The sequence below is a fragment of the Phoenix dactylifera genome, chromosome 8, assembly GCF_009389715.1.
Source record: "Phoenix dactylifera cultivar Barhee BC4 chromosome 8, palm_55x_up_171113_PBpolish2nd_filt_p, whole genome shotgun sequence".
NCBI lineage: Eukaryota > Viridiplantae > Streptophyta > Magnoliopsida > Arecales > Arecaceae > Phoenix > Phoenix dactylifera.
The window spans coordinates 5,546,876-5,600,506 of NC_052399.1; the positions used below are offsets into that span (position 1 = coordinate 5,546,876).

The 53,631-nt window shown below is 39.5% G+C and overlaps 4 protein-coding genes and 2 long non-coding RNA genes across 7 annotated transcripts in view; all 6 read left to right on the forward strand.

Moving 5' to 3' along the window:
• The first annotated feature begins 467 nt into the window (after positions 1 to 467).
• LOC103723275 (delta(7)-sterol-C5(6)-desaturase-like) lies at positions 468 to 14,771 on the forward strand. The gene is made up of 3 exons (XM_008814153.4): positions 468 to 843; positions 10,831 to 11,136; positions 14,210 to 14,771. Exons 1-3 carry the CDS (start codon positions 621 to 623, stop codon positions 14,500 to 14,502), a joined length of 822 nt encoding a protein of 273 aa, XP_008812375.2. The 5' UTR covers positions 468 to 620; the 3' UTR covers positions 14,503 to 14,771.
• A 3,628-nt stretch (positions 14,772 to 18,399) lies between these two features.
• Positions 18,400 to 23,069, forward strand: LOC103723276 (protein SAR DEFICIENT 1-like). The gene is made up of 8 exons (XM_008814154.4): positions 18,400 to 18,598; positions 19,291 to 19,366; positions 19,678 to 19,736; positions 20,537 to 21,021; positions 21,637 to 21,797; positions 21,892 to 22,089; positions 22,176 to 22,272; positions 22,384 to 23,069. Exons 1-8 carry the CDS (start codon positions 18,510 to 18,512, stop codon positions 22,566 to 22,568), a joined length of 1,350 nt encoding a protein of 449 aa, XP_008812376.2. The 5' UTR covers positions 18,400 to 18,509; the 3' UTR covers positions 22,569 to 23,069.
• A 725-nt stretch (positions 23,070 to 23,794) lies between these two features.
• On the forward strand, positions 23,795 to 42,453 carry LOC103723277 (alpha/beta hydrolase domain-containing protein 17B-like). The gene is made up of 5 exons (XM_008814155.4): positions 23,795 to 24,309; positions 28,524 to 28,560; positions 28,688 to 28,924; positions 28,993 to 29,040; positions 41,691 to 42,453. The coding sequence occupies exons 1-5, from the start codon at positions 24,002 to 24,004 to the stop codon at positions 42,078 to 42,080; spliced, it is 1,020 nt and encodes a 339-aa protein (XP_008812377.1). The 5' UTR covers positions 23,795 to 24,001; the 3' UTR covers positions 42,081 to 42,453.
• Positions 31,122 to 33,115, forward strand: LOC120111534. Of its 2 annotated transcripts, XR_005512746.1 has the most exons (3): positions 31,122 to 31,274; positions 32,240 to 32,282; positions 32,987 to 33,115. It is a non-coding gene; the product is annotated as an uncharacterized LOC120111534 (long non-coding RNA). The 2 variants fall into 2 exon arrangements; XR_005512745.1 differs by lacking the exon at positions 31,122 to 31,274 and having other exon boundaries at positions 32,187 to 32,282.
• Positions 39,656 to 40,585, forward strand: LOC120111535. The gene is made up of 2 exons (XR_005512747.1): positions 39,656 to 39,751; positions 40,457 to 40,585. It is a non-coding gene; the product is annotated as an uncharacterized LOC120111535 (long non-coding RNA).
• Positions 42,454 to 53,328: 10,875 nt separating the features above from the next.
• LOC103723278 (peptide methionine sulfoxide reductase-like) overlaps positions 53,329 to 53,631 on the forward strand; it is a 1,984-nt gene continuing 1,681 nt past the window's right edge. The window contains exon 1 of the mRNA XM_008814156.4: positions 53,329 to 53,567. Coding sequence (XP_008812378.1) covers positions 53,441 to 53,567 — 127 coding nt within the window. The 5' untranslated portion in view covers positions 53,329 to 53,440. The remainder of the gene's footprint in view (positions 53,568 to 53,631) is intronic.

Genomic DNA, 53,631 nt, shown 5'->3' on the forward strand with positions numbered 1-53,631 from the left:
ATCTTATTATTTTTAAAATAGTAAAAACAAAAACAAGTAGTAGCACATAGTTTTTTTAATTACTATCTTTAATTTCAATCTCCATGTTCTTAGATTTCTCCATTTCATTAACATCATTTACTAATATAATAGAGAAGACATGCTTCATTGGGCTAAAGTAAAATGGATAAGCCATCACAACAACTTTATTAGCTGTTACCATATAAAACAATCAAAAACAATAAAAGTTAATAGCATCACCGATAGATAAAATTATCTTTCCAAAAAAAAAAAAATTGAATTTTAAAAACTTAACAAATTTTTATTTTTTAAAATATTTAAACAAAAAATAATGAAATATACATATATTTATCCAAAAAATAACATTGCCAAGTAATCATGACAGATATAATGCCATCAAGCGTAATAATGGCAAGTTTTAAAAAACTTGGGGGACCCGCACCCGGAGGTTTAAGATCACCCCACCCCTACCCCAGAAACCCCGAGAGCGGTGTTCCGAGATCCTCGTCGGATAGGTCCGACCCCTGTGGTCCACTCCGCCGCTCTCTGGACGCCACTCCTTCGTCTATACATCCAAGATCGAGATCCCGACACCGCCAGTGGTCGAGCTGGTTGCCGGCATGGAGGGCGCCGATTACCTGCACCAGTTCGTGGAGGAGACTGACTGGTACAATGGAATTGTTCTCGACGCCTTCATACCGGGCGGTGCCTGGAAGCGCCTCCCCCGCCCTCTGCAGTCGTGGCTCCGCAACTACATCGGCGGCACCCTCCTCTACTTCGTCTCCGGCTTCATCTGGTGTTTCTATATCTACTACTGGAAGCGCAACGTCTACCTTCCCAAAGGTCTTCTTTTTCTCTCTTCTCTCCATCGTCTTCCCTTTGTCTAATATTTCAATCCCTACCGTTTTCTTGATGTTTCTTGTGAGATCTTTGGTGAAGATGCTCTCCGTAGTTTGCTTTAGATTGGTGTCTTTTTTTGTCACGCTTGATCGTTTGGAGGATGTCGGGTGTGGATCGGCACCGTGATCTTCTCTTTCATTGGAAAGAAACGCGAAAATTTCTGTCCATGTTATTCTTTTTCTTGATTAATCCTTTTGTTTTTCTTTAAATGGGAACGGGTGATTTACCTGAATATGGGAGTACTGGATGTATCATTGCACCTATTAATAGTGCTTTTTTAAAAAAAAAGATTGAGGATATTGAGTTTTCTTGTCTTTCAGTCGGTTCCTAATCTTGACATGGGCCCTTTTATGTTTCTAACGTTGGGACAGGCGGTGGCTAAACCTGATTTTGGCTTAATGTGGACTTAGATACGGAATGAATGCTTTGATTGGCCAAAATTTCTATCCACGCGACTGAAATTGCTGTATGGATGACCGTTGAAGGTTATTATGCAGCGAAATCGGGGTTGATGTGTTATCTATAGCTTGATTTTTGATAATTAAACATGCTGTCTCATATTGTCTGTGTGTGAGTTTTAGAACAAATTAGGGACTGTTAGTAGCTGCGTTATGTTCATATATTTATTTGACTGATAAGTAGATGTCAAGTAACCGGCCAACCATCCAGAGGTAGTGCTTAGTAGCTGTGTGAGAATAAAACCTTGTGCGCGCTATGACAGGTGAAAATCTGACCAAATACGGGAATGAGGTTGGGATCAAACCCAGGTCTCTTGCATCAAAATGAGAGACTTTATGGATGCAGCCAATTGGCACCCTCAGGGCCTGGATTTCAACATCATGCCTTTTCCAAGCTAATCTATTGAATGATCCTGTGGATATCGTTGATAGGGCAGGATCGACGTGAGAACATCATCATGATTGAATTCTTGCTCTTAATTAGGAAGTTAAGATTGTGAAGAACTTTAATTTTGATGATTTCACTGGTAGCCAAATCATTATGTTCTTACCTAATAGTTGGCTCCCTACTTGTAACTGTTAACAACCAATTAATCGCATGCATCATGGAATTTTAGTAATTTCCAAGGGGACTGATGCTTTCGAAGTTGGTATACAAATTTGCTCGATTAAAGTATTGCCTGACCAAAAAATTGTCACATTGAATATTTCTTTATAAGGGTCACCGAACTTGTTTGCTTTCTTAGAAGTCTAGAAGAGTCACCAACTCCCTCTGTTGGTTGTGTCTGCATAGAAGTACTATAAGGGTGATAATTTAGTGTGGGTGATCCTGATCCATAAGTAAGTTCGCCTTTAGTTTTTCGTAGTATTTCCCACTTCTTTTTCTGATAAATTTTTCTAGTTACAGAAAGCATGACTGATTTCAGCTGCCACTGATGATGGTAGAAATATTAAGGCCTTCACTCAGGATTCTGATCTCATTAGTTTAGTTTAGTTCTACGACGACTTTCCAAAATATAGATGAGTTGAAGTTTTCGAATCGTTATTGGTGCAGGGAAACAGATATGCAATCAGAAGGACAAGAAAAGTTTTATTTCTAATCTATCTAACATTATACATATTTATTTTCAGTGGACACAGAGGTCTGAATTATGCGATCAATTTCTGTTTGAAGCATTCTTGCCTTTTCTCCCTGACCTCTTGCTTATGTGATTAAATACTGTTGTTGCTGCTGTCATTGTTCACATCATTGATAACATAGTATGAGAAGTGTTCAGTATTAAACAGCGAGATTGATCATTGTATAGATTGCTGGCTATGACCAAGTAGAAGTTTGAGTTTGCCATAATTGTGATCTATTAGATATGTCTTAATTTCATTTCGTTAATTGTTTTTTATGATTACTCATCACCTATTTATTGAATTTGCATTATAGAACAATATTGATGTGGTGTTCATCAATGCTCTGGGATAATTTTTCAACATTCAGTCACATTTTTCTCTAAGTCATTGACTTGTATGTTCAATGTGTTATTTTTTTTTTTGATTTACGCACCCTTCTGTGATCTTCTTGGGATAAATGGGTAATATGGAAGCTTAGCATAATCTCAATACTATTCTCCAATTTGTATATAACTTGACTTAACACCTTGATGGAATCTTATAATACTGATCTTCAAGAAAGTGGTTATTTATATTGAGTGTATCTGTCAAAATGTTTGCATGAGGCAAATTTCCCAATGTACATAAATTATGTAATACTGGTATTTAGCATGTGCTAAGAACATGCCTTGAGAAGAGTTGAGTCAAAAGAAAGAGTAGAACTAATTTAGGGCGAACTGTTAAAGCCTCTACCCTACGATAGAGAGTTTGCTCTCTGGGAACAGGTGTTTAAAGAAAGAAAACTCACATCGCTTTCCAAAAAAAGATGTTTAGAAAAAAGAAAGACACAGTGGACCTAGGAAGTTTTGGAGTCATAGGCTCTGGAGTTTATCTAAGATGAAACATGTGAGTCCAGTAGCAATGTGAAATCTTTGGTTTCTTTAGTCAAAATCTTGAATAAAAAAAAAATAAACAGTAGAATATGGAACCAGGGAAGTCCAAATAAGAGTGGAGTAGAACTCTAGGATGGAGACGCATCCCATGTTTCCCATTGTATGGTAGTGTAGACAAGTGCAAACTTGGGGATCCAAAATAGATGGAGAATTGTTTACTTCCTCTCTCTTCTGTCTCAACCATAAATCTTAAGGCTGTGTTTGGACATCAAATAGCTAGCCAGGGTTTAGATAGATTTAACCATTGGTAAGTGCCCCCAAATCTACTAATCACCTGTTAAAGTTACTTGATGTTTGACTAACATTCCCATGGTTAATGGGATAAGTTATGAACAAAGTGAAAATGTAAAAAGAGAGAAGAGAAAGCTTTGGTGGTTAACTTGATTACACCTTCTCCAATGAAGTAATGTTAACTGGATTAAGTGGCTCTTAGATGAGTTGGCCAAATAACTTTAACCCTCACTTTTTAGAGCGTTTGGCTAGTTAGATTGATAACCTGCCCTTAACCAGTAGACAACCGGCAACCAAACACAACCTTGGTTGCTTTGGAGAATTTTCCCCACGTGTATGAGTTATGTATTATAGCAGAAGTACAATATGGGCATCTACAATAAATGGAGACATATTATTCTGCGTTTCAGTTTTGTTCTCATGTTGGTTCTTTTAGATCGTAAAACTTTAGTCTCTTTATGTATATCTTTTTGTTAGTGTTGCATGGACACGGTCACAAGAATTGGATTCAAACACATGTCCAAGTGTTTGACTCGGCAAATGGAGAAAAAAGAGATACAAGGATGCACAGAAAAATAGTTTTAGCTAAAATATATATTTAAATATCATATAAAAGAAAATATTATAGATATTATTTGTTAACTTTTTCCAAATATAGATGATTCTCATCCAAACTTTTAAATTAGCTTAAGGATTTTTGGGAAAATGATAATTTGTAAAATTATTTTAAAATGTACATTCTTCACCAAACTCTAAAAAAGAACAAAAACTCACTTTAAGCATTATTGTGGTGGATCAAACTAATTGTTGGAGTCAACTCTCAACCAGTTTCTAGAAATTGGAATTAAACTTTTATAAGTGTCCATACTCCATGGATGTAGGAGTTGGAAGTGAGTGTCCAAGTAACACAGTTTTTTGTGTGCACATGTGCCTGTTAACTTATGGTTGCTTGTGTAATGTGCACGCATGGTGTGTGTGCATATCTCTTTTTCACAATCAGATAAGAGTTAATTTTTCAATTACTTTCCTCTGTTAATTTTCTTATTATTCATTATGTATCCTCTTAATATGTTTTTAATCTCGTGTTAACTGCACATTCTTTTTGATCCTTGATAGAATTCATTTTATATCACATTTCTCATTTTTCATCTTTTCCCAGCTCATTTTACAACCTTTCATCACTTGTAGGTGTATGCTGATAGAGGTTGAAATTCCATGTATAATTTCAGTATATACCAAATTTTAGCATTATGTAAGCTATTGTCTAATTACCTAAAGGTTTGTAGAGAGTCTCTTTCTAAATCTTCATAAGCAACCAGTAACACCTTGAATAGTCTGTCTGTCTGTCATGTGTTGAGTTGTAACAGATTTTTGAGGCTCAATTTGTGAATCTGGCAAGGCTCTTCACATTACTAAGAATCTGCTTAAGTCCCTATTATCTGCAAAGAGATTTTTACATGTTTGCCATAATATTCTTTAAAGGTCCACATAGATGGGTTCCATATAACGAAAGTAATATTATGTGCCACTCATTGCTCTCTCCTCCTCCTCCTCCTCCTCCCCCCCTTCTCTCTCTCTCTCTTTGCGTGTGTGAGCACATGCATGTCTCTCTTTTGCATTTGCTTTTTTAAATGGTATGCAGATGCCCTCCCTCTTTTATTCCTTCTGCCAAAATTTACATAATTCCATTTATGACATACTATTTGAAGAGTATTTTTGTTGCATCTGATGTAAAATGTCACATGACTAGCTTCTTAAACAAGGAAACATTTTAAAATGTGGCATAGGAAAAATTATTTGCAACTTTTGTCCTTATGTCAATTGAGAGAACATAATTGGACGATACAAATATATCAAAAAGGCTTATTGATGCTTGCCTCACCTCACACCTCAAGGAAGTCTCTTAAAACAATGCTTTTAGTCTTGATGCTTATAATGTGATGCCTGAAGCATATTTGCGCCTTATATGACACCTTTTACAAAAGGGCATGCAAGGTAGGTTCTTAGTTATTTTCACAGCAAATGCGTGATCCAGTCATTTCTGCATGGTCTTCTTTATGGAGATAAATTCCATATTCCATCTGGTTGTTGTCCACTCGATATTTTCAGGGGCATAAGAATAAGATAGTAGTGAAACAAAACAATTTACTTTTCAATACAGTTGCTTTAAGATCTTAGCACACATGGGCTATTCAATGTAAGATACTATTAATTTTCCAAATAAAAAGACTTATATTACTTATATTGTGTCAACTCCTGCAGATTCTTATTCCACATCTCATACCTATGCTTTTTATTACACTGATCCCACTAGTTTTTGGCCAACTAAATTAGTTTTAAACTAAGATAATGGTCTTATCATGGTCAAATAGCAAACAACCCCCTACATGCAACATGTAGCACAGAATAGATGATCATTTGTGTCCATTAGGTAGCAAACCTTGTAAAATAACTAATGGTAAAGGATTGTCATTGAGAGAAATTACTCTAGGGAAAGGGTTAATCTCATCATTATAGACACTTTGTATCTGGTAACAGGATATTATATAGGAAGGAGTGCTGCCTATGAAACAATAAAAATCTATTATAGGCCTAAGCATTCCAGTTATGATAGACACAAGCTAGGCCATGGGTTTACTTGGAGTCTCGACAGAGGTCTTTATTTGAGTCCTTTATAAGTCTGCATAAATTGGGACTCCATGGATTGATAACTGAAAAAGGCTAACTATAGGTTATTTCCTTTTATTTTATGACAATCTAGAAAGCATCTTGGTGATATTTGCCAACTCATACCACTACACATTCAGGATATAACCCATGGTTATAATGGTTCAGAAGGAATGTTCTAGATCTTTTAAGGATCCTGTACTGCTTTGACAAATTTTGGAACCTTTCCCTCTGATTGTATCTGTAGACATGTTACCAAGAGGCAAACTAGTTGCATCTCTATTAACAAGTGGATATACTTTTATGTATTTTAGTTTGAAACCTTATTGACCATGTTATGCTCCTATTTTTTGGATTTACTGATGTATATTATGTGAACATTATGTATCCATGTCAGACATGTTTAAACATAAAACTGCCCCTTGAACTTTGAAATACTTTTAGCCATATCCTTCCCCATAAGCTCTGTATTTTCCAGGAAAATTCAAACATTGACTTAGTATTTGCTTGACAGATGCAACACTTGTAGACATGTGTACTTATTAATTTGAATTCAAGAATTCTGAGACTCTTTATTATAGATAAGTGCAACAATTTGTTGCATGGGATTGCTGTGTAAATAGCAGCGTCCTAGAACTTAGGGATAGCTGAATCCTATGCTTAAATCCTAAATTACACCAATATTTGGGTTGCATCCTGTTGCCAAAGTTCATACAAGCAAATTCAACACTCTTAAGGCCATCATGCACTGTAATTTGTAATATTGCTAGCTAGTTTGCTAAGCAAACATGACATTTTTCATACTTAGTTCAAAAAAATCGGTAACTTTCTATCCTCTTTGTAAAATTATATTCATGTCTACAAAAACTAATTCGTCGCCACCAGGAGAATAAACTACTCCAATGTACTTGTGGAACTGCTAGAGCTAATCATTAAATTCGTCTACACCTTGTTAGCATATTAATCTGTGGCTTCAAGCATATCTAAGGGGTACACCAAAGAACTCCTGCATTTCATATCACAACTAGTTGGTTCCATATTTTTGACTTGCATTAGCTGCTGAACTTCTCCATGCTGCTGAATAATGTCTTTAACTTTGAATTCAGCGCATAAATGTAGATGGATTTTTCAATCACAGGGGCAACACAAAAAGGAAGAATCAGACATTTGTAGAATTGTTATTTAAAATTTAAATTTCATTAAATTTTCACAAACATGTTGATCTTTGAAATTACAAGTTCTTTTTGGGACTTCTATGATTAAACACATGTAAACAGAATTTTAGCCATTGAATAGGATAATCTGCTCACACCATATCCTATGTTAGGTTGTAATATACTTTCTGAAGAAAAAGGAGAGTTCCAACACAAACAAACAAAAATAAATAATATTTGCTACTTTAATATGCTGAAAATATGCACATAATTGATTATGTGTGATTAAATCAGATTATCCGTGTGCTTAACTTAAGCTTGCAAGCCGGTCAAAATCTCTCTCATAACACATGGAGACACATGGGTCTTTTCCACCACTCCAGTCTCGTCTACCATCATCATACGTTCTTCATTTACTTCATCTCATTTTTAGATGCAAGAGTAATCTGATTATCTTGAACTATCTCTTCTTTTTTGGTATAATTTAACATTTTTGGTTTGCTAGCTCTTTCCAACTCTTTTATTGATGTGTTGATCTGTGTAATGACAAGCTTATATGCTTTAGAACTTCAACCGGATGGACAGTATAGTAAGCTGAGCGATTATACTTTCAAGATCATTTTGCACTAATTCGGCTTTGATTTGCTACATTTGTAACCAAAAGAATTTGCCCATTTTTGGCTTCAGTGGGTTACATCATAAAATTTAAGAAAAGAAAAATATCTTTGGAAATAAGCTATATCTTTAATAGAGAAAATGCTATGCATGTTTCAACTTAGAATGCCCAAACTGGTGCATCGTTTTCTTTTTTCTCATGTTATATCGGGAAACATTGTCCAGTGCCAAGTTATAAAGACACTTTTCACCTGGCAACTTGAGCTTCTCAATTATCTCTGGAGCCACCTATATTTTATTAAGCTACTGTCTATTATCTGAATTATTCTATGAAATTTTGGACTTTTTGTGAGATATTCTTGATTTCTTGCTTCGCAAATGATTCTTCAAATTCTTACCAAAAATGAACTACTTGAGAATAATTCAGTGACTAAAGGATTGCATAATTTATTCATTTCCAAGACTGTTTTTTAGAGTCTCATGGATTACAAATTAGTAATGCAATCTCTTGTTGGTGATAGTGTCCTTTTTGCTATTTTTATTATTCTTTTTTATTTTTTAAATCAATATATGTGTAAGTATATCGAAATCTTATTCATTCTATCTTCCTAGTTTTAATCCAAAATTTTCCTGAACTCTTGCTAAATTCTCGGCATTCCTTGTGCATTCTAATTCTTGCCCCGAGCCAAATTGTTCTTATGTGCCCAGCCAAACTCAGACTTCTTACAATAATTTCTTGTTAATAATTTCTTGTTAAGGTAATAAGAACTCCTAATGGAATTAAAACATTTAAAGTTTATGGTCTCTGCATGCTTGGATGAAAAGTTAGCTTTTTGTAGAATTCCTGCTCTTATGACATGATGTGCTTTATCATGTCATGTTGGCTATTTTAGGGTTAGACTGCTTTTGAGACATTGTATATGTAGTGATTTTTCCTGCAATATTTATAGTGCTCATTATTATCCATATTTCTCCATAATGAGTCTAAGCAATTTGCATCTCCACCTTAGATGAAAAATTTTCTAACATTGCTGGGTTTACTTGATATTAGAGGAGAAGCAAAAAATTCACCAGGGTTGTACTAAGCAACTAACTGGAACTGATCATTTCGTACATTCTATAACTAGAATTTTTGGTATTATTTAATTTGTTTCATCCAAATTTTTTTGTCATAGCTTATTTTATTCTAATTTGTGATTTATTATGTAATATCTATGAAACACTTGAATGTTAGTATTCATGACTTCCCATGTGGTCATGAAGAATATGCTCCATCACTCTCATTCCTTGCAAACTTTTCATCATGGGAGCATGCCCCTAGAAGTTTACATCATCTGATTTTAGGCCAGGCCTTTTTTGTGATCCTTCACAATTTTTTATTAGAAGAGGTGTTAGAAGAGCTAAACCAATTGCTCCTATTAACTCATTCAGTACATCATTGAATTCCATATCCCCAAGATTTTGGACCTGCCACTTTGATGTGGCTTGTACAACGTGATATCTGACCCATTTCTTTTTTACATTCTCAAAGGTTGGACGGGACCAAATAATGAGTACCTTTGATTGAAGAGGATTGATGTCTACTAGTTGTAGTTTGTATTACTTTTGACGCCTCTTCAGTCTGCAGTTACCCTGCATAATGATCTGACAGATCTAATCCATTTAAATCAGTTCAGGAATACATACCTTTTAAAAGATAAAAAGGAATCTGTGAAACCAGACTTAATATTTCTCTCCAATCTTCAGTTAGGTAATGCCTGGGATTTCTTGGGAAGAATGATACAGCCCACTTGATTGTGTCTTTATTGCTGCTTCTTTCCCCCTTTGATAATTTGTTGAAGCCTTATATCATTCTGGCATTAGAATATTTTTATCACTCCCAACTTATTCAATGAGAACTGAAAAAAATAATATATCACCACCAAGAAATGTTGAACCGGCCTGTACCGGCCGGTTCAGCTCGTATCGAACCGGCACCGGCGCCGACCGGTCCGGTTCGGCCATAGAAAACGGACCGGTGCGAACCAGGATCGAGTCCGATTTGATCTGTGGCTAATGCCACTGCCTATGACTGTGGCATTTTAATACACAGCGCGCTGCGTGACGCGTTTTTTTGCTGGTTCGGACCGGTTCGAACCGGTACCAGTGCTGACCGGTACCGGTTCGGTGATTCTTGATCACCACTATGCTATGACAATCCGAATGTTTTTGTATTAACTGCAAAATGCTGCTTATTCTTATCTTTGGCCTGCCATTTGGATAGATGACTAAGGAAATCATGGTCGCCACCCTTATGTGTTTTAACCAGGTTATTGACCAAAGCTTTCGTCTTTAAGAAGTAATACTCCTTGAAGTGACACATTGGAAAACCACTGAGTGATCTACAGTTTTTAATCAAGTAGTGACTTTGTAGCTGTAATGATTTAAATCCTTGGTATTATTCTTTATCTGATGTTGCAGTTTGCCTTTAACGTTTTCACTAGAGTTGTCATTTATGTGACCTTGCTTTTACCTGAATATTGAAAATAATCTGAAATGATAAATTTTTATCCTTTCTTCTGATAAATGCTTCTACTTCCTAATGTCAGTATGTGGGTGACCTTATGTGATTTTGGTTGAAAATAGTCATTCTTTTTGGAATTTCAACCTATTCTCAATAATTTTAAGCATACCAAAGTAATAACTTTTTGTATCTCGTAATGCATTACTGCAATTTCTGGGGTCTTATTGCAAATTTTTTTCTTGGTGCAGATGCTGTGCCTTCAAACAAAGCCATGCTTTTGCAAATAATAGTTGCAATGAAGGCTATGCCTTGGTATTGTGCTCTTCCAACACTTTCAGAATACATGGTTGAAAGAGGATGGACCAGATGTTTCTCTAGTATAACCGAAGTTGGTTGGCCAACCTACATTGCTTATGTGACAATATATTTGGTCTTTGCGGAGTTTGGAATTTACTGGATGCATAGAGAGTTGCATGACATAAAGCCATTATACAAATATCTTCATGCTACACATCATATCTACAACAAGCAGAATACACTGTCCCCATTTGCTGGTAAGTTTACATTATCTGTAGACTTGAATTATCTTAACCAGTTTCCTGGAAAGTTAGGATTATGTGATTATCTGTATTTCGAACTTACTGTTTTGTGTAGTTTGCATTATCATTGTCAGCAGAATTGATGATAAAGATAATGCAAACTACACAAAACAATATTATCATTCTGCAGTTCAAATTATCATTGTGCAGCTTGATGCGAACTACACAAAACCAGTTAAGCTGCATTTTAGTTTTCTATTACATTTGCAGCTTAACTGTTGGGTATCACCAATTAAAAGAATAAGTATATTCTACATATAGCAAATATCCTCTGAAATATGCAGGCTATTCTGGTATAAGCAAATTGATTAATTTGCTCATGCATGTACACACGTGCGCGCGCGCACACAACAGGATGTAGGATGTCTAAATACCCTTTTGACTCTGTAAAATAATCCCCTGTAGTATTCACATGAAGGGAAATTAGCAAGATAATTCCTTGCAAATAAGTAATTCAGAATGAACCTGTACTGAGGTAAAGGTAAAAGGTAGAGGCGACTTATTAATTAATGAGAACTATCAGTAATGCCTTGAGCACTCAGCTAGGCATATATCTAGAAGCAGGAAGCTGGAAACAGTGGATACACACAGCTTCACATTGCATCCAAAAGGGTATGCACATTATCTTGTTTGATATTCAAGTGCATATCTGGATCTGTGATGGATATATTAGTGCTTCTGAATCTATAGCTAGAGTAGATAGGTAGGTAGTCTTACCGGCTGTCACATTATCTAATTGCGAAGGTATACTTCTGAGAGTTCCACTTTTATCTTATTTTGTAGGTAAAAAAGAAAAACTCTAGACCTTATTTATCAAAGATATCTAAATTGGAACTTAAATGAGATGGTGATTAAAGCCCAACAGCCTTTATGTTGTCTTTTCATATTCCTGAAGTACCATGGATTCTTATCAGCAACTCTGTTGGGTATTACTAGCACAACTGAGTAACTATGATGGTGGAATCTAATGTTAGTGTCTTTTCTATCAGAGTATGTGAGTTTAAATTTCTGAGTAACATGCATGGATGTTGTTTCCAGAGCTGAAAAGTAATATGCTGTCCAATAAAAGTTATTCTGTAAGTTTGAGAAGATTACATCAATAGTAATTAGAGAATTGTAATGTGAGAACTGTGGATTCTCGCGAAGTTTTTTTGGGGGGGGCTAGTGCCAAGAGGTTGTAGGCCTAATCCTTGTTTAGGCAAGCGGCTTTTTCTTATCAAGCTTTAATGCCTTAATTTTTGGGAAACGAGCATGCATAAGGATTTATAATACATTTATTTGCACAATTTCTGTGTCTCTGTTTGGGCATATTTCAAGCACTTAACAATCTTATAGTAGGTGAGGTTTGGTAGATGTGTTGTTACAGTTTGAAAAGATGAACGGAGAGTTGACAAATTCGTGACTCAACTGTTTTGGCTATGTGAAGACATCAGTTGTTAATGGTGGGGGGTGATGATACATCTTCCTTTTGCTGGTATAGAAAATTGATGAGGAGTTAAAATTAAATGATCACTAAATCAGTTGTTTTTAAACATTTAAAGCTGTGTATTCCCATCAAATTGGTGAATATCAGGTGACAACATATCATGATATTTGTGATATTTATTACCTAAGTTGTGGTTTCTCTGATTGGCAGAAACATTAAGAAACAATGTACTTAGAAGATTTGGATATAAGAGGCAAATGAATGTTTAAAAAATTGAAATGCTTACGTATGCTATAGTGTCATTATTTAATAGTGTTATTATTGTTTATTGTGTTTAAGATTAAAGCATATCATATTGCATAGTATTTCTTCAATAGAAGTTAATAATTACAAATTATCAAATCATGCAAGAACCTTCATGATTCAATTCACAGATCAGTTTCTCCTTGAATATTAACTATTATTTTGAGATTCTCTCAAAAAACTACTATTTTGAGGCTCAATTGTAAGAAATCAAATCAAATCAAATCAATGTTTAGTTGAATGAGCATACACTATAGCATTATAAGAACCTTCATGATTCAATTCAAGAAATAGTTTCTCCTTGAACGTTGACTGTTATTTTGAGGATTCTCTCAAAAAGAACTATTATTTTGAGGCTTAATTATAAGAAATCATGTTTAGTTGAATGAATGTACATTATGGCACTACTTGGGATAATGAGCTAAGTAAATCTAACCTGGAAATGAAAGCTAACTTTAATGATGCTCTCATTGTCTCAAATGTCACAAAATGTAATACTGTATCATAAAGTTTAGCACATTCATATGCTTGCATGCATTATTCCTTGAAGTATAAGTTTGAGTTATGTGAAAGTGAAACCAATTGCAGATATATCGTATTAAGGTCCTTTGTACCATCTTTTTTATCAGGACATGCTTAAATATGATAAACATGCGTAAATTCTAATTTTCTTGGGATATGTCGAAGTCAAGCCATTCTTATTTTATGCAACTAGCAAGCAGAGGGACCAATAATCTTACTGAATGTTGAAGCTTAATATATGAATAAGGTGTTAGAATGTATGCCTCCTAAAAGATTGGAGTGCTGATTGTAATTAATGCATGCCCTGGTTAAAGTTCGAGCAAAATGGATGTCCATATGATAAAAGAACCATTTTTCTCACTGTTTTGAGATTTGTCCTATGGAAAAACCTGCTCCTCAAATTGGGTTGTTATATTGTCAAGGTGCGCAAATATAGTTTGGCGATATCTTTATCTTTTATGATTTTCTCATCAATAGTATTGTGCCTACTTATTCTTAGATAATTTTTTTTAAACAGTTTAAGCAAAAGGATACCAGCTTATGGCTCAATCAGTATGAAATTTGGCATGGTTAACCCTACTACTTAATTTCTGTTGCCCGGTTAGATGGTATTTGAATGGTTTGAGAATGCCCATGTGATGCCTCTCGTCCCCGATTAATAATGATCTTTGAGCTATATTTCGTTCGATAATATCATTTGACATCGTATGGCCGAACTTTCTTCTATTGTTGAAGATTTGAAAAAAAAAAGTTGCAATGAATTTTTCTTTTTCACAGGACTGGCATTCCATCCATTGGATGGAATACTGCAGGCGTTGCCACATGTGATAGCCCTCTTCCTTGTCCCGACCCATTTTATGACTCACGTACTTCTCCTGTTTTGTGAGGCTTTGTGGACAGCAAACATTCATGACTGCATCCATGGCAAGGTGTGGCCTGTCATGGGTGCTGGCTACCACACAATCCACCACACCACCTACCGCCACAACTATGGTCATTACACTATATGGATGGACTGGATGTTTGGAAGTCTTCGTGACCCCGAGGAAGACCCCAAGAAGGTGGAGTAATGCAGGTCCAGTGTGCCTTTTGTAGCCCTTCTTATGATCTGAGAGGCCAGTTAGACCTGCTGAGTCCTCATGTCTATTGGTCTGAGTCTCTTTGATGGATATATGATGCATCTGTTGTTGATGTTGTATAATTTACTCAGGAACTTTTTTTAACATGCTGTGAAAAGATCGATGGAAGTGCAGACTAATGTGAAAACTTCAATAAGGTTATGGATGAACGGCAGACCAAGGATGCACCATTTTCTGTCTGCTGTATTTTTTTGGGCATAGAGACTGTGTGTATCATGTGGTAGCTGTATTTTTTTTTTTTTTTTTCTGGTTTGATCTCCTAATCTTAACTGATAGAGTTTGTAGCAAACGGATCAGTATCAGTCCAGGAACCAGCAGTCGATCCAGCAGTAGAGCTTTTCTTAAACGAAGGTGTTTCAACACTTGGAAGAGTTTATCCTCTCGAGGTCAGGGGATCTTGGACAGTTCTAATCGGCAAAAATGGATTGCATGGATGTTTTTATTGCTTGGATTCTGCTGTAGAATAGTAGCCTAACTTGCCTGCTTTTAAATTGCTATGTGTTTGGCCCCAAGTCATAGGATGGGGCCGGCCAAAATTGAGTCGAGTCGGATTCTCGAAGAAGCATCAAGACTTGAGCAAAAGAAGTGGATTTGGCTTTCTTTAGTTAGACCTTTTTTGTTGGTTTCCGATATCATTATATTTGGGTCTTAGTTTAATGTGTGACTGATGATTAGCAAATGAATCAGACCGTCCATCTTAGATTGGTTGCTTCACATGAGGCTACTGACACAGATGGTCAAGTGGCTTGGTGATTGTGAAAATTTTAGACAATGACATCCCATAAAAAAGTTTTGACGCTAGCTACCATCTCACCTCTCTCAGCAGTTCGTAGCACCTTCAGTGTAATATGACTGCTGTCACTTGGGTTGGCCACATGAGCTCTGAAAACTGTGTTGTTGGGAGACAAGTTTGGGACCGCTCCATGGGTAACTTGCCTTCTCCTTGCTTGGTGGTCTCGTGAAGTTACATAGCAATTTCTGTAGCTACAAGTCATGCCTTGGTCTTAATAATCCCCATGGGTGGTCATGCTTTTGTCGAATTGTCTCTGCTACCTGACTTCTAGGTAATTTAAGGCATCAGTATCTCTTGATTTTTCAACAGATTTTTGGAAACTATATTAATAAGAGCTCAGACGCTTTAGTCGAGTCCCTACATAGTGATGGATTCTCCTCTGCTGTAGTGGAGAGGTTTATGGTAATATTAAAGTATCATAATTTATTATTTCTTTATTCATTTTGTAAAAAGAGATAAACCATCAATAGTTTTATACAAAATAAAGTTAATCGGCATCTTACTTTTAGTAAAAAATGGTGTTCTATGAGAAAATGATGTTTCTTGTTTTATTTGGATTTAAAGTTTATGAAATTTGATGGTTAAGTTTTTTCAGAAGGCTTTTTACTGCTAAAATGATATTATTTTCAAAGTGAAAAAAAATTACAAGAGATTTCTTGGAGTCTAAATGAAAGTTTACGTGCAACAAGTGGTTTTTTATCTAATTTTGATACATATTTTCTTGATATAGTAGAGGAAATTTTAGTCACATATGGGTTTAAAGTATTTTGACAACAAAAAGCCAAGGGTACATTGGAGGAGAAAGACGAATTAGAATCATCCAACCAACGAGAAAATCCTAAACACTCTTTGTTTTTTTTTAAAAAAATAAAGTATAGATAAAATATCTCATTTGCCTAACAAATATTAATTATTTCAATTATCTAAACCTTATACTAACCCCATCTAATTTTTTTGCAGACTTTCTATATATAGCCTGCAATGCGCAAAGCATGCATTGTTGTGACAACCGAATCTGCATGTTTATTTTTTGAAGGCAGTAATGCAATATTGGTATTCTTTCTCACAAACTCACTACATCTGTATGCAAATAAGAAGTCATTACAAATCCAACCAAATGTGGGTCATGTGCAAGTTCTTTAAACAACCATTCTAGCACTTACTGCTAATCAATTGAAGGCTCATTGGATATACATCCCTGATTGGCCAGAGTAACTCAACACGTATAGTGTGTACAATGATGGCCTAAAGCAATGGCGTTACTTATATTATTATTGACGACTTAAAATCAAGTCTGCCCGACTTGCATTCAATCTTATAGTCTCGGTGGAAACCGACGGGTAGGTATAATTCATAGGAATCAAATCCACATAGATAGCATATTACTTAAAGTTGCTTGTGTTTATAATAAAGGTTATGCTACTCCTCCCTCCCAAGTCCACACGCGGAAAGACAGTAGTACTATAAGATCTATTTGGTAGGCTCGCCTGACAACGAAATCTTATAACCACCCATTAATGATAACGATTTCTCCACCATGTACGTAGAAAACAGAGACTAGGACGCGTAAATGAGTGAATCCTGTGCATTAGATCATATGATGAACGCAAAATTAGCCTTTTAAAATCTGGAGTCAAGTCACCACCTACGTGTCACGCGTCTCCCGAGCCCTCTCAACGCGGGGAGGCTTCAGAAGCAACCGTGTCCCAAGAATCCCCAAGAATTTTGGCCGCTTTCAGCGAGATTTGGGCCCACCCGGGACTCCCTTTTACTTGTCATTTTGTTTTAATAGGATTCTTCCATGATGGGTTGGTAGAGAAGTTTGAACCGGACGTTCTTTTTTCTGTTTTGGTAGCATCTCAGAAGCCAAAGGGACTTGCGATTTATACATTCTCGTTATAATTAAATTGATTAAGTAATTGGTATTTTGTTTATTGAGTTAATTTATACATTCTCGTTATAAATGTCTTTTTAAGATACATAGTTTTACATGTCATATTGTCTATTAGGCCTTTGTATGTATGAGGGCTCGATGACTTTGAGTCTAATGTAAATGATTGTTCTCAGTGATGATAAGTAAATAGTTTTTATTTTTAAGAGTTTCTAATTTTTATCTAAAAATATATTTTTCAACCATCTTTTTGTAAAAAAAATAAAGAAACAACACTTTTAGCAGTTATTCAAATCTAAAAGAATTTACTTAGCATGTCAGAAAATTATGATTTTTTATTTATTTTTTATACAGGATAAAAAAATTATGCCATGCGTATGAACAAATAAATTATGTGCAATTTACTATAAACACCGTAACAAATAAATTGCAAATATTAGAAGGAAAGTTAATTCTAGATGCAATTGCTCGTTGTATTATAAACAAACCTCAACTAAAATATTATAACTGAATCTAGGAATTGTTTCCACACTTATGATTGGGAGGTTTACATGTATATCTCTACTTATATCAACAAGAGCTCAAATAATTTGAACTCAAACGATCAAATTAGATCTGCAATACACTACCATATTACTATTATAGAAAACAGTTTCTAGTAAATTGCTGTTAGTGATGTTCAGCCATCTTATCCACAATCATATGAAAGCAAGTTTTCAAAAAAAAATATTTTAGAAAGAAATAAGAGTCTAAAAGTTTTTTAATTAGACGGATGGATATAATCATATGCTCCCTATATATCTCTTATGTGAACTGTCGGTTATGGGCCAAGAATTATTATAAAAATACGAGTACATCTTTTCTCGACTAAGAATGTCAATAAGGGAAGGGGGTATGCTCACTCGGTGGTTTTTGGATGTCAACTAAGTTAGGGAGAGAGTAGTGGCAGTTGACCGTTCAAGGTAGCGACATCGGTAGGAATTGCATCGGCTAACCCTGGGTCGGTCTCCTGCTGGAACTAAACCATCCTTTCTCTGCACCTTCCGACCACCTTCCATGCGCTTTCTGAAGAAGATTAAACAAAAGGGCCCCATGGCGGCTGTTTGTGTATAAGAAGACCTCGGGGCCATCCTCCATGGCTTCCGTAGTCCTTATTGTCCTGACAAGCTTCCAAGCCTCAACTCTTCCAACCTCCCCCTCTGGCTACTAAAATCTCCCAGAGTTTCCATTCCTTCTTGGGTAGAAAAAAAAAATATGGCAGCTAAAAGGCTTCTTGATGACTCCGATCATGACAAGGATCAGTCGGAGGACAAACGGATGCGGCGCCTGCCTTCTTTCTCGACGTTCGTAATTCTAATATCCTTCTTCTTCTCAACTTTTTTTTTCTTATCTTTGCTAGAAGTTTTCTTCTCGTACTGGAGGAAAAGAGCATGCTTTTTGTATCTGAAAAATGGTATCATAACTTAATGAGGTTTTGAATCGAAATACATAAATATAAACAGTTTTCTGTGTCGTTCCTTTCGCGTATTGTATATTTGCTCACGGGAACAAAAACGGTTTGATGCGTCTTTTCTTATAATTTCATTGATGCACATAGATAAGTTTAGTAACTAAGTTATGAATAAGAACAAAAAACTAACTTGATATTTAGGCATGACAACTTAGTCATGACTTGATATCATAATGACCAAGTTGTGATATCATTTATGCAAGCATGACTTGATTCGTTTCAAATCTTACTGCATGCAAGCTCATCCATTAGAGATCATTCAGTTCAAGCATCTAGCTTTTCCACTTCCCCATGCGGGTTCTGAGCCAATTATATGGAGTACCTTGCAGTCTAACACAGGCATGCTGTTATGCTTCCTATTGGATCATATCCTAAAATTATTCACAATTTTGAGAAAGCCTTTTGGCGAGTGTTTATTCTTTTTTGCCGTATTGTTTCTATGTATGGTATCTTATGAAATTCAAAAAGATGATGGCAACATCCGTGTTAAGGTTTATCTTACGTTTTCTCCTTGTCCCTTGACAGGGTGATCAGAGAGGCTATGATGGCGAAGTCATTGCAAAACTTGTTTATGGCCTTGGAACCACTGCTTCGCAAAGTGGTATGACGAAATCTCTTACGACGCATGCTTAGATCATCAAAAGGTTTTGCATTAATTAATGACTTTAGTTTATTGTTTTTGTGAAAGACTTAAGTTGCGTTTGTTGCTTTTAAAATTAGATGGAAGTTCAGATTTACTTTCCTCCCACCTAACATCTTCGGGAAAATCAAAGAGAGTGGGACCCATAGCCTTTAGCTTGAGCAGGAACTAGAACAACCATGAGTGGGGCAAGGAAGCAGACGATAAAGTTGCATCAATGTTTATTTTATTCTAAGAACCTTATTTTAAGCTTGTTTATTGGATTCTATTAGGTGCAAGAGGAGGTGGAACGCGGACTAATGCATGCATACGGCACGCGTCTACTTCACAGGTACAGCATGCAACACCTCTATATATATGTCGATTATTTTCTGTATTTTTTTTTCCAGAGAGTAATGGTAGAATATTTTATGTATCTTTTAGTCTCTTTATTTAATTCTCCTAAGGCTAATTAGAACTATTCTGAATAAACAAAGCATGATTAAACCAAATACTATGGACGAATATAATTGTTGGTACAATAGGTGTAAAAAAATAAAATAAATAAAATAGAGATAGAAACTTGTAGGCTTTGAGGCGTATCTAAAGATACTGGCCCTAAAACACTATTTGTCCTCACTCCTAAGAGTTTGTTAATGGGTTATAGACAAATATGTTTCGAGGATACAACAAAACCAAATGAAATGAAGTACTGCAATTAGCAAAATTGAAGAACTTTCTCAAGAGGTCTTTCTAAACAAAAACTCTTCTGATATGTTAGTGTTATTGTAGTGTTTGAAGAACAGAGGGAGTCTTCTATTTATAGAGTTTCAGATGTTTTTTTCAAGAGTCGCAATTCTTACCAAATAATTTAAGTTATTTTAACTGTACAAAACAATTACTAGCAGATGATGGATTTAAACTTGAAATTTGCACCGTTTAAACAAATATTGGCGGCAAGTATTTGAGCTTGATCATAGTATCTTTTCACAGCACTGTTTCATACACAATTTTTTATGTGTTACACGGCTTCACGTGGGACCCATGCAAAGCACAATTATTCAATCAAACAAAACCTCAACACAAATTCTTAACATTTTTTTTTTAATTGCGAACATTGATTAACCATGCTTGCTATGAAATTCTTTCCAGGCCTTCCCAAATGCACATTGAGGCAGCTGAGCCACCAAGCATGAAACTAATATTCAAAAGAGAACCATCACTCCCGGTCTTCACCGGAAGCAAGATCGAGGACGAGGATAATAACCCTCTCCAGGTGCTCCTCGTAGATAACCATAACAGTCTGTCCTCAATACCATCACCTCTCAAAGTAGAAGTAGTGGTCCTTGATGGCGATTTTCCTTCTGATGATCACGAAGACTGGACAAGCACCGAGTTTCAGAAGGGCATAGTAAGAGAGAGGACAGGAAAGAGGCCATTGATTACAGGAGAAGTCAACCTCACACTAAGAGATGGAACTGCTTCCATCTCGGAGCTCACATTTACTGATAATTCGAGCTGGATAAGAAGCAGGCACTTCAGGATTGGTGCAAGAGTTGTGCCAGGGAGCTATGATGGACCAAGAATCAAAGAAGCCATGACTGGAGCTTTCACGGTGAAAGATCACCGAGGAGAATGTAAGTATGCTATCTTTTGCTGGTTCTACTTAGTGTCTCATCCATATCATTTCATTAATTAAAATTTCTTCCATGAGATTTAAACTACAAGGCATACTTGGTTCCAATTGGGAGATAAGTTGGAGGAGGAGGAGGAGGAGGAAAAAAATCCTGTCACAATCATAGTAATCACCATGGTTTTTAAACAGATGGTGAAATTGAAAGACATATATCTATTGGAGTTTGTGGTCAAAGTCTGTAAAGGCCCATCAAACTGGGTCTTGCTCAGAGCTCCCGCAGACATCCTTTAATAATTCCATGATTAAAGGTCATGGAAGACTCCAAGTCTACAAGGTGCCTGTTGCCTTTAATCAACCTTATTTTGGCCATGGTCCACCATCCACTAGTTATTGCTAGTCTATAGAAAGGGATACTTGAACTAGCAATTTGAAGATGAGATGCGACCAAAAAAGATACTTGGACTGCCAATTTGAAAATAACATATGTAACTACAAAGATTTTATGGTCCATGTCATCTAACGAAAAAAAAAAAAAAATAATATTTAATTCTCATGCTTTCACACATCTAAGAACCTTGAAATTGGCTCGCTCAACTAACATCATATTCCTATACAGTATACAGGAAGCATTATCCACCATCTCTCCACGACGAGGTATGGCGACTAGAGAAGATAGGAAAGGATGGGGCATTCCACAAGAAGCTATCAGCCAAGAATATTCGCACGGTCCAGGACTTCTTGAAGCTCTTGGTCATCGATTCTGATCAACTCCGCAAGGTAAAGCCATAACTTTGTAGCCAAATATACCCAAGGAGAACGCTACTTAGATTTCCATATCATCTAATTTGCTCTTCTTTTCCCTGTGCATCAGATATTGGGGGTTAATATGTCAGACCGGACGTGGGAAGGAACGATTGGTCATGCAAGAACCTGCGACGTGGGTAAAAAGATTTACCTGTACCGTGGGCCCAATTGTTCCCTTCTCCTGAACTCCATATGTGAAGTTACAGGAATTATGACCGATGATGGCATGACGTTCGCGCTGAATGATCTCAACAGATCTCAGAAAGTAAGCATTCAAATCATCACAAATTCTTGCCCTCTGTTTGTTGGGTGATAAATTCCAATCATCTGTATGCTCGAATTGTTTCTCAGGCCGGTGTACAGCAGCTGGTCCGAGAGGCATATCAAAACTGGGATGGGCTCGCAGAGCTTGATGGGATGCCCAATGCCAGCGTTCCACTGCTTCAAGGTTGGTTACTAAACCATTAGTAAATTCAATTATCTTTGGTAAGGTTGTTCTAATATTTTCTTGAAGTCCTGGTGGTTCTGACACTGAATGCTGTTCTGATGGATGAAACAGGGTATCAAGGTGGGATGGAATCATTGCCTTGGTGTCCCCTGAGCCAAGAAAGCGTCGAATTCGAGTATGAAATGGGGGGTTTTGGTGAGGCTGGAGCTCCTCCAAACAATCTGCAAGTTGTATTCACTAGTCCTGCCCAAAATCCAACATGCTTGACGCCTCCGATTCCGTGGAGTCGTGTGTAAACGTCGGGTTGACTGTTGGATCGAACGCTACGAAAAAAAAGGAAAAAGAGTCCGTTCTAGCAACCAAAAAAAAAAAAAAAAAGGCTACAAAGAGCCTGCCAGATAGTAGTAGTTTTGATGCACATTAAAAAGGGTATAAGAAGGTTGAAATTAGGATCCGGGTCAGCTGCCCTGATTGCTTGCATACAATAAGAGGAAGCTAAGCGAGCTAAGCAAGCAACAAGAGGCGCTTTTTCTTCTTATTTCTTTCCTTTTCATTTCTTTTACTTGTCTTTTTTCTTTTTTGGGGGATTGTATTTGAAGTGTTTTTGTAAAGGTAGTATGGGGTGGATCGATGTCCTGTACAAAGTGTCGGAAAATGTCTGTTGCATTTGTGCTTCTCCCCCACTTGTTGTTGCATGAACGAAATTTGGATCATTAGAGTCATGTTCTCTGCCAATTTACGTTAATCGGCTATTTCCTTGTCTAAAGAATGTTTAACCTTTCCAGCGTTTAAATCATCTAATCCACTAATGCAATTATTGATTCGAAGTGTTATCAGCGAATCACACCGATCCATGGTGTTAGACACAATCTCAATAGAAATATCCACATAGCTGTAGCAGGTGACATACAAAGATCCAGAATTATTACAAATAGAAATATCCAAATAGCCTCTTAGTTTGTCGTAGTGGTACTGAACCAAACTACATGGCAGCCAAGTAGGCCTTTGGTTGTCATATGCAAGAATTCCTAAAAGAAGTGTGTATGTTCTTACTCTCAGGCCAAGTTATTTAGAGCCACATGCTAGCATTGCTACGTAATATAAACATGGTATTCCTCTTTGCATGAAAGCAGTTAAAAAAGTAGTTTAAAGGCAATTTGATCAAGAGAAGTAGAAAATAATGGCAATGAGAACAAGATTGAACCCAAATCATTTTTATCCAACAAATGATGATTTCTTTCACCAACTCGACTAATTGTATGTCAATTGTACTCTTTTTTTTTCCTCAAAATTTTTGTATTATCAAAACATTTCTCCAAATTCCCTATCAGACGGAGGACCCACTTGTAGGCCAATCAGACAGCAGCACAGGAGCTTTCCGTGGTGTAGCCAGTTTGACGGTGGACAGCCGAGCGGACGCACCATTCTTAGATCCAGTTGGAACCCGGGCGGAGATGTTCGGATCAGGCTTGCCACAAACCAAATCCAAATCCACAATCCTAATAAAGGGTCAAATCCAGTCAACTTTTCGCACCCACATTCCCACCCCCTTCCTCGCCGCCGAGGTGGATCCTGTCTTCCGGTCCCTTCGCCGCTCGTGGCGGTCCCTTCTCCTTCGTACGGTTCTATGGTTCCAACCTCCGCTGCCCCTCTCGAATGACGTTTCTTCGATCGAAAGTCGCGAGCGAAAGGGATCTCGGCCGGGCTTTATGAGTCCGCGGCGGCGGAGATGGGCGGAGTCACGTCGTCGATCGCCGCCAGGCTCGCCTTCTTTCCCCCCAACCCCCCATCCTACACCGTGACCGCCGATGAGCCCGGCGGCCGCCTCGCCATCCCCGAGCTCGCTTCCGCCCGTCGCAGCGGCGTCGACATCTTCCGCCTCCGAACAAAGCGCGGGAACGAGATCATCGCCGTCCACGTCAGTAACCCCCGGGCGACCGCCACCCTGCTGTACTCCCACGGCAACGCCGCCGACGTCGGCCAGATGTTCGATCTCTTCGTCGAGCTCAGCGCCCGCCTCCGCGTCAATCTCATGGGGTCTGTCGTCCGTGCCCGAATGCTTCTTTTCGATGATTCTTCGTTTGGGATCTATTTTCTTTTATATTTGATGTTTGATATCTTTGATTTCTTGTTCGGAAGTTATTCGGTCTTGTTATGGTCAATCTTGGTAGAAAAATTCAGGCTTTGAGAAAATTTACTGAACGTACCCGGAATTACTACAAAAAAAAGTTATACAACTTCAAAAAAAAAATATTTTTTTGAATGCTGTTTTAGCTATTCACAATATCGATGTCATTGCAAGTGGGGGGAATGTTTAATAGAGAATTCTGCGTAGGTGGTGTTAAGAGTTCACTGCTCCCGAGGAAATAAAGTAGTTGGTTTGAGTGAGAAACAGGACTTTTTTATTTGATGGATGATTGTAGGAAATTTCGCATCTATTGGGGCAATTTTATTAGTCCCAGAGCAGAAGAATAGATACCTGGAGCTGGTTGATTACCCTCTAAAATTTGCTTATTTTCCATTCAGTCCTGCAAACCAAATGTGCCTGCTGCATTCATTCACAATAGTTCCTTCACTATCTTAAATAAATATCTATTTGGGGGTTCAAAGATTGTTGTGAAGAGATTAGATTTCGCAGTGTTCCACACTTCCTCATAAGAGTCCGGGATACTCTCTGTTTCCTAATATTACTTATATCAAGTTGTTAATTCATGCCTCATTGGAACAAAAGTCAGCAACTTGTATTATGACAAAATGAATAGCACATGATGATAATAGTGGTTGAGATGGAGGAGATATGGGTGATTTCATCAAAGAAATTTTAGGCAGGTATTAGCTACTCATGAATATTTGTTAAACTGGCCTTAGATACTAAATGAAGACAAAACTCATTGTTAGTTAATAGTGAGGGAAATCATGTATGCAATGGATGCCCTTCTATAACAGCCTTCTTTTTTTCCTTTTATCTTGCATTCGATGGACTATAAGAAGTAAGGGTCATGAATTTTCAGAAGTTTGATACCCAAAACTGGAAACATCATTAAACATAATGACCAAACAAGGCCTTCATTTTCCTTTCTTTGTTTATTGTATTTTGCAAAGTGGATCATCTGTGACTAAGAAATGAAACAATGGAACAACTAAAAGATTTTTGCATTTCATGCTACTCAAGAAAAACATAAATTAATAGATAAAAAATTGAAATTTAAGTATGTTAACTTCATGAAAATATCTTTACAGGAAACTGCCTTTTGTGAGAACCTTCCTAAGAGATGGCTGATGCTTCTGCTCTATCAAACCTGATCGGACCTTCAGGTTTCTTGGAATAAAATAATAAATGAACTTCCTGAAAGACTTCCTACCCGATTTATTTGAATTGGATTCTTCATTCAAATTTAAACCCTGGGACTATCAGCTGGGATCTTGTATGGTGAACTTGAGAATGCATAGATGATAGAGATTTTGCATGCTTTGGATGGATGCCACTCTTTTCGTAATTGAAGTGTGAACAACCGATATGTTTTCTCAACAAGAATGCTTCGCAGAGGACCATAATTCAGAATAGCTACTTGCTACTGGTAGATGGGAAGGTATTCTGCTGTATTAAGAAAGCTAATAGTTGTTAGAAGGTGGGGGAGAGGCCTTATGTTACCCCCTTGAGCTTGTATTATTTTTTATGACCCCTCTCCTTCCTTTTCTGGGAGATGTGTTTGTTCTGTTGTTTTCTTTAATTTTCTTAGCAAAATCTGGTGGGTCTTTCCTTTCCCCTAAAAAAAAGTGTGAAATTTCATATTTTATATGACAACCTCTCTTTTTTGGTCCCTTGATTGATGGTGTCTTATGGCCTCTACAGCATATTGTGGCACTTTTGAGCTCTAATAGATGTCTATATGCTGACCCAAAATATAATTCTCAGTCCTGCTTGCTTGAAACTTCTGAAAAAGTAAAACGTTCACATTCCAGCGTCCAATATTCAATAACATTCTTCTATGCTCCTAACAAATATTCTGTCATTTATCCTTTTCCAGTGTCCCATCATACATTATCAATCAAATTTCCAGAGATGTGACTCAAAAAAAGAAATAAAAACAACATGGTAAGTAGATTGCTACTGTAATAAAAAATATAAATTGTGTACTGCTACATTTGTAGTAGGGGAAATGGAAATGAGTCCCCAATCAAAATTAATAGGAAAAATAGGCTTGATTTCTTTCTATTAGATCTATTAGATGAACAACAGAAGATAGATTAATAGATATCTAATAGAATTAAAGTCAGGTAGTTGCAGTGAATTTCTTCTGAGGTGATGTCATCAATGCATCTTTACAATTTAAAGGGAAATTTTGTATGACGCTAGTAAGGCTTTCCATGTTTTAAGGAAGAGAATGTTGTGCCAAAAGGTGGATCTAAGCACTTAACGTGAATATGAATTAGATGAGGATGTTAATATGTATAACTGACAAGGATAGGTTGAAGGATCAGTACGCTAAAGGAAGCATAAGAGTTTTACCATTTCAATCAAAGTGATGGACTATTGTCTGGAATGGCATTAGGTAAATTTTCCTTTCCATTATGAATAACGATTGCATTCATAACAAAAACCTAAGGAGGTCTTGAGAAGAGGTGCTTGAAAGGGGAGGAGAGACCTACTGTAATATTTATCGAAATTCAGAAGAAAGATTTGAAAAGGCTTGTAATGGCATTAGGCGTAGCCTTAATAACATATGTTGGCAAAGAAGAATTCTTTCTGATGGACTCCATCCGATTCAAACAATGTTTTATTGTTAAGGAGTTTGGTTGCTAACGTAAGTTCACTGGGGTCAAAATTATCTTTAGCTAGTATTGTACTGAAGTATAAGTGCTCGTGATGAAATTCTGTTGTGAGATGCAGATGCTCTATCAAACCGCCTCCAAGTAATTGACTCCTTTTTTGAAAAAAGAAACTACTGAAAAATGGTTCTCATTGGTCAAAAGCACTAATACAAGAAACATAATACAAGGTCTGGATAGCTTTCCAGACAGCAGTTTGGCGCAATGAGGCAAACTGGCTTAAAATGTATAAGGGCTATTATGATCCCTTAACATGTGAATTAATGTGAAGGGAGAGATTTATGCTGAACTGTGGATGGTTATATAAAATTTAATTTATCATCGTGGATGTTTATATAAAGTTTAATTTATCATTTAAACAGTAGGTTGCTTGATTTTCTTTGCTGAAGACTGAAGTTGAAATCCTGATTTTTTCTCCATGTGATGGACTCGAGAACCGGTTTTCCACTTTACCTCATTGCCTTTTCATTGCCTATTTGTCAATCCATCATTTCCAATCCTTGCCCCATATGAGGATTCGCATTTTATATACCTGTTAATGTACAACATACTTTTGGCACTAACTGCTTTGTTATTTTGGTACCATTATTGAAAGAGGTTATGAATAAAACCATTTTGGAGTTTCATTTATATTTTTGCTCATTATGCTCATTGTTGGAGCTTCTGGGTTAAAATTAACTCTTCCCAGTATAAATGAGTCGCAGTTTTCATTATGCATGATTTTAAGATAAAGCTAGTGCAGGACTGTATATTTAGCATTAAAAAGCACTATGACCATTGGGTTAAATCTTTATGCTTACCTTTAATTGACTATAGATAGCCTTTGTTCATGAGTCCATGTAAAGGGATCACATACCATTTGCTTGTATCTTTTTGTGTATGTAACTACATGGTATATGCCTTGATTATCTCAATAAATTTGGGCTTTTCCCTTTTTACTTAATTACAAAATTATCTTTACATGGTTTATAATGCCCTCATGCCTGTAGCTGTTATATTGCTGTAATGGGTGCCAATCATAGATCAAAAATAATATAGAAAGCTACCCTCATTACCTGTATCAGTATTCCTCTAATACCTCTTTAATGATTTCAGTCAACTGAATCTCTGTACCACTATTTATTTAGTTGGTTACTTGTCTTAAAGCTTACCGCTCATCACCAGTGTTCCATTGCATCTGATTATGTAAATGTGGTAGGAAGCGAATGCTTATGCAAAGTTACCATTCTTTGTGCCATTCACTGTGCATTATAGTTTATTGTTCTCCTCTCCTCTCTCTCTCTCTCTCACACACACACACACACACACATTGCTTTTATAATTTATTCACTAAAAACTCGCAATTAATTAGAACTTGAGTTATTCTCACTTATTTTGCTCTATAATTTTTTTCATTGACTTCTTGATTATGCATGTTACAGGTATGATTACTCTGGTTATGGGCAATCTACAGGGAAGGTTGGATACTGTTGGTTATTTTGGTTAAAATTTACATGCTATTTGGGTCATATAAAGAATACATTATTACTGCTATTGCTTTGACAATTTCTTTTGATATGACACTGTTCATTTGTTCATGAAACAGCCCACCGAGTATAATACGTATGCGGACATAGAGGCAGCATATGATTGCCTCAGGGAACAATATGGAGTAGCAGATGAGGATCTAATTCTCTATGGTCAGTCTGTCGGTAGTGGTCCTACCCTTGATCTGGCGTCCCGTCTTCCAGACCTGAGAGCTGTGGTTCTACATAGTCCTATCCTTTCTGGACTAAGGGTGCTCTATCCAGTGAAAAGAACATTTTGGTTTGACATTTACAAGGTAAGAATTCAAACAATTCGTCATCTCATCCTCATTTAATATTGTGAATAACTTCTTCCCTTCTGCAGAATATTGACAAAATTGGTCATGTGAATTGCCCAGTCTTAGTCATTCATGTAAGCATTCTATATCCGTATTCCTTCAATTTCTCTTTTGTCTATCTTTAGTTTATTATGCAAACTTTCACTTATGTGGGGGTATATGTTTATGTTCTTGTGCATGTATGTTTATTAATACTAGTAAGGTTTAGAATTGTTGAGTCGTGTTTCATGTTCTTATTTCCTATCCTTGGAAATCAAGGAGTAATGGAGTATATAAATTATAATGGAGTAGTAGAGTGTATAAATTTGCCTTGAGCCGTCTATTCAAGCAATTGATGCAATAATCTAATACTTCTGGAGATTCAATCCCCTTGAACTGTTTATATCTTCCCCTCATCTCTGTCTTGCTTCCCTTGTTTTGTTCTAATTGCTGTTGATAATGAATCTGGGTCTTATCATGCTGGTAACAAAATGGTTTTTTCGTGCATTGCTTTTACATGTACTCAAAAGCAAATGCTTGGCATTTTAGATCAAGAGCCATACTGCATGGCTTGGTAAATCAATAAAAAACCAAGGAGTCACAACTTGAGGCTAGCTTTGAAACAAGTCTAGAAGCACAATTTCATTAAAAAATAAATTGCATTACTCAAGATCTCCCTTATGGAAACCTGCAGGTGACAGTTGCTCAAGTTTTCAAGGAACTCTGTTATGATACCATGACCTGTCTTTTGGATAACTATTGCTAAAGCTGGTAATCATCAAAGAATTGCTTGCTTGAAACCTTTTACAGGGAGGGTGCTATTGGTAGAGCCTTAGTGGACTATACAGCAATTAAGATGTTGGTCTCATTGCATGGAGGTGAAGTTTCCTTGTGAGAAGTAGGTGATGCAATTGGATCGATTTTCTAAGTAATCTTCCTTTTCTTTTCTAAAGCTTCAATTGTATAGGAGAAATATTGATCACTGAAGTGGTTTCCACTAACGTCAAGGGTGATGTCATCAGGTGTTATGATTGCTTTAAGTCATAACTTGGGCTTGGGAACCCACATTTGAGGGTTTTTGCTGAAGATTTCCTAGTGCACCTTTTAAAGTGTGAGAATGTTGACGGTGGTGTACAAAATCTATTAATTATTTTGGATTGTTGTTCATACAAGGGGCAAATGATGAGCAATTTGAAGCATTGCAATAAAGCTCATTCGAACAAACAACTAGCAATATCCTATTAGATGGCTTATATGATAGCTTGAGGGGAAAATGGGGAAAGGCAGGAATTGCAGTTAAAAGTTGCAAAAAGAATGATGTTGCAAACGAGAAATACAATTTGTCTATTGAGCCTTTGTCAAAGTGAGACGGATGTGATCAAGTTAATCATCATATATTGCAAAGAGAAATTTTGCCAAATCATGTTTGTTTCAGAGGAGGATTTGGGGGGGCGGGGGGGCGGGGGGTGCGGGAGTTAGAAACTTTATTTTAAACTAGGACTAAGTTGGTCTTATTTACGTCCTCTAAGATTAGGATAAGTTGTTGGGGTCTTAGTTCCTCAATATGGGCTTTAGTATAGTTTTGTGAGGAGTCAACTCCTTGGAGGATTTATTATCTTGTATTTTCTATTTTTACTTCTTTCCTCTCTGCTAAGAGCAGGAGTTACTGAGTTATATTTCCTATTTTTGTTTTCTTATTCTTTTTAGTGTTAGGGAGTCTATGAAGTATGATGTCTATGGGCCATTTTTTCAGTTGATTGAGGTAATATACAAATTCTTGGAGACCTTCTCTCTCTTTCGCCCTCTCCTTTCTTCTGTTTGCATTTGTAGAGAACTCGAGTCCTACAAGAAGAAATGCAAAAGTACAGTCAGGAGAGCCTATTTTGGAAAAGAATAAGAATGAGGTGAATGTTCCTTAGCTTGCTAGAGTAAAGACGGGAGCCTAAACAGATTGGTATTGTAAAGACCAGAAATTGGGCCCGTTCTTGGGCCCAATGAACTGAAGTCGGCAATGGATGCCGACTTCAGTCTATTCATCGTGGTCTTCCCACGATGAACCCGCCGGCCGAACGGCCAGCGGGATCTCCGCACACCACCCCCCACCTCTTCCCTCTTCCCTCTTCCCCTCTTCCCTCTCCCTCTCTATCTCTCTCTCTCCCTCTCTTTCTCTCTTCCCTGAGAGCCCACCCCTCAAAAAAAAAAATTGGGTTTTTTTCCCTTCCTTCATCTTCTTCCCCTTCCTTGAGAGCAGCTGCCGCTGCCGTCACCGGAGCCCCGTCACCGCCGGAGCCGCCATCGCCGTCGGGAAGCCTCACGTCGACGACCGGAGGTGAGAAAGATCGGATTTAAAGGGGAAGAAATGAGGGTTGTTAGTGGGTTTTCCTTCCTCTGTTTCGGGGAAGTTTTTTTTTGTGAAATCCGGTCGGCCGACGGTGGCCGGCCGGGGTCAATCCGGCCGAAACGGGTTCGGCCGGAGATGGGCGAACGGGGGGCCGGGCTTCCCAGCCCCGAGCTCCCTCTCTTCCTTCCTTTTCTTCCTCTCTCTCTCTCCTTCTTCTCTTCTTCTTCCCTTCCGTCGCCTGTGACCGTGGGGTGACCGACGGCGGCTGGCCGAGCGCCGCCGCCGAGGGCCACGGTCGGCCGCCGAGGGCCGACCGAAACCACCAGCCACCCCCCCCTCCCTTCTTCCTTTCCTCTTCTTCTTCTTCTTCTTCTTCTTCTTCTTCTTCTTCCTTCTTCTTCTTCTCTTTCTTCTTCTTCTTCTTCTTCTTCTTTATTCGGCCTGGGTTTTTCCTTGCTTTGAGATCCGTGCCTCACTTGTGAACCAGACCTTGAACCGGGTTTAAATTGTGAACCGGTTCCACCTACTCCGTGAATTGGGTTTGATCTGGGTTTGAGTGAATGGGTTTTGATTAGGGTCTAAATCTGAGTCAGGAATTTGGGTTAGCCTGATGTGAGGATAATCTGGTTCATTAAGATTTGATCTGATCTGGTCTGATCAGATCTGGTTTGGGCTAGGGAACTGTTCTTGGGCTGAGTTGGGCCTGATTGGATCTGTGGGCTGGGTTGGTTTGGGCCCGAAATCTGATTTGGACCTGATACCTGGTTTGGTTCAATTGGGCCTAATCGTTTTGGGCCACAATTGACTTGGGTCTAAAGGATTCTGATTTTAGGGTATATGTTTGATCTTGGGGGCCCATTCTTGGATTTATGAACTTAGGAGTTTAAGGGGTTGAAATTAGTTTAAATTATGTTTCTTAATTAATTAAATAATTAATATTTATGTTTAATCAGGGGTTCGTGATATCTGTGGCAGGGATCTTTTAAGCGAACCCAGGTAGGTGACTTATTGCTTTTTAAATCGAATTATAACATGTATCTTGCATATCTTGATGTTATGATTTATTCTTGGCATTATGTGTTAGAATTAGAATTAAATATTTATTTTTTTTATAAACTGTTATGTGACTTATTATTGGGAGCATGTTCATGACTTTGATTTGGAAATTCACGATGTGGAAAATTTATTTATTGATTTTTAAAGACCGCGTGACTATAGTCTAGACCCCGCCAATGGGATGATACGTTGGCCCTGTCGACTTGTACTGAGGAACTGGTTCCGACACCGTGACCACCGGTGATAGAATAGTGGCGGCACAGGGGTGCGTTTTGCTCTGCGGAGCGGCTCAGTGGAGCGTGAGATTGGCACCAGGGGGTGCGGCACAGTGGTGCGTTGGCTCTGTGGAGCGTGAGATTGGCACCAGGGGGTGCGGCACAGTGGTGCGTTGGCTCAGTGGAGCGGCTCTTCGGAGAGTTGTATTGGCACTTCGGTGTAACCATGCCACTGGGTGATGTGGCCGTAGTCATGCGGTTGAGATATTTTGAGTCTCGGATCGGGTTTACAGATTATTGTGTGGATTTTTGGATTTATGAGTTTAGCTGCTTTTATATGCATTATGACATGTTATATGATGACTTTATTGCATGATGTCGCCTACTGAGCTGTTAGCTCACTCCTATTATTTACATTTTTTTTTTCAGGTGATGACATGTGATTATAGGGATTATGGGACGGAGTGATCATGATGTATTTAGCTAGTAGACATTGACTTTCCTTTTGACATGTGTATATATTTATGGACATTTGATATGGAAACTGGAATTTATCTTTGTTTAGCTATTGATGGTTGATCTGATTTATCTGCCTTGCGCGCCTGCGGGGTCCGCCCTGCAGGTGCGCGGCGTTTGCTCGCGCCCCGGGCCCCGGGTTCGGGGCGTGACAGATTTATTGGTATCAGAGCATAGGTTAAAGATCACTAGGGACATTAAAACAAAATCATAATAAATATAATAATAAATAATAATAAAAAAAAAACTTAGGAATATAGGGACACATGTGAAGAAATGAGAGTGGGGTAGAAAATCTTATGGGTCGGTGAATCTAACACTAATGATGTGTATTCGGAAAAAAAAAAAAAAAAAACACTTAGGAATATAGGGACACATGTAAAGAAATGAGAGTGGGGTAGAAAATCTTATGGGTGGATGGATCCAACATTAATGATGTGTTATTTTAAAAAAAAAAAGAAAAAAAAGAAAGGGAATATAGGGACACATGTGAAGAAATGATAGTGGGGTAGAAAATTTTACAGTGGATGGATCTAACCCTGATGTTGTGTTATTTGTGTATGTATCAGCATGCCGCCCCGCCGTGCACGTGTGGCACCTCGCCGCCTGATCGAGACTATCGGGAGTGATCCAGCCACTTCTCATCCGACTGAGAGAGTCCAGGAGGATGAGGCTGATCAGACAGTACTGGATGGACCAGATCATGGCCAGGAGAGCAGGATGGGAGGTCCGACCCAGGTGATGGAGCTGATCAGAGAGGTTGTTGGGTTAGTTCGACAGCAGAGGGGACCACAGCAGCTATTTCCCTCTGCTAGTTCTTCGGATCAGGGGAGGAGTATAGCAGAGTTCAGGAAGTTAGCTCCTCCGGCCTTCAAGGGAACTACCGATCCCCAAGAGGCCGAATGGTGGATAGATGAGATGGAGAAGGCCTTCAGGGCCATGGGTTGTACTGAGGAGGAGAAGATCAGATTTGCCACATGTATGCTTCAGGACCGGGCTCATCATTGGTGGGAGTCTGTAGAGAGGACCATGATGCAGGATGCAGGATCTGTGACCTGGCCGGGATTCCGCATGGCCTTCTACTCCAAGTATTTCCCTTCCAGTCGTATCAGGGAGCTGGAGAGGGAGTTTCTGAGTCTTTCTCAGGGGAGTATGACTGTGGAGGACTACGAGGCTGAGTTTGATCGGTTGTCCCGTTTTGCACCATCTCTTGTCCAAGACCCTAAATCTAGGATGAGTAGATTTGAGGAAGGACTGAGGCCTCGCCTGCGTCAGAGTTTAGCTGCTGTTCACTCGACTGATTATGATGACCTAGTTGACAGAGCTAAAAATATGGAGATCATCTGGAAGGAGACACAGGATGCTCAGAAAGGGAAGTCGAAGAGGACCAGGAACTTTGATTTTGACGTTGAGCGGCATCTGCGCCGACCTATGCAGTTCCGTCCAGGAGCAGGGCAGCGAGTTCCATATGGGAGGACTGCACCGGATCGCAGGGGGATATCAGGAGTGTGCTTCAGGTGTGGCCAGACGGGACATAGAGCTGTTGAGTGTCGTTAGACACGGCCTGGTATTGGAGCATGTTTCAGGTGTGGTCAGCAGGGCCATCGGATAGCTGAGTGCCCTCAGACTCAGACTTTTTCTGGAGTTTGTTTCGGGTGTGGTCAGCCGGGTCACAGGATTTCCAGTTGTCCTCGTACTAGATCTGTGCAGAGGCCACCGAGCACTAGGGCTCCTCAGCGACAGATTCCCCCTGATCCAGCACAGATTTTTCAGCCAGCCGCTCCCAGACAGCAGATAGGAGGAGGGTCTCGCACCCAGGGACGGGTATATGCACTGACACAGCAGGATGCTCAGGCATCCAACACGGCAGTGACAGGTACCTTATTAGTACATTCTACTTATGCATATGCACTATTCGACTCAGGGGCCACACACTCTTTTATTTCATCTACATATGTGCATAAGCATGATATATTTTGCTCACCCTTGGAGAGGGAATTATGTGTTAGTACCCCAGCTGGGGGTAAGATGATCACCTCACTGATATGCAAGTCTTGCCTAGTAATTGTAGAGGGTAGAGACTTGAAAGCTGACCTTATTGTCATGGACTTACATGAATTTGATTTAATTCTGGGTATGGATTGGTTAGCTATATATCACGCTACCATTGACTGCTTCTCGAAGCGGGTGACTTTCCGAATCCCTGACATTGAAGAGTTTTATTTTGTGGGTGATGGAGGGTGTGTCTCCCCTCAGATAGTGGCAGCCTTACAGGGTATTCGGTCTCTCAGGAAGGGGTGCTCTGTGTATATGGCAGCCGTCATGGATTCTGAGCAGTCGGAACAGAAAATTGAAGACATGCCCGTGGTCAGGGAATACCCTGATGTTTTTCCTGATGAGCTTCCTGGTTTACCACCAGTTAGAGAGGTGGAATTTGCCATTGATCTAAACCCTGGTACGGCACCCATATCTAGACCTCCTTACAGAATGGCCCCGGCTGAACTAAAAGAACTGAAGGAACAGTTGCAGGAGCTATTGGATCTGGGTTTCATTCGACCCAGTGTCTCTCCTTGGGGTGCACCAGTGTTATTTGTGAGGAAGAAGGACGGCAGTATGAGGCTATGCATTGATTTTCGGGAAATTAACAAAGTGACTATCAAGAACAGGTACCTCCTACCCCGGATTGATGACTTGTTTGATCAGCTTCAGGGTGCCCAGGTGTTTTCAAAGATTGATCTGCGATCTGGATATCATCAGTTGAGGATAAAGGAGTCTGATATAGCCAAGACTGCCTTCCGCACCAGATATGGCCATTATGAGTATCTGGTGATGCCTTTCGGGTTGACAAATGCTCCAGCTGCATTTATGGATCTGATGAACAGGGTATTTAAACCTTTCTTGGACAAATTTGTAATTGTGTTTATTGATGACATCTTAATCTATTCCAAGAGTCATACTGAGCATGAGCAACACTTGAAAATTGTTTTGAAAATTTTGAGACAGAATCAATTGTATGGGAAACTGAAGAAATGTCAGTTCTGGCTGGATCAGGTGATGTTCTTGGGACATGTGGTATCTAAAGAAGGAATTATGGTTGACCCGAAGAAGATCGAAGCTGTAGTTGACTGGAGCAGACCGACAAATGTATCAGAGATCCGCAGTTTCCTTGGATTAGCCGGCTATTACAGAAGATTTGTAGAAGGCTTCTCTAGTATTGCTGGGCCCTTGACTCGACTCACTCGCAAAGGAGTGAAATTCGAGTGGTCGGATCAGTGTGAGAAGAGCTTCGAGGAATTGAAGCGCCGGCTAGTGTCAGCACCTATTTTGACTCTGCCAGTCACGGGTGTTGATTATACTATTTACAGTGATGCCTCCAAGAAGGGTTTGGGCTGTGTGCTGATGCAGAATGAAAAAGTTATTGCCTACGCCTCTAGACAGCTCAAGCCTTATGAAGAAAACTATCCCACACATGATCTCGAGCTTGCAGCAGTTGTATTTGCTCTGAAATTATGGAAGCACTATTTGTATGGAGAGACATGTCAGGTATATACTGATCATAAAAGCCTGAAATATCTCTTTACTCAAAAAGAGCTGAACATGAGACAGAGGAGGTGGCTGGAGTTGTTAAAAGATTATGATCTGACTATCCACTATCACCCTGGAAAGGCAAATGTAGTAGCAGATGCACTGAGCCGGAAATCTTCAGGAAATATTGCAGCCTTGATTACTACTCAGAAGGATATTCTGGAAGATCTGAGGAGAGCAGAGATAGAGGTGTATCTACATGAGGCTACTATGAAATTGGCAAACTTGCGAGTCCAGCCTACACTTATTGATAGAATTAAGGCAGCGCAAGTTGATGACCCTCGACTCCAGAAGATCAGGAGGGATATCAAGTCTGGTACACAGTCAGATTTCCGTATACATGAAGATGGCTCTTTGAGGTTTATTAACAGAATCTGTGTTCCAGATAATCCTGGTCTGAAGAAGGAAATCATGGATGAAGCTCACAGTACGGGATATACAGTGCACCCAGGCAGTACCAAGATGTACAAGGATCTGAAAGCGGTGTTTTGGTGGAATAACATGAAGAGGGAGATTGCCCAGCATGTATCTCAATGCTTAACTTGTCAGCAAGTTAAGATTGAGCATCAGAGACCAGCAGGTATGCTACAGCCTCTGCCGATTCCAGAGTGGAAATGGGAGCATGTCACTATGGATTTCGTATCAGGACTACCTCGTACCCTTAGAGGTCATGATTCAGTCTGGGTGATCGTAGACAGACTGACCAAAACAGCTCATTTTCTGGCAATCAAGACTGGGATGACACTGGAGAAGCTGGCAGAATTATATATCGAGCAGATAGTACGGCTGCACGGAGTTCCAGTATCCATTGTATCAGACAGAGATTCCCGGTTTGTGGCACATTTCTGGGGCAGCTTGCACAGAGCTTTGGGGACCACCCTTAGCTTCAGTACAGCCTTTCATCCACAGACAGATGGACAGTCTGAGAGGACCATCTAGATTCTAGAGGATATGCTGAGAGCCTGCTCTATTGATATGAGGGGCTCTTGGGATCATCACTTGTCACTGGTAGAGTTTGCTTATAATAATAGCTACCAGGCAAGCATACAGATGGCTCCTTATGAGGCTCTATATGGTAGGAAGTGCAGATCGCCTATCTGTTGGGATGATGTGGGGGAGAGGAAGATCTTGGGTCCAGAGATGGTGCAGCAGACAGTGGAAAAGATTCAGTTGATCAGAGAACGACTCCGAGCAGCTCAGAGTAGACAGAAAAGCTATGCAGATATCAGGAGGCGGGAATTGGAATTTCAGGTCGGAGATCATGTGTTCCTCAGAGTATCCCCTTCTAAAGGGATCATGCGGTTTGGAGTTCGAGGCAAGCTCAGTCCGAGATATGTGGGACCCTTCGAGATTCTCGAGAGTTGGATCTGTTGCTTATAGACTGGCACTTCCACCTGCTCTATCGGGAGTTCATTCTGTTTTTCATGTCTCTATGTTGAGGAGGTACATTGCTGATTCCAGTCATGTGATTGAAGTGGCACCTTTGCAGCTCCGCGCAGATCTTTCTTATGTTGAGCAGCCTATCCGTATAGTGGATAGGAAGGACCAAGTTTTGAGGAGGCGCACGATTCCTTATGTAAAGGTGCAGTGGAGCAATCACAGTGAGAGAGAAGCTACTTGGGAGCTGGAGGAGGAGATGAGAGAGAAGTTTTCTGCCTTGTTCTCGGATTGAGGTATGTTTTAATTTCGAGGACGAAATTTTTTTTTAGTTGGTTAGAGTGTAAAGACCAGAAATTGGGCCCGTTCTTGGGCCCAATGAACTGAAGTCGGCAATGGATGCCGACTTCAGTCTATTCATCGTGGTCTTCCCACGATGAACCCGCCGGCCGAACGGCCAGCGGGATCTCCGCACACCACCCCCCACCTCTTCCCTCTTCCCTCTTCCCCTCTTCCCTCTCCCTCTCTATCTCTCTCTCTCCCTCTCTTTCTCTCTTCCCTGAGAGCCCACCCCTCAAAAAAAAAAATTGGGTTTTTTTCCCTTCCTTCATCTTCTTCCCCTTCCTTGAGAGCAGCTGCCGCTGCCGTCATCGGAGCCCCGTCACCGCCGGAGCCGCCATCGCCGTCGGGAAGCCTCACGTCGACGACCGGAGGTGAGAAAGATCGGATTTAAAGGGGAAGAAATGAGGGTTGTTAGTGGGTTTTCCTTCCTCTGTTTCGGGGAAGTTTTTTTTTGTGAAATCCGGTCGGCCGACGGTGGCCGGCCGGGGTCAATCCGGCCGAAACGGGTTCGGCCGGAGATGGGCGAACGGGGGGCCGGGCTTCCCAGCCCCGAGCTCCCTCTCTTCCTTCCTTTTCTTCCTCTCTCTCTCTCCTTCTTCTCTTCTTCCCTTCCGTCGCCTGTGACCGTGGGGTGACCGACGGCGGCTGGCCGAGCGCCGCCGCCGAGGGCCACGGTCGGCCGCCGAGGGCCGACCGAAACCACCAGCCACCCCCCCCCTCCCTTCTTCCTTTCCTCTTCTTCTTCTTCTTCTTCTTCTTCTTCTTCTTCCTTCTTCTTCTTCTCTTTCTTCTTCTTCTTCTTCTTCTTCTTTATTCGGCCTGGGTTTTTCCTTGCTTTGAGATCCGTGCCTCACTTGTGAACCAGACCTTGAACCGGGTTTAAACTGTGAACCGGTTCCACCTACTCCGTGAATTGGGTTTGATCTGGGTTTGAGTGAATGGGTTTTGATTAGGGTCTAAATCTGAGTCAGGAATTTGGGTTAGCCTGATGTGAGGATAATCTGGTTCATTAAGATTTGATCTGATCTGGTCTGATCAGATCTGGTTTGGGCTAGGGAACTGTTCTTGGGCTGAGTTGGGCCTGATTGGATCTGTGGGCTGGGTTGGTTTGGGCCCGAAATCTGATTTGGACCTGATACCTGGTTTGGTTCAATTGGGCCTAATCGTTTTGGGCCACAATTGACTTGGGTCTAAAGGATTCTGATTTTAGGGTATATGTTTGATCTTGGGGGCCCATTCTTGGATTTATGAACTTAGGAGTTTAAGGGGTTGAAATTAGTTTAAATTATGTTTCTTAATTAATTAAATAATTAATATTTATGTTTAATCAGGGGTTCGTGATATCTGTGGCAGGGATCTTTTAAGCGAACCCAGGTAGGTGACTTATTGCTTTTTAAATCGAATTATAACATGTATCTTGCATATCTTGATGTTATGATTTATTCTTGGCATTATGTGTTAGAATTAGAATTAAATATTTATTTTTTTTATAAACTGTTATGTGACTTATTATTGGGAGCATGTTCATGACTTTGATTTGGAAATTCACGATGTGGAAAATTTATTTATTGATTTTTAAAGACCGCGTGACTATAGTCTAGACCCCGCCAATGGGATGATACGTTGGCCCTGTCGACTTGTACTGAGGAACTGGTTCCGACACCGTGACCACCGGTGATAGAATAGTGGCGGCACAGGGGTGCGTTTTGCTCTGCGGAGCGGCTCAGTGGAGCGTGAGATTGGCACCAGGGGGTGCGGCACAGTGGTGCGTTGGCTCTGCGGAGCGTGAGATTGGCACCAGGGGGTGCGGCACAGTGGTGCGTTGGCTCAGTGGAGCGGCTCTTCGGAGAGTTGTATTGGCACTTCGGTGTAACCATGCCACTGGGTGATGTGGCCGTAGTCATGCGGTTGAGATATTTTGAGTCTCGGATCGGGTTTACAGATTATTGTGTGGATTTTTGGATTTATGAGTTTAGCTGCTTTTATATGCATTATGACATGTTATATGATGACTTTATTGCATGATGTCGCCTACTGAGCTGTTAGCTCACTCCTATTATTTACATTTTTTTTTTTCAGGTGATGACATGTGATTATAGGGATTATGGGACGGAGTGATCATGATGTATTTAGCTAGTAGACATTGACTTTCCTTTTGACATGTGTATATATTTATGGACATTTGATATGGAAACTGGAATTTATCTTTGTTTAGCTATTGATGGTTGATCTGATTTATCTGCCTTGCGCGCCTGCGGGGTCCGCCCTGCAGGTGCGCGGCGTCTGCTCGCGCCCCGGGCCCCGGGTTCGGGGCGTGACAGGTATCAACAAGCTTGATCAATTTAGCTATCTTGAACACTTAAATACAAGGCACCTGGCCTCTTGCATCAGAGAAAAAGGGCCCAAAGGTACAAATGGAGGCCCAAGAAGCAAGAAAAGCGAATGGGCCATACAGGAAAGCCCTTGGGTATTGTAACACAAAATTAGTTAATAACTCAAATGGATTTCAAATGCTATAGATTTGTAGGGATCTCACTGCATGTTGGGGGTGTTTGGGTTATGTTACAATAGAGATAAAGTGCTAGGATTTGCTGTCAATAGAAAGAACAAGTGCAACACCCCAAATTTTCCATGAGTGTCAGACCTGTACCTTGTTCTTAAAGGGTGCACTGATTCCTCCTTAAATCCTTGCATTTGCAAGGGCTTAATACAGATGCCAATTGTGGAAGTCCAAAAAATTTCTTAAGTTGACAGCGTGCTCTAAAACTAATTTTTAACACAATATGTTACAAATGGTGGTAATTTAGATACATTGAAATATTTATCTCTACATTGACAGCTCTGTATCCACATCCATCATTATTCTTACTTTTGCTATATATGTACGTTATTGTATAGTTTGGGTCAATGTTCTGCTTGACCATTTTAGACAGGTTAATGTCAATCTTTTGATTGGTTCTTTTTGTTTGAGTAGATAAAGAAGGAAAATAATGTAAATTGATACCAAATTAACTTTCATGAACACTAGAATTATGAAGCATTCAAGTTTCAGTGGAATGGTTATATGAACTTCTAAGAGAGATTGCTAGGAAATTTCTTCGGCACTGTGATAAAATTCTCTAGTCATTTGTTTTATTAGCAGCAAGGTCTCATGTGAATTATGAATTAGTTAATTTTCAAGAAATTATTTAGGAACTACTTGAAGATAGAGGATATAATGATTCTTAATTTGTTCTTGAAATTTTGCTAAGTTGTTTAATACTGATATGCAAGCTTTCTCCCCCCCTCCCTCCTCCCTCCCTCTCTTCCCCAGGGCACATCGGACGAAGTTGTTGACTGCTCCCACGGAAAGCAACTCTGGGAGCTTAGCAAAGAGAAGTATGAACCACTTTGGCTAAAAGGTGGTGGTCATTGCAATTTGGAGCTTTTCCCTGAGTACATAAGACATCTGAAAAAATTTGTATCAACAGTTGCAAAGAATAATGCTACAAAGAACAGTTCAGCAGGCACAAAACCAAACAATGATGATCAGAGCAAGCAGATCGAAATTGGAACATCAGAAGATATACACAATGCCCATGATTGTTCTGAGCTCTCGAGGAAGAGTTTGGATAGTCAGATCGGAAAATCGAAGAACATAGATCAGCCAGAGAAATCACGCATGAGTGTTGACAGGAAGAAAGGGAAGGGCTTGTTATGGTGATGACCACCGTGCAGCCGCATAAACCAAGTATTATAGCTCGAGAGCTTCCGTGTGCAGCTACATAAGGCTCTTCCGAACCGGCATCAAAATTCTCTATCCATTAAATTATATGTTAGATTTGAACATATTCTGAGTGTTGTATTCTGACACGATCAAAACATAAAAAGTCTACACCAGATTTGTTGGTTGGAAGGATGTTATCATTGATAGGAGCTAGCACCAGACATTTGCGCATTGCTGATTCGAGTGAAAAGGGTATTTCAATGGATAAATGTGATCTCTTGAGCTGATGACCATGGTGAGATTAATTTACTTGTAAAATGATTAATGTAGTTCCAGTTTGCATTATGTACTTGCTTTCTCCTTCTTAAAACATTACATGATCGTTGAGTGGTGCTCTTTCTAGAATATATATTTAGACAGATGACCACACAATCTAACATGCAAGTGTCCAGTCCTGCTGGTTAATCAGATTATATGAAGGCATAAAAGACTATTATGGGATAATGCATTTTTCATCTGACCGAATATGTAAGATATCGGCAGCATCTAGGGAGCGCTTCTCAGCCATAGTCATAACTCTAATTCATATTTTAAGGGTAAAAATTATTTGGACTTCAAACCTGAAAAAGAGAAAAAACTTGTTTCCAATATAATTATCTGCTCGACAAAAAAAATATTATTATCTAAATTAAAATATCTGTAGAGAGACAACGGTATGAAAGTTTCTGAGCAAAATGTTGGACAGAAATTTGGTTATCCATCGAACGTCGCATTTTTAGCTAGTTAGACACTGAACGCATGCATGAATGGTACCATCTTTGCCTAAGCAAGCATGGGGATGAGTTGGAGTCAAATCCCAAAGGTGTATCAAGTTTGGGGAGGGTTTACGGTAGAAAAAGGTGGTAATTAGCATCTTTTAATCTCAAAAAGGAGAGAACATGTTTAGCCAACCTACTGAATGCCTTGAATGTCATAATATGTCTCTATAATTGATCTCTTAGCTTACCTAACACTACTAAAGTGGCAAGACTTTTTTTTTTATCTTTTTCCAAATTAAGTGATGATCATCTATTCTTAGTTAACAAGATGGATTGAAGAGTCTTTCATAATCAATCACCAATGCTATCTTATTATCAAAACCTCCAAATGGGACGTTGGTAGCTCTGCATTAAGCCACGGCTTAGAAATCCAAGCGGCACACTGGTCATAGCAACGACTTTTGTCAAAATAATTCTGTACAAATAGCTCATAAAATAATTCTGTCCAAATGGCTCATAGATTCTTCAAAAGAGAACTCATCAATCTCATCAAGTTTGGGAAAGGGATATTAGCATTCAAGAATACGCTGAATCGATCCAAGGAGTTCCTACTTTCAGATCTAATTGCAAAACGTTTGCAGGATTATTTTTTATGACTAGAAAACTTTGTAGCTATTTACTTTCTATCTGACGTAAAGGACCGAGTTTTGAATTTGCTAATGGCAACGGGAGTTACGTGTGTACAAAAGCGAAGTTCGAAATTGAATTCTTTTTAATGCACATCTTTGAAGTTTGCTTTCTTCGATGGCATCGACAAAAAGCATGTATCTTCTTGAAAGTTGTTTTCTCTCCATGGGGTCGACAAAAACATTCCAAGAAACTAAGTAAAATGTAGAGCAACCCCTGAGGGACTCAAAACAGATTGCACCTTCTTTTGGGGAGAAGGCCCTGGATTTTTGAACCTTGGATGATAGCTGCCTGGTGCTTGACTTAAATAATTCTAGTTGGTGGTCCTCCTATTGTTTTTTTTAAGATATTTTTTTTTAAAAAAATCAACTAGTTTCTGGAAAAAAAAAACTAATATTAAAATATATAATTGTAGTCCAAAAGAAATAATCCAATGAGTGGGTGGGCAACGTTGCCCGAAGCACTTATTAAAATATATAATTTTATTTTTCGATTTTATTGGATGTATCCGTACTCGTCAGGTATGATTCACCCGTCTTAGCAAAAAAAAAAAAAAAAAGAAAAAAAAAGGCACTTCTTAGCATTCCTAAAAGATACAAATAGATATAAGGTTTATCAAGCAAAAGGATCCAAAGTATTCAGCATGGGCAGCCTGGTAAAACCTTACAAGGCTTGGACAAATTTCAAATGATTTAATTTGCCTAGTATAAAAAAGCTCTGTAATACTAGAATAACAAATTCTTGATGCATGTTAAGCTAGTCATCTAGCAGCAAGCTTCAGCTTCCTTTTTTTTGGAGTAATTCACGTCTTCTAAACTTGAAAAGGGAAGACAGATTAAAAATGTATATGCTCTACTAGTTAGCATCAAAGTTGGAAAAATTCAAGCAATTGGATCTTAATTTTTTAATAATCTCAATTATAATTTGGATGCACACCCTCTAATAGTTCAATGTTGCTTTTGCTGGAAAGGAGAGAGTTAAACTGTGATACCCAGGAAAAAAAAAAAAGAAAAGAAAAAAAAAAAAGAGAGAGGTGGACGGGCCGGCCCGAAAAGACCGGGCCCATCCACCATATACGATCGTGCCTTGGGCACGATCGTGGGAGAAGAAACACAAAAAAAAAAAAAAAAGGGAAGGGGGAGAGCGGCGGCGGCAGCGTCCGGGGAGAGGTTGGTCGCCGGAGGGGTTGATCGCCGGAGAGGAGACCGAGATCCGGCCGGCCACGGAGGAAGTTTTCTTCGGTGAAGACCTCCCGCAAACGGGAGAAAAAGCTTTGGACCCGTGCGTGTGCTCACGGATTTCCTCCTCCGATTGCTCGCCGGAAAGGCCGCCGGAGCACGCCGTCAGACCGAGGTAAGTGTGGCTTCCTTCTTTATGCTTCATTTGCTAGGATTAGGGCCTTGTTGAGGGGGTGTTTGGTCGGTGAATCGTCGGAGAAGAGCCCGAAACAGGGTACCCCTGTTTCGGCCTCTCTCTTCCGGATTGTGCCGCCGCCGGCCACCGGGATTGGCCGGGATCTATGGCGGTGGGGTTGGTCAGGTTGCTGTGAGGATCGGAGAGGGATTTCTAGGGTTTTAGAGGGGATGGAGAGAGGTGGACCGAGATCTCCTACCTCGTGATCCCATCTCCCTTCTCTTCCTCTCATCGGTTGGCTGCCGGCCGGCGACGACGGTGAGGTGGTTGCTGGCGTGTGGGGGGAGCCGAGCCACCCTCAGGGTGGTCTTCCGTGGGTGAAGGGGGAGGAGGAAGGGAGGAAAGCATGCCGATTATTGGGGGAATAAGAAGAAGAAGAAGAAGATATCTCTTCTTCCCTCCTTCTCTTGGCCGGCGATGATGTGGCTAGTGGTGGCTGTGGTGTTGTCGGGTTGGGGAAGGAAAGGGCACAGCCACCATGGCTATTACCCTTAGACCAAAGAGATTTGAAGGAGGAAGATGTACTCCCAACCATGAAGAGAGAGGAATCATTCCTTTATGTTGGTCTCTTTACCGGGACCGGCCATCATCGCCGGCGTGGCAGCGGCCACGGCTGGCGACGACGTAGGCCGGTGGTACAAGATGGGAGTCGGGCCACCCCGACTGCCCTAGACTTGGAGAGATTGAGATGTTTGGGGATCTGGTTATGGACCCCATAGTAAATATCAATTATGGTTTGGAATATTTAAATATTAAATGATTTAGTTTGTGATTTGTAATTGATGTTGTAGAGGAAGAGTCGGCAGAGCCAGGAGGTTTCGATCAGGGGACTCAGCACCCCAGCGCGTAGGTTGTGATTCGGACTGTGTTTGAGTCAGTCTACAATTTCGGTAAGAATCCCTACTTCTGAGCACTTCTATGCATATATTGATTTATCGTTGGATTTATTTACGGTTTTGATGTTATTGCTTGTGAGTTGATATGATACATATGAGACGAATTTTTATCAACATATTTTCATTATTATGTTGTTATTGTTTATGAGTTGATGCGGCACCTATGAGGCGTGCATGTTGTTTATAATGAAAATATTGAGATAAATTCATTTGGGAAGAAATAACATATTTTTTTGAAAATTTATGAAAATATGTGATGTGATGGGAATGTAATTGAACATGTAAAACTAGACATGTAATATGGGTTGGACTAACCTTGTCATGAAATAGCCTCTACGAGCTTATGCGTAGGATAGCGGCCACGAGCTGATGCGTGGGATAGCCTCCACGGGCTTACGCGTGGGATAGCCTCTACGAGCTTATGCGTAGGATAGCCTCCACGGGCTTACGCGTGGGATAGCCTCTACGAGCTTATGCGTAGGATAGCCTCCACGGGCTTACGCGTGGGATAGCTGCCACGAGCTTATGCGTGGGATTTGTGCAGTCTTGGACTGGGACATGATCTTGGTTAGTCCAACGCCAGAAATGAAAAGTTTGAAAACTTTGGAATTTGAGTAATATGGGAATGGATCACATAATGTGAAAACAACAAAGGATTTGTGTATATGTACTGATTAAATATATTTGTTGTTTGTTGAGCTTTTGAAATGATGAAATGCTATATATATTTTGATACTTGATTATTTTATGATTTTGTTGTGTGTGGCTGTTGGGATTCTTACTGGGCTGGAAAAGCTCATACTACACTTCCATTTTTTTTTCAGAGGCACTGGATTCGTAGAATCTGTCGGATGGGACAAGAAGTGAGCTCGATCTGGAGTCAGACTGCTAGATAGTTAGAAGTCAATTTATCTTTTATTTATGGACATTTGAAATTATGTAATAAATCAGTACATTGTAGCTGGATTTGATTGAATTACATCAATCTTTGGTTTTGGCATATATGTGAATGTTGTACCTTTTAGGCCTTGCATGATTTTTAGGGCACTGCTCTAGGGCTCATGCGGCCGGTCGCGTGCCAGACCTGGGTGATGGGTTCGGGGCGTGACAGAGTGGTATCAGAGCTTAAGGTTAAGGTATCCTAGGGTTTATGTTCAGGTGAGTATCAGTGGAGAATTATGATAGAAAAACTATCAGAGATTTGGTTTATAATCACTTGAGATTGTTACAAGAATGATATTATAATCTAAGGTTTAAGACCACTAGGGACTGTGGCCTTAGTGGCATTAAAGTTTGAGGTTTAAGATTGTTGGAAAATGTGACCAGTTGGAATCTGAGCATATGTTTAAGATCATTAGGTATTGTGACAGAAATATATCATAGCTTAAGGTTATGATTACTTGAAACATGATAATTAAATTCAGTGCTTACGGTGTAAGATCACTGGGCATTGTGATAAAATGTATGCATCGGTTTGGTTTTCGATGCATACGGAAGGAAAGTATAAATTGTCTTTGATCATGATAAGAGAGGTTTGACCTAAGATAAGTGTAGGTCAGCAATGGCATATCGAGTATACCATGTTCAGATATTATTTAAATGATTTGAAAGTTCAAATTTGATGTGGGTTTTGATGTGATCATACTTTTGGTTTTGCTGCTAATTATTAGAGTGGGATTTGTACGTTGATTTAGTATTGGAATAAGCTAAGGAGATTTCATAATATTGAAAGGAACGTTCTTCGAAGTTGAAAATGTATGTGGATTATATCTGGTGTTGGCATGTTGGATATTGCAAATAGGTCTATTTCCTATGGATGTATTTGATTATTTTGAGGCCATAGAGTATGCATATTGATGGGAGAATTCTAATTATTTGAATTCTCATGTTTGGATTGGGCTACTGGATTTTACTTATAATTGTAGAAGACTATTTGATGTGTTAATTTAAAACTCAAGCTTAGGTTTAAGATTTGAGCAGGGATCTTTTGTCATTGTTGATGAAGCCACTAATAAATGTCATATTGAGTTGAGACTTCGGTTATGAGATGCTTACATGAATTATCATATATAGCATCATTGATGGATGTTAAGAATCTTGGTGAAGGAAGATCTGGAGATCGATCGAGTTAAATTCTAGTGTATTGGCTCAATGACTTCTAAACCATTGAATTTGAAGTAAATCTTTTGGAAAGAAGATCAACGTAGATTGTTTAATCGAATTGCTGAGGAAATCCACGGTTAACTTATTTTAAATTAAACCTAGATATTTTGGATTCTAAAAAGGTTGTGGAGATCACATAGTGACCTTAAACTTGACTAAAGGATCGGGGGTTAGTTATGGTATGTACACTCTATATAAATTGAGGACAAAAAGATCTAGAGGTTTTGCTCTAGTTCTACTTGGAAATTTGAAATTTGGAGTTTCTTAGTCTCAATGCAAAGTGATACTTTAGTCAGAAATCATTTTGTGACTTTAGAGAATTAAATGAATTAAATCAGAGAGTGCAGCGGAAGTGTGGTGGTTTGACTTATTTTGACACTGGTTAAGATCATTAATATTTGATCTAAAAGGCATTATGATGAAATACTTGAGTTAGTTTCAGGAGAATGTTGTTGATTCTATGGATCTTTTATTGTTGGAATGATGTGGGAGAAAGAAAAGAAAAATGATTATAGAATATTAAGAGCATTTGATACTAAAGATTTCTCCTATTTCTGTCAAGTCAATTATGATCTCTATGTAGAATCAAGAGAAATTAATTTCTTGGGATATAATTATGGCATTTTAATCCAAGGTTGGGAGTTTGGAATTCTTTTGAAGGATACCAAAAGAACTTACTATGTGTGGTAAATAGAAAGGATCAAGTTTTGAGATGCTATGATTTTTGTATGTCAAAATCTTGTGAGTAGGTACTCCGAGAGGGAGACTACTTGAGATCTCGGGGATGATATAACGGATGCATATTTTTAAAGTTTGAGGCTTCAAGTAAGTTAATTTCGAGGACGAAATTTTTTTTAAGGGGGAGAGTATATGATACCCAGGAAAAAAAAAGAAAAGAAAAAAAAAGAGAGAGGTGGACGGGCCGGCCCGAAAAGACCGGGCCCATCCACCATATACGATCGTGCCTAGGGCACGATCGTGGGAGAAGAAACACAAAAAAAAAAAAGGGAAGGGGGAGAGCGGCGGCGGCAGCGTCCGGGGAGAGGTTGGTCGCCGGAGGGGTTGATCGCCGGAGAGGAGACCGAGATCCGGCCGGCCACGGAGGAAGTTTTCTTCGGTGAAGACCTCCCGCAAACGGGAGAAAAAGCTTTGGACCCGTGCGTGTGCTCACGGATTTCCTCCTCCGATTGCTCGCCGGAAAGGCCGCCGGAGCACGCCGTCAGACCGAGGTAAGTGTGGCTTCCTTCTTTATGCTTCATTTGCTAGGATTAGGGCCTTGTTGAGGGGGTGTTTGGTCGGTGAATCGTCGGAGAAGAGCCCGAAACAGGGTACCCCTGTTTCGGCCTCTCTCTTCCGGATTGTGCCGCCGCCGGCCACCGGGATTGGCCGGGATCTATGGCGGTGGGGTTGGTCAGGTTGCTGTGAGGATCGGAGAGGGATTTCTAGGGTTTTAGAGGGGATGGAGAGAGGTGGACCGAGATCTCCTACCTCGTGATCCCATCTCCCTTCTCTTCCTCTCATCGGTTGGCTGCCGGCCGGCGACGACGGTGAGGTGGTTGCTGGCGTGTGGGGGGAGCCGAGCCACCCTCAGGGTGGTCTTCCGTGGGTGAAGGGGGAGGAGGAAGGGAGGAAAGCATGCCGATTATTGGGGGAATAAGAAGAAGAAGAAGAAGATATCTCTTCTTCCCTCCTTCTCTTGGCCGGCGATGATGTGGCTAGTGGTGGCTGTGGTGTTGTCGGGTTGGGGAAGGAAAGGGCACAGCCACCATGGCTATTACCCTTAGACCAAAGAGATTTGAAGGAGGAAGATGTACTCCCAACCATGAAGAGAGAGGAATCATTCCTTTATGTTGGTCTCTTTACCGGGACCGGCCATCATCGCCGGCGTGGCAGCGGCCACGGCTGGCGACGACGTAGGCCGGTGGTACAAGATGGGAGTCGGGCCACCCCGACTGCCCTAGACTTGGAGAGATTGAGATGTTTGGGGATCTGGTTATGGACCCCATAGTAAATATCAATTATGGTTTGGAATATTTAAATATTAAATGATTTAGTTTGTGATTTGTAATTGATGTTGTAGAGGAAGAGTCGGCAGAGCCAGGAGGTTTCGATCAGGGGACTCAGCACCCCAGCGCGTAGGTTGTGATTCGGACTGTGTTTGAGTCAGTCTACAATTTCGGTAAGAATCCCTACTTTTGAGCACTTCTATGCATATATTGATTTATCGTTGGATTTATTTACGGTTTTGATGTTATTGCTTGTGAGTTGATATGATACATATGAGACGAATTTTTATCAACATATTTTCATTATTATGTTGTTATTGTTTATGAGTTGATGCGGCACCTATGAGGCGTGCATGTTGTTTATAATGAAAATATTGAGATAAATTCATTTGGGAAGAAATAACATATTTTTTTGAAAATTTATGAAAATATGTGATGTGATGGGAATGTAATTGAACATGTAAAACTAGACATGTAATATGGGTTGGACTAACCTTGTCATGAAATAGCCTCTACGAGCTTATGCGTAGGATAGCGGCCACGAGCTGATGCGTGGGATAGCCTCCACGGGCTTACGCGTGGGATAGCCTCTACGAGCTTATGCGTAGGATAGCCTCCACGGGCTTACGCGTGGGATAGCCTCTACGAGCTTATGCGTAGGATAGCCTCCACGGGCTTACGCGTGGGATAGCTGCCACGAGCTTATGCGTGGGATTTGTGCAGTCTTGGACTGGGACATGATCTTGGTTAGTCCAACGCCAGAAATGAAAAGTTTGAAAACTTTGGAATTTGAGTAATATGGGAATGGATCACATAATGTGAAAACAACAAAGGATTTGTGTATATGTACTGATTAAATATATTTGTTGTTTGTTGAGCTTTTGAAATGATGAAATGCTATATATATTTTGATACTTGATTATTTTATGATTTTGTTGTGTGTGGCTGTTGGGATTCTTACTAGGCTGGAAAAGCTCATACTACACTTCCATTTTTTTTTCAGAGGCACTGGATTCGTAGAATCTGTCGGATGGGACAAGAAGTGAGCTCGATCTGGAGTCAGACTGCTAGATAGTTAGAAGTCAATTTATCTTTTATTTATGGACATTTGAAATTATGTAATAAATCAGTACATTGTAGCTGGATTTGATTGAAATACATCAATCTTTGGTTTTGGCATATATGTGAATGTTGTACCTTTTAGGCCTTGCATGATTTTTAGGGCACTGCTCTAGGGCTCATGCGGCCGTTCGCGTGCCGGACCTGGGTGATGGGTTCGGGGCGTGACATAAACACTTCCGGGTTCTAAACTAAATGTTAAAATATTTACAGAAGAAGAGAAAAACAAAAAAAAAAGAGAGAGAAAAGTGATTTTATTTTTATATTCCATCACAATCGATATATCTCAGGGATTATATATACTTATGTACAGACTTCATATAAGAAAAATAATACAAGCTGATATAGAATCACGCTAGAAAGAAAATATTATGGGTGATACATGTAGATATGTGATTCCTTAAATCACTTTAACAATAAAATTATACTAACAAAGAAAAATAATATAGGTTGATATAGTATTACGCAAATAAAGAAAAATATTATGGGTGATGTAGGTTATTACGTGATATCTAAATTATGCTAATATTCATCCCAAACTCAAGATGGTATTTTATCTTTTTTAGGTGCCAACTTGAGTCTGAAAACTAGACCACGAAAGTACCCAAAAACTGATATACTAAATCGTTGAAGTTGCAGCTTAGAAGTAGATGTGAAGGACTAGGAGCCAACATAGTAGCTTAAAAGCTGACATTGTAGTAAATTAAGAGGTGACGTGGTAACATAGAACCTAATGTGGTAAAACATGAGTTGTTATAGCAGCTTGAAAGCTGATGTAGCAAATTAGGAGTTGACATAACAACTCAAAAACCGATATAATAGACTTGATGTATTAAGTCCTCACCTTCTCCTCTTTTATCGGCCTTTGCCTCTTCCTTCACTCCTTCAACAACTCAATTGAAGGTGGCGATTGAAGCTTCCGCCTCCTTGTGCATTTTTTCCTATTTGATCTAAGCCTCCTCTTCTCCATCAACCTATAAATCTCAGTGGAACGTCGGCAATAGAGTGATCAGGGCCATTGATCTTGCTAATCCAATGGCTCCAAGCCCTGATTGGATGGCCACCTACACCTAGGTTATGCTCCATTGCCCCTACTTCGATCCAAGATGATGAAACCATCACCTCCCCTGCTTTCATTGACCCTTGATCTCATCATGGTCCTCTCCATTTAGCCGATGCCTGCTTCAGTCCAGAGCTTGTCACCGAGGCCTTATCCATGGGAAGCCCATTTAGCCCAGCCCTATTCAACGTGATAAACTGAATCGAACCAAATCAAAATTTTCAGATTGAATTGAACTAGTTTTTGCATAAAGTCGGTTCGGTTTTTGGTTTTGATTTCAGAAAATCGATTTAAATTATGTTGTTTCCAAAGCATAGTATATCCATTACTTTACAGTGCGGCCCCGCCTTTCCCCCTCGTATTGTGTTTGACTGACAAAAGGAAGCACATCCAATTAGAGGAGAGTACAATGGAAGGAAAAATTCTATGGGGGATTCGGACAGTCACGAAAACTTCTTGGCCTAGGAAAAACGTGATATGATGCTTCTTAGCCCAATTCCATGAACCCCTAAGTATCACAAACAAACCCATTACACTGCACCTATTCTGCACTTGCCACATGGTGCATGAAGATCTATGTGGGACTATAGCTCTTTGTTTTCTTCCGAACAAATGGTGGAAAAGACCACCACACATTTTATTAGAAATGAAATAAGAACAAATAAGCAAGAAAAAAACTAAAGAAAAAAAGAAAGAGGTACAAATTTCGAAAGACCAGACCAGGTTACAGGTCATTGTGTTCCCATTGTTGCTATCCCAATTCATATGGTATTAGAATTCATACAAGATTCTTTTTTTGTCGACAGAACCATTATAGCCTTCAATAGACAGCTCCATGAAGCCGAAACATAGCTCCTTCTGTTCGTTTTCCTCGATGCTTCAGAATTATGCCATGTACTAGTGGATGTGGATCCAATTTCCCCATCCTTTTCCCCTGTGTGGACGCTTATCATAATCTGAACAAGTGCCAAACTTCCGGCACCGTCAATCACGGAATCCACTTGCTGTCTCCATTTCCTATTAGTGGAACGCGTGGGTCCCGATTTCGCAGCTCAGGCAGTGGTTTTGGAAAGACCAAGAACCAGAATATACCGGTTCGCTGCTATCAAACCATCAGGCCTATATATGTGGCATCAGAGAGTTTTTAGCGCTCAGAAGCTTCATTTCTCTACTTTTCAGCATCCTTTCAAACCTTTTATTAGCCTTGTGCCCAAAAAAAAAGACCTTTTCTTAGCCTTTTATTTTCTAGGAAAAAATGATGATGTATAAACTTCTTCCCAAATCTAATACCCCAATTTATGATGATTTTCCCTTCAGGCCAGAGATGATTTCGAATGACCTTCCACCACAGGAATTCCTCAAAGAGGCCATTTTTGCTGCAGGTGAGTTTCTGTTTTGTTTTGTCATCTCTTTTTTTTCTCCTATAGGTCTTAGCTTTGATTGAGA

Coding starts and splice junctions, on each gene's coding strand:
- LOC103723275 (XM_008814153.4), top strand. CDS start 621: ATGGAGGGCGCCGATTACCTGCACCAGTTCGTGGAGGAGACTGACTGG. Junction 844..10,830: donor CAACGTCTACCTTCCCAAAG/GTCTTCTTTTTC, acceptor TTCTTGGTGCAG/ATGCTGTGCCTTCAAACAAA. Junction 11,137..14,209: donor TACACTGTCCCCATTTGCTG/GTAAGTTTACAT, acceptor TCTTTTTCACAG/GACTGGCATTCCATCCATTG.
- LOC103723277 (XM_008814155.4), top strand. CDS start 24,002: ATGGGCGGAGTCACGTCGTCGATCGCCGCCAGGCTCGCCTTCTTTCCC. Junction 24,310..28,523: donor CTCCGCGTCAATCTCATGGG/GTCTGTCGTCCG, acceptor TGCATGTTACAG/GTATGATTACTCTGGTTATG. Junction 29,041..41,690: donor GCCCAGTCTTAGTCATTCAT/GTAAGCATTCTA, acceptor TCTCTTCCCCAG/GGCACATCGGACGAAGTTGT.
- LOC103723276 (XM_008814154.4), top strand. CDS start 18,510: ATGGCAGCTAAAAGGCTTCTTGATGACTCCGATCATGACAAGGATCAG. Junction 19,737..20,536: donor GGCACGCGTCTACTTCACAG/GTACAGCATGCA, acceptor AATTCTTTCCAG/GCCTTCCCAAATGCACATTG. Junction 22,090..22,175: donor ATCTCAACAGATCTCAGAAA/GTAAGCATTCAA, acceptor ATTGTTTCTCAG/GCCGGTGTACAGCAGCTGGT.